This window comes from Chiloscyllium plagiosum, unplaced genomic scaffold, assembly GCF_037043375.1.
Source record: "Chiloscyllium plagiosum isolate Xiang-an unplaced genomic scaffold, Cpla_swu_hap1 HiC_scaffold_33, whole genome shotgun sequence".
NCBI classification, from domain to species: domain Eukaryota; kingdom Metazoa; phylum Chordata; class Chondrichthyes; order Orectolobiformes; family Hemiscylliidae; genus Chiloscyllium; species Chiloscyllium plagiosum.
In genome coordinates, this window is record NW_028270171.1 from 50,888,953 (window position 1) to 50,961,041 (window position 72,089).

Consider the following 72,089-nt stretch of genomic DNA (forward strand, 5'->3'; position numbering starts at 1 on the left):
GAAATGGCGACATTGTTGTTCAAAAGGTAAAACCAGAGAGCAGATAAGCAGCGGATTAAACCAAGTCCAAATGTCTTTATGCCACACCAGGAGCATCAATAATAGCAAGGATGGTGTAGAACACCTTCTCCACCTGCTGAGTTGGTCGATGCATTTTTCCATGTGAGGTGATCTGTCCCTTCGGCAGCTGACAAGCTCCTTGTTTGAAACTCTGGGATGATGCATTCCCCGAGATGCTGCCTTCTACTGTTTCAAAGCTCGTTTGGGAGATTGACACGACAGCATTGCTCAGCTTTGTGCCAAAACTCTGATAATGAACAAACTAATTACAATAACAAGTTTAATCCCAATTATGAAGAAGCGTTGCTGTTTAGTATATTATTTTGAAATAACAAAAAACAGAACCTGGAATCTCCCAGCAATAATGCTGCCCTCACAAATACCATGAGCCCCATCACAAGATCACAAATGATTTCAACCAATGCTGCATCGAGCCAGTTTATTCCATGTATGAAAATATATCTCAGAACTGGTCTTCAGTTCTCTAGAGTATGAGCTGCCCTCTTTAAACAAGAGCATTTCACGCACTGATGGATATGTGATTCGTTTTCCACACTGAATGTGTACATTACTGCCGAGGTCAGCATTTATTCCCCATTCCTAATTGCCCAGGTTCAGGAGGCACATTAAGGGCTTTCCTAGAGGAAGGGGACTGAGTGAACAAGATAGGCTTCCAAAAATGGAGGTATCATTGATGTCACTCTTACTGTCATTCTCCATCCTTCCCAAAGGGCAAGTAGGCACGAGTAATATTCGCTGCCCAGCCAGTGATGCCCACACCCCATCAAAGGATAAGAATAAAGTGATAACACTGGGAGTTCCAGCTACCTTATAGCCCCTGGTCTGTATTCATCAGGATTGGGATATGTGCCTTTTCCAAACTACAATCTTAACCACCGGTATCCCAGGATATATCAAGGTGAGTGCAGTTAGGACCACAGCTTGATGGGAGATGAGCCAAATTCATGGAAGACAGGCAATGGGCATTGATGGTATGGCCTGTTCCTTCACGTTTGCTTAAGACTGGTCCCTGTCAATGTCCCCTCTATCTCCACAGTATGTGGGAGGAATATATGATAAGCCATCTAAATATATTTTTATATAATTCCGTTAATTTGAACGTCATCCTAACTTTGTCACTTGGGATCATTGGAATCCCTAACACTGAGAGTGTCCTTGCAGTTGCCATTAAACCAGACCTTGGTGAGCTGCTGTAATTGGGGTGGACCGTGGCTCAGTGGTCAGCATTGCTGACTCACAGCACCAGGGACACGGGTTCATTTCTAGCCTTGGGCTACTGTCTGTGTGGAGATTGCACATTCTCCCCGTGTCTGCACACAGGCCAAATGACCTGCCAGAGGAAGTGCGTGTTAGGTGAATCGGCCACTCTAAATTGTCCATAGTGTCAGGTGCATTGTCAGGGGTAAATATAGGGTAGGGGAATGGGTCTGAGTGGATAGCTCTTCGGAGAGTCGGAGTGAACTTGTTAGGCTGAAGAGCCTGTTTCCGTATTGTAGCGAATGTAATTTAGCTGACAGTGAGAGATATTGTTGTGGGTCTTCTCCTGGAACAAATGTTTACACTGCTTTCCCTTGGCTGGCCTGTCTGAGCTCTTCCCTCATCCTGTTCCTGCAGATACTGCACAGGATGTCCCAGCAGAAATGGTGGTGGGCAACAAAACTGCATTCTGTGCAATACCTACAGCACAGAGACCCAGAGATGGAGACCAGAAGGAAGTCTGTGATTTTTGCTCTTCACCATCTCTGGGACCTTCATTCTCCTGTTGTTCATCTATGTTTTAAGTTTCTTACATTATGTTATGCAAGGAGCCCATCCTGAAGATTATTCGCCTTTCCTGCATAACTTCACAAAACTTGGTTATATGCTGCAGACCAGAAGTTGGTGCACAAACAAATTTATTTACGTAGCAATATATCTCGGTTCAGAGTGAAAATCAGTAGAATCATAGAGATGTACAGCATGGAAAAGGATACTTTGGTCCAACCCGCCCATGTCGATCAGATATCCCAACCCAATCTAGTCCCACCTGACAGCACCCGGCCCACATCCCTCCAAACCCTTCATTTTCATATATCCATCCAAATGCCTCTTAAATGTTGCAATTGTGCCAGCCTCCACCACTTCCTCTGGCAGGTCATTCCACACATGTACTACCCTCTGCATGAAAAAGCTGCCCCTTGGGGTCTCTTTTATATCTTTCTCTTCTCAACCGAAACCTATGGCCTCTCGTTCGAGACTCCCCAAACCCAGGGAAAAGACTTTGCCTATTTACACTATCCATGCCCCTCATAATTTGTTAAACTTCGATAAGGTCACCCCTCAGCCTCTGACTCTCGAGGGAAAACAACCCCAGTCTTTCAGCCTCTCCCTATATTTCAAATCCTCCAACCCTGGCAACATCCTTGTAAATCTTTTCTGAACCCTTGCAAGTTTCACAACATCTTTCCGATAGGAAGGAGACCAGAATTGCACACAATATTCCAACAGTGGCCTAACTAATGACCTGTACAGCCGCTGTTTTGAAGTGAAAAATTGTGGCAGGTGATTACATGATATTATCAGAACCCATCCATCAAACAAATGGCTGGCCTCTATTTTTCAGCATCAAGCTTCCAGTTTCTTTGGGATGCTTATCTATTGCAGTCTCATCAGAAATTTCCTGCCATTGGTTATGACGCAGAGGTCGAACCTCTTTGTTAATTAAACCAAACACCAAGATAGTCTTGGTTCATCCTGTAATCTGTTAAAATATGAGGTACAGAGAACTCCAAAATAACATTATTTAAGGAAAATAATAATTATTTTCTTAACTCTAATAGTGAACACTAAACACATAAGCGGTTCACAAATCCAAGTCCCACGTTTTTAACTACTTAGTATCTGACTCCAACTGCACAAAAATACATTGCTCCATTTATTAAACTGGACACTTATTAAACATTGCATTAAGATAATCTCAAGACCAAACAGGTTCTTCTGTTTTCAATCCTCTGGCTGCTGGTCTCGCTGGGTCGTCTTGTTTCTTTCTTTCACTGTGAGAAATATTTTATTCAAACAAGTACAGTTGGTAGAAATTGATTACTAATTTCATTGAGAGGAAGATGCGAGATGGGCATTTACCTTTCGGACTCAACAGCAGTTGCTCGCTATTCGATGACAGTTACTCTCCCGCATACTTTCAAAATACCGTTTTTACATAACACCCATGACTCATTAAATTTATATAATCAGTTTCAAGGTATCAAAACAATCAAACCAAATGCGGGATATCGATAAGCTGCAGAACTGGGCAGAAAGGTGGCAAATGGAGTTCAATGTAGCTAAGTGTGAGGTGATTCACTTTGGTAAGAGTAACAAAAAGATGGGGTACTGGGCTAATGGTCAGATACTTGGTAGTGTGGATGAGCAGAGGGATCTTGGTGTCCATGTACACAGATCTTTGAAAGTTGCCACCCAGGTAAATAGTGCGGTGAAGAAGGCATACGGCGTACTGGCTTTTATTGGTAGAGGAATTGAGTTCCGGAGTCCTGAGGTCATGTTGCAGTTGTATAAGACTCTGGTGCGGCCGCATCTGGAGTATTGTGTGCAGTTTTGGTCGCCATACTCTTGGAAGTATGTGGAGGCACTGGAACGGGTGCAGAGGAGGTTTACCAGGATGTTGCCTGGTATGGTAGGAAGATCGTATGAGGAAAGGCTGAGGCACTTGTGGTTGGTGAGTTGATAGAGGTGTACAAGATGATTAGGGGTTTAGATAGGGTTGACCGTGAGAACGTTTTTCCACGGATGGAGTCAGCTATTACGAAGGGGCATAGCTTTAAATTAAGGGGTGGTAGGTATAGGACAGATTTTAGGGGTAGGTTCTTTACTCAGCGAGTCGTGAGTTCATGGAATGCCCTGCCAGTAGCAGTGGTGGACTCTACCTCTTTATGGGCATTTAAGCGGTCATTGGACAGGCATATGGAGGATAGTGGGCTCGTGTAGGTTAGGTGGGTTTGGATCGGCGCAACATCGAGGGCCAAAGGGCCTGTACTGCGCTGTATTCTTTTATGTTCTATGTTTTATGTATCTATTTTGGAACAGCTCCTCTCTCAGCTGGCAACCGTTGCTGTACTGTAAATTCAAAAAGCATTTTCTATCCTGCAGTGAGCACACACACTGTTGATATTGGAACATTATAGATTCGTTGGTTACAGTTCCTGATACAGACTGTACCTTCATCTGTACTGTCACCAAAATAACAGATGCATCAACACTGCAACTACCCCTTCCCCGACTAATCCCTACTCAAGACTGCAATCTCCCCCTCCTTGAATAATCCCGTCACAACACTGCAATATCCCCCTCCTTTACTGATCCCTACCCAACACTGCAAACACCCCTTTCCTGACTGATCCCTACCCAACATTGAAATCTCGACTCCCTGACTGATTTCTACCCAACATTGCAAACACCTGCTCCCTGACTGATCCCTACCCAACACTGCAATCTCCCACTCCCTGACTGATCCCCACCCAACACTGCAATCACCCCCTCTCTGACTGATCCCTACCCAACACTGCAATCTCCCACTCCCTGACTGATCCCCACCCAACACTGCAATCACCCCCTCTCTGACTGATCCCAACCCAACACTGCAATCACCCCCGATTGATCCCTAACCAACACTGCAATTCCCCCCCGACTAATTCCTACCCATTACTGCACTCACCCCCTCCCTGACTGATCCCTACCCGACACTGTAATCTCCCCCTCCCTGATTTATCCCTAGCCAACTCAACAATCACCCACTCCCTACCTGATCCCTACCCAAACCTGCAATCACCCCTCCCTGACTGATCTCTACCCAAAACAGCAATCACTCCCTCCCTGGCAGATCCATACCCAACACTGCAATCTCCGCCTCCCTAACTGATCCCTACCAGACACTGTACTCACCCCCTCCCTGACTGATCCCTACCCAACACTGCACACCCCCTCCCAGACTGATCCCTTCCCAAGACTGCAATCTCCCCCTTCCTGACTAATCCCTACCCTACACTGCGCTCTCCCACTCCCTGACTGATCCTTCCCCAACACTGCAATCTCCACAACTCTGACTGATCCGTCCCCAACACTGCAATCCCCCCTCCCTGACCGATCCCTGCTCAACATTGCAATCTCAGCCTCCCTGCCTGATCCCGACCCAAAACTGCAATCAACCCTCCCTAACTGATCCATACCCAACACTGCAATCTCCACAACTCTGATTGATCCCTACCCTAAACTGTAATCTCCCCCTCCCTACTGATCCCTACTCAACACTGCAATCTCCCCCTCCCTGACTAATCCCGGCTCAACATTGCAATATCAGCCTCCCTGACTGATCCCTACACAACACTGCAATCTCCCCCTCCCTGACTAATCCCTCCCCAACATTGCAATGAGACCCTCCCAGACTAATCACTCCCCAATACTGCAATCTGCCCCGCCCTGACTGATCCCTACCCGACACTGTAATAACCCCCTCCCTGACTGACACCTGCACAACATTGCTGCCTCACAGCGCCAGGAATCCGGGTTCTACCCCAGCCTCGCATGACCCTGTGTGTGGAGTTTGCACATTGTCCCTGTGTCTTCGTGGGTTTCCTTTGGGTGCTCCGGTTTCCTCCTACAATTCAAAAATGTGCAGTTCAGATGAATAGGCCGTGCTAAATTGTCCATAGTGCTTGGTGCATTCGTCAAGGGTAAATATTGGGTAGGGATAATGGCTCTGGGCGGGTTATTCTTCGGCAGGTCGGTGTGGACTTGTTGGGCTAAATGTCCTGATTCCATACTGTGGGAAATCTAACCCTAACAGGATCTAACACGCACAGACCATCCTGTAAGGTTGTAATTGAACACAGATCCACAATGCTGTAAGGCAGCAGTGCTAACCACTGAGCCACTGTGCTGCTGAGCTGGTCAGTTCTAGGCGATTGCTGTTTGTTATCTATATCAATGATTTGGACGCGGATGCTTAAGGCATGATTAGAAAGTTTTCAGATTACACTAAAATAAGTGAGGAAGGTTCTCACCAATTGCAACAGGGCCTTGACCAGCTGGGGAATTGGGCTGAGAAATAGCAAATGAAGTTTAATATAGACAAGTTCGAGATCTTGCATTTTGGAAAGTCAAATCAAGACAGGGGTTTCATGGTGAATGGTAGGGCCTGAAGGAGTGTCGTGGAACAGAGGGACCTTGGATTCCAGGTGCGCAGTTCTCTGAACTCAGGTAGACAGGGCAGTGAAGAAGGCTTTTGGCACACTGGGCCATTCATCAGTCAGCGCATTGAATATCGAAGTTGGGAAGTTCTGTTGTAGTTGTGCCCACAGGGCGTTGTGGTTGATTGGTGCGGGTATCCCAGAGATGTTCCCTAAAGCGCTCTGCTAGGAGGCGTCCAGTCTCCCCAATGTAGAGGAGACCGCATCGGGAGCAACGGATACAATAAATGATAATTGTGGATGTGCAGGTAAAACGTTGATGGATGTGGAAGGCTCCTTTTGGGCCTTGGATGGAGGTGAGGCAGGAGGTGTGGGCGCAGGAGGCTTGGGCCCTCTGCTAATTAATCGCTGAATACGAAATAAACTTTAGGGATTTCCACATTGTGTTACAGGAGCTCAGGGATCACAGGCGATGGGTGGGGCTTCCCCGAGAACGGGTGTATGGTCGTAAGATACTGAGCACACAACCTGGACAAGGGGTCAGAATTCAGACAGTGATATCCCAGGAAGCCCACCAGGGAGAATTCCTCAGTAACAAAATTAAAACGGGCTGAGACCAGGAGGGAAGTCTCCTCCCACAGCTTGTCCCACACACACCAGGCTCACATAATAGACTAGTCATTAAACTCACAGGGAATTCCTTGTTCACTAACATTTACCACAAACTGACACTAATCATAACGAATGCATCAGGGATACAGTAACCGGACTGGCGTCCTTCCCTATTAAAATTATTATGGTCCCAACTGACCCACAGGATAATGGGACGAAGGACAGAGAAATATGAGGGAAAACCCAGAACAGCAATTAACAGACGAAAGAAAAAAGAACTCCTTCATGATCTAGCCACGATATACAGGACAGGAGTTTTGCCGGTCAGTACGTTGACTTGGCTAATTTGGAGAATAAACTCAGGATACTGACACAACAACTCTCGAATGAGCCTGAGAAAGACTGAATACAGAAAACGCAGAGGAGACCATGGGACAACCAGTGGAGAATACGGCTAACCATTACTTAGTGAACAAACTGGAGGGTCACGCCAACATGATTAACCAGACCATCCACGGCCCAATCAGAGATGACGGTGAGCAGTAAAGCCACACCCTGTGCAGTATCTACGATAACGGGAAGATGGAACAGCTGATAGAGGAGCTCAGGCAGACCAGCCAAGGGAAAGTCCCATCCCGGGTTAGTGACAAACAGCGTAAACATTTGTTCCAGGAGAACACCCACACCAACATCTCTCACTGTCAGTGACAGCAGCTCACCAAGGGCTGGGTTAATGACAGCTGTAAGGACACTCTCGGTGGGACACTGGGCTTGGTACGAGGGATTCCAAATAACCCAAGTGACAAAGTTAGGATGAAGTCTAAATTATCGGAGTTGTATAAAAAATGGTAGCCCATTTGAATGGGCTACCATGATTTCCTCCCACCTACCGTGGAGACAGATGGAATATTGACAGGGACCATACATACATAAATGCGAAGGAACAGATCATACCATGACATTCCCATAACCTGTTATCCAAGAATTCGGTTCCTCTCATATCGGCCGTGGTACTAAGTGCACTCACCTTGATATATCTCGGGATACCGGTGGTTAGGATTACAGGCTGCGACAGGTGGGTACGATCATGGTGAATAATGGCTGGACACACCCCCAGGGGCTGGAAGGTAGATGGAACTCCCCGGGTGGTCACCTTAGTTTCATTCATTTGCAGTGTTTGAGTGTTGAAACTTTATTGCTGGAACAGCACAGCAGGTCAGGCAGCATCCAGGGAACCGGAGATTCGACGTTTCGGGCACAGGCCCTTCTTCAGGAATGAGCAGAGAGTGTTCAGCAGGACTGAGTGTTTGAGTGTTCCTGGCTGGGCAAGTATTGATTTCCTGCCCATAGTTGCCATTACGACAGATTGGCCATGTTAAATTGTCCATTGTGTCAAGGGATATTCGGGCTAGCTGGAATAGCCATAGGAAATGCAGGGTTTCAGGGATATCATTTGGGGAGTGGGTCTGAGTTGGATTCTCTTCAGAGGGTCATTGTGGAAACATAGAACATAGAACATAGAAGAATACAGCGCAGTACAGGCCCTTGGGCCCTCGATGTTGCGCCGATCCAAGCCCACCTAAACTACACTAACCCACTATCCTCCATATACCTATCCAATGCCCTCTTAAATGCCCATAAAGAGGGAGAGTCCACCACTGTTACTGGCAGGGCATTCCATGAACTAACGACTCGCTGAGTGAAGAACCTACCCCTAACATCAGTCCTATATCTACCCCCCCTTAATTTAAAGCTATGCCCCCTTGTAATACCAGACTCCATACGCGGGAAAAGGTTCATACTGTCGACCCTATCTAACCCCCTAATCATCTTGTACACCTCAATCAAGTCACCCCTAAACCTTCTTTTCTCTAGTGAAAACAGCCCCAAGTGCCTCAGTCTTTCCTCATACGGTTTTCCTTCCATACCAGGCAACATCCTGGTAAACCTCCTCTGCACCCGTTCCAATGCCTCCACATCCTTCCTATAGTATGGCGACCAAAACTGCACACAATATTCCAGATGCGGCCGTACCAGCGTCTTATACAACTGCATCATGACCTCAGGACTCCGGAACTCAATTCCTCTACCAATAAAAGCCAGTACGCCATATGCCTTCCTCACCGCACTATTTACCTGGGTGGCAACTTTCAGAGATCTGTGTACATGGACACCAAGATCCCTCTGCTCATCCACACTACCAAGTATCCGACCATTAGCCCAGTACCCCATCTTTTTGTTATTCTTCCCAAAGTGAATCACCTCGCACTTAGCTACATTGAATTCCATCTGCCACCTTTCTGCCCAGCTCTGCAGCTTCTCTATATCCTGCTGTAACCTGCCACATGCTTCCTCACTGTCAACAACTCCTCCGACTTTCGTATCATCCGCAAACTTGCTCACCCAACCTTCTAACCCCTCTTCCAGGTCATTTATAAAAATGACAAACAGCAATGGTCCCAAAACAGATCCTTGCGGAACACCGCTAGTGACGGCACTCCATGAAGAAACTTTGCCATCAACTACTACCCTCTGTCTTCTTCCATCCAGCCAATTCCTAATCCAAACCTCTAACTCACCCTCAATGCCATATCTCCGTATTTTCTGCAGTAGCCTACCATGGGGAACCTTATCAAACGCCTTACTAAAATCCATATATACCACATCTACCGCTTTCCCCTCATCAACCTCCTTCGTCACCTTTTCAAAGAATTCAATAAGGTTTGTGAGGCACGACTTGCCCTTCACAAAACCATGCTGACTATCCTTGATCACATTATTCCTATCGAGATGTGCATAAATCCTATCCCTTACAATTCTCTCTATGACTTTGCCCACAACAGAAGTGAGACTCACCGGCCTATAGTTACTAGGGCTATCCCTACTCCCCTTTTTGAACAAGGGAACCACATTTGCTATCCTCCAGTCTTCTGGGACTACTCCTGTAGACAAAGAGGACATAAAAATCAAGGCCAATGGCTCTGCAATCTCCTCCCTTGCTTCCCAGAGAATCCTAGGATAAATGCCATCAGGCCCAGGGGACTTATCTATTTTCACCTTTTCCAGGATTTCCAACACCTCTTCTCTACATACCTCAAAGCCATCCATTCTACTTATTTGTGCCTCAGTATTCTCATCGACAACAATGCCCTGTTCCTGAGTGAATACTGAAGAAAAGTATTCATTCAGTGTCTCCCCAATCTCTTCCGCCTCCACACGCAACTTCCCCCTACTATCCTTGACTGGACCTATTCCTACCCTAGTCATTCTTTTATTCCTAACATACCTATAGAAAGCCTTAGGGTTTTCCCTAATCCTATCTACTAAGGACCTTTCATGTCCCCTCCTTGCTGCTTTTAGCTCTCTCTTCAGGTCCTTCCTGGCTACCCTATAACTCTCAATCGCCCCAATTGAACCTTCACGTCTCATCTTGAGATAGGCCGCCCTCTTCCATTTAACAAGGGATTCCAATTCCTTATTAAACCACGGCTCCCTCGCACGACCCTTTCCTTCCTGCCTGACAGGTACATAATTATCAAGGACACTCAATAGTTGCCCCTTGAACAAGTTCCACATATCAGTTACACTCTTGCCTTGGAGTCTACTTTTCCAAGCCACACATCCTAATTCATGCCTCACCGCATCATAATTTCCCTTACCCCAGCTATAATTCTTGCCCTGTAGTACACACTTATCCCTCTCCATCAGGCCGAACGGCCTGATTCTGTTCTGTCAAGATTTTATGATATCACTTATCAGCTATAAGACCATGGGTTTGACCAATGTACACAATGGCTTTTGCACAGACAGCTGGCTACTCTGACAACAAACATAACAAACTTTTAAAATTAGGTTTGTAATTTATTGCATTAGCTTCTTTTCGTTGCATTCAAGTGGATGAGTTGGGGAGATGTCACAACCTCCTGGCTAAATCACAGATAGAGAGCCAAGGTTTACTGGCCAAGTAAGTCTCCCAAATCACAAAACCCACACACCAGGCACAGTACAAACACAGCGGCTAAATGGTAATGTCATCAGCATAATGTACAAGGCAACAGTTATTCTGGACAGACGTATCCAGCAAACAAAGGAGAACCTAGACAGGAAGGCACCGGGTTCTGCTAAGCAAAGAAACTAATAGTAACAAGCCATCCAAATGATTGGCAATGCTTCAAACGATTAACTGATTCTCCTAATTGGCCAGAACGATAGAAAGTTCTAGAAACCCATCCAGAAATGAACGAAAACAGGGTTCATCTGCAGACTGATTTTTTGAATCTCTGGAGGCCTTCTGAGGAGACCAGCATGGCAAGTGACAGAGACGATCTGACCATCCAGAGAGAGAGAGGAAGAGAGAAAACAGTTTCGTTGATCCAGAGGCAGAACTAGAGAGAGAGAGAGAGAGAGACTGAAGCAAAACCCAGGAGCATGGCAGAGAGGGAACGTGAAAAACCAGCGCGAGAGAGAGAGTTGGAACCAACTGGAATAACAAGTGTCACCCCTTCAGTCTGTCCATGTTTTCACTCCTGTTTGTCTCAGTCTGACCTCCCCCTTGTCTCCCTCCCTCTGTCCTCTTTCTCTCTCTTTCGTTCTGTCTCTCTCTCTCTCTCTCTCACTCTGCCTTTCTCTCACTCTTTCCCTCTCCCTGTCTCTCTCTGCCTATCTTTCTCCCATCCCCCTTCTCTGTCCCTACTCTCGCGATCTCGCTGTCTCTTTTTTCTCACCCTCCCTTTCTGTTTGTCGCTATTTCAGACCTGAATGATCTCACCCAAATTTGTACCCTCTCATTTTCACTCTCTTCCCAAATATATCCCCTTTCCCAAATATCTTCCCTCCCAAATAATTGCCTCACCAAATATTTTGCTGCCCCCAACATTTCTGTGAGCCCCATTCCGTGGGGGAGAGGGAAATGAGGAGAAAAGTGTGGAGCTGGAAAAGCCCAGCAGGTCAGTCATGAACTATTGACTCTTCTGGCTGACCTGCTGTGCTTTCCCAGCTCCACACTTTGTAACTCTGTCTCTCCAGCATCTGCAGTCCTCACTTTCGCACCCACGTAAACGAGTCTGGGTTGACTGACTGGCCTGTGGCTGTTGTAATACACAGCAAGATCCCAGTCCCAGAATTACAGAAGGATTGTATCACAGATGGAGTTCTTTATTTCCAACATCCCCCCTCCCCATTAAATGATCATTGTCCTGTTCAGGATCCTCAGGATTGGCCCCGGAATGGCCTTATTGACTATCCTTTCTATGCAGACCTCTTCTCCGTCCTGTCTCAGACTTTGCGTCTCATGCTATCCCTCCCTCAATCTGTCTCTCTCTCTGACGACAGCGCCTCCTTTCTCCACCAACCCGAAAACCCCATCAAACACTCCCCCTGACTCTGGCTGTCCCACCCCCTCCTTGTCTCCCACTCTCCCCCTTCCCATGTAGACCCACAGCTCCTGGGCTGGAGGACGTGGTGCAGAGACTAACACACCTTTTGACTAACTGCTGTCATGCACAACAAGATCCCACTCTGCAACCATTCCCCAGCCACACACACTGTCCTTCTCCCTCCATATGTGTCCTTATTCCTCTCCCTGTCTCTCTCACTCTGTCCTTCTCTCACTCTCTCCGTCTCCCTGTCTCTCACTGCCCATCTCTCTCTCCTCACTTTCTCCATTCCCACTCTCCCCATGTCTCTCTCTCTCTCTTTTTGTCACCCCCCTTCTCTTGATTTCAGACTCAATGAGAAAAGTACTTTTATGTCCCTTACATTCATCCCCTTCCCACAGTGGAGGTAAAACGCGGGAGAGAACAGGAAAAGGTTGATCCCCCCGCATTAAGTGTACAGCATCCAGCGACAAACTCTTCCCAATGTCCCTTCCCCAGTCACTGGGACAGAGCAGAGGTGTCCAGGGAGAAAGAGGAAGAGACGTTACAAGAGAGAAAGAGAGATGGACGGACAGACAGTGATTGGGAGGGAGAGAACAAGAGAAAGACCGGCAGACAGAGGGAGGGAAATAAAGTGAGAAGAACTGAAAGAGAGCAGGAGAGAGGCAGAGAGAAATAGAAAGAGAGAGAGAGTAAAACCCCAGGAAGAGAAATACAATGTCAGACAGATAGAGAGAGGAAGAGAGAAAAAGTGAAGGCAAAGACAGGGAGAGAAGGTCAGACAGACAGCAAGAGAGAAATCCCACAGAGAGGGAGAGGAGTTGCAACAGCAGAGAGATAGAGCTGAGAGAGTTGGGTGTTGGTGGTGGTGGGGTGCTGCTGCGATGCAGCTATAATGATGTACAGACAAGAATAGCAAGATCCCGCAGAGCTGAGAGATAGATGCAGAGAGATGAGCAAGGTGTTGGTTTTGGGAAAGATTCAATGATTAAGCATTCCTGAAAAACATGGTGGGGTGACAAAGGGGCAGAGTGTTGCAGGAAGGGAATCCACAGGGAAATGTCAACAAGGCAGAGATGTGAAGGATGTTGAGAGATAAAAATTGAAGGAAAGATGTGGGAGAGACTGCTGGGAACACAGAAATAGACATGAGAGCTGCAGTGAGAGATGGAAGCAGTGAGATCGGTGGGATCAGAGTATGCAGATGCCCCCTCTCTCGCATGTTGCACCGTAGTCTCTGCTCAGTGTAGAGCTCGCCCCCTTGTGGTAATGTTAGCGCAGGCAGCCTGAATCCCACAGTTCGTGTGTGCGTCTGTGGGTGCATCGGTGTGTGTCTGTGTGTGTGTGTGTGTGTGTGTTTGTGCGCATGTCTGTGTGTGTGTGCTTGTATGTGTGTGTGTGCGTGTGTGTCTGTGTATGTTTGTGCGTGTGTCTGTGTGTGTGTGTGTTTGTGCGTGTGTGTGTTCACTGTCTCTGGATCCATCTCCTGTCTGATGATTCCTCATGGCAGAATAATTTGATTCTCTCTGTCTTTGTACTGTCCTGGTTTCATCTCCCAAATCAAATGCTAAATCATTCACCATCCTATTGAATAGCAGAGAAGGCTCAAAGGGCTGGATGGTCTCCTCCTGTTCCTATTTCGGATGGTCTTAATGCTACCTCCCAGCTCTTGGCCCCCACACTGGAGGTTATGACTACACAAGGGCCTGATCTGTAGAGTGCTGCACTCTTCCGTGAGTCTCGGAGGGAACCAGCCTGATTTGGATTGGAGTTGGGGAAGGTTTACTGGATGACTGAACAGCACTCTCTTTTCCTCAGTTACGTCACCCTTCCAGCTTTTGAGTCTTTGGAGACACAAGGACCAATTCACCTGAAACAGCAGCTAGATTTTATATTCATGGGCACCCAATAAGATTGGCTAGTTCACACACGCTCTCACACACACACATACACACACAGACATCCGCTCCCTCACACAGACACACTCCCACAGGCACACTCTCACACATACATGCACACAGGCACAAACCTGTCTCACACACACATACACACACAGAAACACGCTCCCTCAAACACACACAGACACACTCTCAGACACACATACACACAGGCACACCTCTCTCTCTCACACACTTACACACAGACACACACTCTCTCTCTCACACGCACACACACAGACACACACTCTCTCTCACACACACACAGACACAATATCTCTCTCTCACACACACACACACGTACAGACGCACACTCTCTCTCACACACGAATACGGACACACTCTCTCTCACACACAGATACTCTCTCTCACACTCTCTCTCTCACACACACAGACACACTGTCTCTCATATATACACACAGACACACTCCCGCACACGCAGACACACTCTCAGACACACACAGACGCACTCTCTCTCACACACACACACATAGACACACACGCACTCACACTCACACACACAGACACACTCTCTCACACACAGGCACACTCTCTCTCACACACACACAGACACACTCTCACACACACATACACACTCTTTCACACACACTTTCACTCTCTCTCACACACTCTCTCTCTCACACACATACAGACACTCTCTCTTACATACACACAGGCACACTCTCTCTCACACATGGACACACATACTCTCACACACTCGCACACAGACGCACTCACTCTCTCTCACACACAGACATTCCCTCTCTCACACACACAGACACACTCTCTCTCACATACAAACATGGACACACACTCTCTCACTCACACACAGACACACTCACTCTCTCTCTCTCATACAGACACACTCTCTATCACACACTCTCACACACTCACTCACACACTCTCACCCGCACAGTCTCTTACACACAGAAACACACACTCTCTCACACACACTCTCACACACTCACTCACACACTCTCACCCGCACAGTCTATTACACACAGACATGCACACTCTCTCACACACACTCTCTCACACACACTCTCTCTCACACAGTCTCTTACACACAGACACACTCACTCTTTCACACACATACACACACTCTCTCACACACACATACACACTCCTTCTCACACACAGACACACTGTCTCACACACACACATAGACACACAAACACAATCTCTCACAAAGATCTTTCTCGCACACACACACATAGACAAGGTATATAAGGTCGTCGCCAAAAACGGATACCCGCGCAACTTCATCAACAGATGCCTAAGAGAAAGACTGCGGAACGAGGACATACCACAATCAAAAGGAGGAGCCACTCTACCATACATCAGGAGCATCTCAGAACTGACAGCCAGACTACTGCGACCCCTAGCTCTCATAACGGCACACAAACCAACAGCCACGCTCAGACAACTAATCACCAGAACGAAGGACCCGATTCCCAACATGAGCAAAACTAATGTAGTGTACAAAATACCATGCAAGGACTGCACAAAACACTATGTAGGACAAACAGGAAGACAGCAAACAATCTGCATACATGAACATCAAATAGCCACGAAACGACACGACCAGCTATCCTTAGTAGCCACACACGCAGACAACAAGCAACATGAATTCGACTGGGACAACACTACAATCATAGGGCAAGCCAGAGAACAGCCAGGGAATTCCTAAAGGCATGGCATTCATCCACAAACTCCATCAACAAACACATCGACCTGGAACCAACATACCAACCACTACAGTGGACAGCTGAAACTGACAACTGGAAGCGGCAGGGACAGACCACTGTAAACACCGGAGGAAACATCAAAGAAGCGCTTCGCAGGAGGCTCCCAAGCACTGATGATGTCGCCTAGCCAGGGGACGAAACGTTTGAAACAAAAACTTCCAGCTCGGGGAACAGAACCACAACATCTCAGAAAGTGCTCCCTCAACACCTCAGAAAGTGCTCCCTCAATACTACAGAAAGTGCTCCCTCAATACCTCAAAAAGTGATCATTCAATCGCTCAGAAAGTGCTCCCACAGTACCTCAGAAAGTGCTCCCACGATACCTCAGAAAGTGGTCCCTCAGTCCCTCAGAAAGTGCTCCTTCAATACCTCAGACAGTGCTCCCTCAGTACATCAGAAAGTACTCCCTCAATACATCAGAAAGTGCTCCCTCAGTACCTCAGAAAGTGCTCCCTCAATATCTCAGAAAGTGCTCGCTTTAGCACCTCAGAAAGTGCTACCTCAATACCTCAGAAAGTGCTCCATCAATACCTCAGAAAGTGCTCCCTCAGTACCTCAGAAAGTACTGCGTCAATACCTCAGAATTTGCGCCCCAATACCTCAGAAACTGCTCCCTCGGTACCTCACAAATTGTCCCTTCAATACCTCACAAGGTGCTCCCCCAATATCTCCGAAAGTGGTCCCTTTATACCTCAGAAAGTGCTCCCTCAGTACCTTAGAAAGTGCTCCCTCAATATCTCAGTGAGTGCTCCTCGATAGCTCAGACATTGCTAACTCAGTACCTCAGAATGTGCTCCCTCAATATCGCAGAAATTGCTCCCTCAATATCTCAGAAAGTGCTCCCTGAATACCTCAGAAAGTACTCCCACAATATCTCAGAAAGTGCACTATCACTATCTCAGGAAGTGCTCCATCAGTACCTCAGAAAGCGCTCCCTCAATATCACAGAAAGTGCTCCCTCAATATCTCAGAATGTGCTCCCTCCATATCTCAGAAAGTGCTCCTCAACATCTCAGAAGGTGCTCCCTCAATACCTCAGATGGTGCTCGCTCAACATCTCAGAAAGTGCTCCCTCAATAACTCAGAAAGTGTTTCCGCAAAACATCAGAAAGTGCTCTCTCAATACTTCAGAAAGAGCTCCCTCAATACCTCAGAAAGTGCTCCATCCGTACCTCAGAAAGTGCTCCCTCAATACTTCAGAAATTACTCCCTCAATACCTCAGAAAAAGCTCCCTCAATACCTCAGAAAGTACTCCTGCAGTACCTCAGAAACTGCTCCCTCAATACCTCAGAAAGTGCTCCATCAGTACCTCAGAAAGTGCTCCCTCAATACCTCAGACATTCCTCCATCAGTACCTCAAAAAGTGCTCCCTCAATATCTCAGAAAGTGCTCGCTCAGGACCTCAGAAAGTGCTCCCTCAATACCTCAGAAAGTGCTCCATCAATACCTCAGAAAGTGCTCCCACAAGACCTCAGAATGTGCGCCCTCAGTACCACAGAAATTTCGCCCTCAATATCTCACAAAGTACTCCCTCAACATCTCAGAAAATGCTCACTCAATACCTCAGATAGTGCTCCCTCAATATCTCAGAAAGTGCTCCCTCAATCCCTCAGACTGTGCTCCCACAATACCTCAGAAACTGCTCCCTCAATACCTCAGAAAGTACTCCATCAGTACCTCAGAAAGTGCTCCCTCAATACCTCAGACATTACTCCATCAGTACCTCAAAAAGTGCTCCCTCAATATCTCAGAAAGTGCTCGCTCAGTACCTCAGAAAGTGCTCCCTCAATACCTCAGAAAGTGCTCCCTCAGTACCTCAGAAAGTACTGCGTCAATACCACAGAATTTGCGCCCCAATACCTCAGAAACTGCTCCCTCGGTACCTCACAAAGTGTCCCCTCAATACCTCACAAGGTGATCCCCCAATATCTCAGAAAGTGGTCCCTCTATACCTCAGAAAGTGCTCCCTCAGTACCTCAGAAAGTGCACCTCAGTACCTCAGAAACTGCTCCCTCAATATCTCAGTGAGTGCTCCTCAATAGCTCAGACATTGCTCCCTCAGTACCTCAGAATGTGCTCCCTCAATAACGCAGAAATTGCTCCCTCAATATGTCAGAAAGTGCTCCCTCAATACCTCAGAAAGTGCTCCCACAATATCTCAGAAAGTGCTCTATCAATATCTCAGGAAGTGCTCCATCAGTACCTCAGAAAGCGCTCCCTCAATATGTCAGAAAGTGCTCCCTCAATACCTCAGAAAGTGCTCCCACAATATCTCAGAAAGTGCTCTATCAATATCTCAGGAAGTGCTCCATCAGTACCTCAGAAAGCGCTCCCTCAATATCTCAGAAAGTGCTCCCTCAATAGCTCAGAAAGTGCTCCCTCCATATCTCAGAAAGTGCTCCTCAACATCTCAGAAAGTGCTCCCTCAATACCTCAGATGGTGCTCCCTCAGTACCTCCGAAAGACTCTCCCTAAATAACTCAGAAAGCGTTCCCGCAAAACATCAGAAAGTGCTCTCTCAATACTTCAGAAAGAGCTCCCTCAATACCTCAGAAAGTGCTCCATCCGTACCTCAGAAAGTGCTCCCTCAATACCTCAGAAATTACTCCCTCAATACCTCAGAAAATGCTCCCACAATACACCAGAACGTGCTGCCTCAATACTTCAGAAAGTGCTCACTCAATACCTCTGAAAGTGCTCCCTCAGTATCACAGAAAGTTCTTCCTCAATACATCAGAAAGAGCTCCCTAAATACCTCAGAAAGTGCTCCCTGAGTACCTCAGAAACTGCTCCCAAAATACCTCAGAAAGTGCTCCCACAAGACCTCAGAATGTGCGCCCTCAGTGCCACAGAAAGTTCGCCCTCAATATCTCACAAAGTACTCCCTCAACATCTCAGAAAATGCTCACTCAATACCTCAGATAGTGCTCCCTCAATATCTCAGAAAGTGCTCCCTCAATCCCTCAGACTGTGCTCCCGCAATACCTCAGAAAGTGCTACCTCAATACCTCAGAAAGAGCTCTCTCAATACCTCTGAAAGTGCTCCCTCAGTACCTCAGAAAGTGCCCCCTCAATACCTCAGAACGTCCTCCCTCAAGACCTCAGAAAGTGCTCCTTCAATACCTCAGAAGGTGCTCCGTCAATAGCTCAGAAAATGTTTCCTCAATACCTCAGAAAGTGCTTCCTCAATACCTGAGAAATGCTCCCCAATACCTCAGAAAGTGCTCCCACAATACATTAGAAAGTGCCCTCTCAGTACCTCAGAAAGTGCTCCCTCAAAACCTCAGAAAGTGCTCCCTCAGTACCTCAGAAATTGCTGCCTCAATTCCTCAGAGAGTGCTCTAACAAAAGCTCAGAATGTGCTCCCTCAATATCTCAGAATCTGCTCCAGCAATACCTCAGAAAGTGCTCCCTCAGTACCTCAGAACGCGCTCCCTCAATACCTCAGAAAGTACTCCCTCAGTACCTCAGAAAGTGCTCCCTCAACACCTCAGAAAATGCTCCACAATATCCCAGAAAGTGCTCCCTCAATATCTCAGAAAGTACTCCACAACATCTCAGAAAATGTTCCCTCAATATCTCAGATAATGCTCACTCAACATCTCAGGAAGTGCTCCCTCAATACCTAAGAAAGAGCCCCCTCAATACCTCAGAAAGTACTCCTGCCGTACGTCAGAAAGTGCTCCCTCAATACCTCAGAAAGTGCTCCCTGAGTTCCTCAGAAAGTGCTCCCACAATACCTCAGAAAGTGCTCCCTCAGTATCTCAGAAAGTTCTCCCTCAATATCTCAGAATGCGCTCCCTCAACATCTCAGAAATTGCTCACGCAATATCTCAGATAGTGCTCCCTCAATATCTCAGAAAGTGCTCCCTCAATCCCGCAGACCGTGCTCCCGCAATACCTCGGAAGGTGCACCCTCTATATACCTCAGAAGGATCTCCCACAATACCTCAGAAAGTGCTCACTCAATACCTCAGAAAGTGCTCCAACAATATCTCAGAAAGTGCTCACTCAATACCTCAGAAAGTGCTCCAACAAAACCCCAGAAGCTGCTCCCTCATTATCTCAGATATTGCTCACATAAAACCTCGGAATGTGCTCCCTCAGTACCTCAGAAAGTTCTGCCTGAATAGCTCGGAAAATTCTCCCACACTACCTCAGAAAGTGAGCCGTCAATTCCTCAGTAAGAACTCCCTCAATACCTCAGAAAGTGCTCCCTCAGTACCGCAGAACGATGATCCCGAAATACCTCAGAAAGTGCTCACTCAGTACATCAGAATGTGCTCCATCAATGTCTCAGAAACTGTTCCCTCAGTACCTCAGAAAGTGCTCCCTCAATACCTCAGAGAGTGCTACCACAATATCTCAGAAAGTGCTCCCTCAATATCTCAGAAAGTGCTCCTCAACATCTCAGAAAGTGCTCCCTCAATACTTCAGATAGTGCTCCCTCAACATCTCAGAAAGTGCTCCCTCAATACCTCAGACAGTGCTCCCACAAAACCTCAGAAAATGCTCCCTCAATACCTCAGAAAATGCTCCCTCAATACCTCAGAAAGTACTCCTGCAGTCCCTCAGAAACTGCTCCCTCAATCCCTAGAAAGTGCTCCATCAGTACCTCAGAAAGTGCTCCCTCAATACCTCAGAAATTACTCCCTCAATACCTCAGAAAATTCTCCCAAAATACATCAGAATGCGCTCCCTCAATACTTAAGAAAATGCTCCCTCATTAGCTCAGAAGGTGCAACCTCAATAACTCTGAAAGTGCTCCCTCAGTACCTCAGAAAGTGCTTCCTCAATACATCTGAAAGAGCTCACTCAATACCTCAGAAAGTGCTCCCTGAGTACCTCAGAAAGTGCTTCCACAGTACCTCAGAAAGTGCTTCCTCAAGACCAGAGAATGTGCTCCCTCAGTACCTCAGAAGGTTCACCCTCAATATCTCAGAAAGTGCGCTGTCAACATCTCAGGAAGTGCTGACTCAATATCTCAGAAAGTGCTCCCTCAATCCCGGAGACTGTGCTCCCGCAATAACTCAGAATGTGCTCTCGCATTACCTCAGAAAGAGCTCCCTCAATACCTCAGAAAGTGCTGCCTCAGTATCTCAGAAAGTGCTCCCTCAATAACTCAGAAAGTGCTCCATCAATATCTCAGAAAGTGCTTCCTCAATATCTCTGAAAGTGCTCCCTCAATAACTCAGGAAGTGCTCCATCAATATCTCAGAAAGTGTTCCCTCAGTACCTCAGAAAGTGCTCCTTCTATACCTCACAAAGTGCTCCCTTAAGACCTCAGAAAGTGCTCCCTCAATACCTCAGAAATTGCTCCAACAATATCTCAGAACGTCCTCCCTCAGTACCTCAGAAAGTGCTCCATCAATACCTCACAAAATGTTCCCTCAAGACCACAGAAAGTGCTCCAAAGAAACCTCAGAAAGTGCTCCCTAAGTACCTCATAAAGTCCTAAATCAATACCTCAGAAAGTGCTCCAACAAAACCACAGAAGGTGCTCCATCACTATCTCAGGAATTGCTCCCTCAATACCTCAGAATGTGCTCCCTCAATATCTCAGAAGGTTCCCCATCAATAGCTGAGAAAGTACCCCCTCACTACCTCAGAAAGTGCGCCGTCATTACCTCAGAAAGTGCTCCCTCAATACCTCAGAAAGTGCTCCCTCAGTACCTCAGAAACATCGTCCCTAAATACCTCAGAAAGTGCTCACCCAGAACTTCATAACGTGCTCCCTCAATGTCTCAGAAAGTGCTTCCTCAGTACCGCAGAAATTGCACCCTCAGTACCTCAGATAGTGCTCCCACAATACCTCAGAACGTGCTCTCTCAGTACCTAAGAAAGTGCTCCCACAATACCTCAGAAGACGCTCCCTCAGTTCCTCAGAAAGTGCTCCCTCAATACCTCAGACAGTGCTCCCACAATATCTCAGAAAGTGCTCCCTCAATATCTCAGAAACTGCTCCTCAACATCTCAGAAAGTGCTCCCTCAATACTTCAGATAGTGCTCCCTCAACAGCTCAGAACGGACTCCCTCAATACCTCAGACAGTGCACCAACAAAACCTCAGAAAATGTTCCCTCAATACCTCAGAAAATGCTCCCTCAATATCTCAGAAAGTACTCCTGCAGTACCTCAGAAACTGCTCCCTCAATACCTCAGAAAGTGCTCCATCAGTACCTCAGGAAGTGCTCCCTCAATACCTCAGAAATTACTCCCTCAATACCTCAGAAAATTCTCCCAGAATAGCTCAGAATGCGCTCCCTCAATACTTCAGAAAATGCTCCCTCATTAGCTCAGAAAGTGCTTACTCAATACCTCTGAAAGTGCTCCCTCAGTTTCTCAGAAAGTGCTTCCTCAATACATCAGAAACAGCTCACTCAATACCTCAGAAAGTGCTCCCACAATACCTCAGAAAGTGCTCCCATAGTACCTCAGAAAGTGCTCCCTCAAGACCACAGAATGTGCTCCCTCTGTACCTCAGAAGGTTCTCCGTCAATATCTCAGAAAGTGCGCCCTCAACATCTCAGAAAGTGCTCACTCAATATCTCAGAAAGTGCTCCCTCAATCCCTAAGACTGTGCTCTCACAATACCTCAGATCGTGCTCCCTCAGTAACTCAGAAAGTGCTCCCTCAATAACTCAGAACGTGCTCCATCAATATCTCAGAAGGTCCTCCCTCAGTACCACAGAAAGTGCTCCCTCAATGCCTCACAATGTGCTCCCTCAAGACCTCAGAAAGTGCTCCCTCAGTAACACAGAAAGTGCACCCTCAATAACTCAGAATGTGCTCCATTAATATCTCAGAAAGTCCTGCCTCAGTACCTCAGAAAGTGCTCCCTCAGTACCTAAGAAAGTGCTCCCTCAATACCTCAGAAAGTGCTCCCTCTGTACCTCAGAAAGTGCTCCCTCAATACCTCAGAAAGTTCTCCCTCAGTACGTCCGCAAGTGCTCCCTCAATACCTCAGAAAGTGATCCATCAATACCTTGGAAAGTGCTCCCACAGTACCTCACAAAGTCCTCCCTCAAGACTCCCTCAATATCTCTGAAAGTGCTCCCTCAATAGCTCAGAAAGTGCTCCCTCGAAACCACAGAAAGTGCTCCGTCAGTACCTCAGACAGTACTCCCTCAATACCTCAGAAAGTGCTTCCTCAATACCTGAGAACGTTCTCCCTCAATTCCTCAGTAAGTGCTCCCTCAATACTTCAGAAGGTGCTCCCTCAACATCTCAGAAAGTGCTCCCACAATACCTCAGATAGTGCTCCCTCAGTACCACAGAAATTGATCCCTCAATACCTCATATAGTGCTCCCGCAATACCTCAGAAAGTGCTCCAACAATACCTCAGAAAGAGCTCGATCAATCCCACAGAAAGTGCTCTCTCAGTACCTCAGTAAGTGCTCCCTCAATACATCAGAAAGTGCTCCCTCAATATCTCAGAAAGTGCTCCCTCAGTACCTCAGACATTGCTCCCTGAATACCTCAGAAAGCGCTCCCTCAATATGTCAGAAAGTGCTCTCTCAATAGCACAGAATGTGCTCCCTCAATACCTCGGAAAGTGCTCCCTCAATTCGTCAGAAATTGTTCCCTCAATACCTCAGAACGTGCTCCCAAACTACCACAGTAAGGGCTCCCTCAGTACCTAAGAAAGCGCTCCATCAATATCTCAGAAAGTGCTCTCTCAATAGCACAGAATGTGCTCCCTCAATACCTCGGAAGATGCTCCCTCAATTCGTCAGAAAGTGTTCCCTCAATACCTGAGGAAGTGCCCCATCAATACCTCTGAAAGTGCTCCCTCAATACCTCAGAAGGTGCTCCCTGAGTACCACAGAAAGTGCTCCCTTAATACATCAGAAAGTCCTCCCTCAATACCTCAGAAAGTGCTCCATCAATATCTCAGAAAGTGCTCCCTCAATACCTGAGAAAGTGCTCCGTCACTACCACAGAAAGGGCTCGCTCAATACCTCAGAATATGCTCCCTCAATACCTCAGAAAGTGCTCCCTCAATACCTCAGAAAGTGCTCCCTCAGTACCTCAGAGAGTGCTCCCTCAATACCTCAGATCGTGCTCCCACAATATCTCAAAAAGTGCTCCCTCAATATCTCAGAAAGTGCTCCTCAACATCTCAGAAAGTGCTCCCTCAATACTTCAGATAGTGCTCCCTCAAAATCTCAGAAAGTGCTCCCTCAATACTTCAGACAGTGCTCCCACAAAACCTCAGAAAATGCTCCCTCAATACCTCAGAAAAAGCTCCCTCAATACCTCAGAATTTACTCCTGCAGTACCTCAGAAACTGCTCCCTCAATACCTCAGAAAGTACTCCATCAGTACCTCAGAAAGTGCTCCCTCAATACCTCAGAAATTTCTCCCTCAATACCTCAGAAAATTCTCCCACAATACCTTAGAATGCGCTCCCTCAATACTTCAGTAAATGCTCCCTCACTAGCTCAGAAAGTGCTCCCTCAATACCTCTGAAAGTGCTCCCTCAGTACCTCAGAATGTGCTTCCTCAATACATCAGAAAGAGCTCACTCAATACCTCAGAAAGTGCTCTCTGAGTACCTCAGAACGTGCTCCCTCAAGACCACAGAATGTGCTCCCTCAGTACATCAGAAGGTTCTCCCTCAATATCTCAGAAAGTGCGCCCTCAACATCTCAGGAAGTGCTCACTCAATATCTCAGAAAGTGCTCCCTCAATCCCTCAGACTGTGCTCCCGCAATACCTCAGAAAGTGCTCCCTCATTACCTCAGAAAGAGCTCCCTCATTACCTCAGAAAGTGCTCCCTCAATAACTCAGAAAGTGCTCCATCAATATCTCACATTTTGCACCCTCAATACCTCATAAAGTGCTCCCTCAAGACCTCAGAACGTTCTCCCTCAATATCTCAGAAAGTGCTCCCTCACTAAATCAGAAAGAGCTCCCTCAATTCCTCAGAAAGTGCTCCCTCAATACCTCAGAAGGTGCTCCGTCAACATCTCAGAAAGTGCTCCCACAATACCTCAGATAGTGCTCCCTCAATACCTCGGAAAGTGCTCCCTCAATTCGTCAGAAAGTGCTCCCTCAGTACCTCAGACATTGCTCCCTGAATACCTCAGAAAGCGCTCCCTCAATATGTCAGAAAGTGCTCTCTCAATAGCACAGAATGTGCTCCCTCAATACCTCGGAAAGTGCTCCCTCAATTCGTCAGAAATTGTTCCCTCAATACCTCAGAACGTGCTCCCAAACTACCACAGTAAGGGCTCCCTCAGTACCTAAGAAAGCGCTCCCTCAATATCTCAGAAAGTGCTCTCTCAATAGCACAGAATGTGCTCCCTCAATACCTCGGAAGGTGCTCCCTCAATTCGTCAGAAAGTGTTCCCTCAATACCTGAGGAAGTGCCCCATCAATACCTCTGAAAGTGCTCCCTCAATACCTTAGAAGGTGCTCCCTGAGTACCACAGAAAGTGCTCCCTTATACATCAGAAAGTCCTCCCTCAATACCTCAGAAAGTGCTCCATCAATATCTCAGAAAGTGCTCCCTCAATACCTGAGAAAGTGCTCCATCACTACCACAGAAAGGGCTCGCTCAATACCTCAGAATATGCTCCCTCAATACCTCAGAAAGTGCTCCCTCAATACCTCAGAAAGTGCTCCCTCAGTACCTCAGAGAGTGCTCCCTCAATACCTCAGATCGTGCTCCCACAATATCTCAAAAAGTGCTCCCTCAATATCTCAGAAAGTGCTCCTCAACATCTCAGAAAGTGCTCCCTCAATACTTCAGATAGTGCTCCCTCAAAATCTCAGAAAGTGCTCCCTCAATACTTCAGACAGTGCTCCCACAAAACCTCAGAAAATGCTCCCTCAATACCTCAGAAAAAGCTCCCTCAATACCTCAGAAAGTACTCCTGCAGTACCTCAGAAAGTGCTCCCTCAATACCTCAGAAATTTCTCCCTCAATACCTCAGAAAATTCTCCCACAATACCTTAGAATGCGCTCCCTCAATACTTCAGTAAATGCTCCCTCACTAGCTCAGAAAGTGCTCCCTCAATACCTCTGAAAGTGCTCCCTCAGTACCTCAGAATGTGCTTCCTCAATACATCAGAAAGAGCTCACTCAATACCTCAGAAAGTGCTCCCTGAGTACCTCAGAACGTGCTCCCTCAAGACCACAGAATGTGCTCCCTCAGTACATCAGAAGGTTCTCCCTCAATATCTCAGAAAGTGCGCCCTCAACATCTCAGGAAGTGCTCACTCAATATCTCAGAAAGTGCTCCCTCAATCCCTCAGACTGTGCTCCCGCAATACCTCAGAAAGTGCTCCCTCATTACCTCAGAAAGAGCTCCCTCATTACCTCAGAAAGTGCTCCCTCAATAACTCAGAAAGTGCTCCATCAATATCTCACATTTTGCACCCTCAATACCTCATAAAGTGCTCCCTCAAGACCTCAGAACGTTCTCCCTCAATATCTCAGAAAGTGCTCCCTCACTAAATCAGAAAGAGCTCCCTCAATTCCTCAGAAAGTGCTCCCTCAATACCTCAGAAGGTGCTCCGTCAACATCTCAGAAAGTGCTCCCACAATACCTCAGATAGTGCTCCCTCAATACCTCGGAAAGTGCTCCCTCAATTCGTCAGAAAGTGTTCCCTCAATACCTGAGAAAGTGCTCCATCAATACCTCAGAAAGTGCTCCCTCAATACCTCAGAAGCTGCTCTCTGAGTACCACAGAAAGTGCTCCCTTAATACGTCAGAAAGTCCTCCCTCAATACCTCAGAAAGTGCTCCATCAATATCTCAGAAAGTGCTCCCTCAATACCTTAGAAAGTGCTCCATCACTACCACAGAAAGGGCTCGCTCAATACCTCAGAATGTGCTCCCTCAATACCTCAGAAAGTGATCCCACACTACCACAGAAAGGGCTCCGTCAATACCTCAGAATGTGTTCCCTCAATACCTCAGAAAGTGCTCCCTCAATACCTCAGAAAGTGCTCCCTCAGTACCTCAGAGATTGCTCCCTCAATACCTCAGATAGTGCTTCCACAGTATCTCAGAAAGTGCTCCCTCAATATCTCAGAAAGTGCTCCTCAACATCTCAGAAAGTACTCCCTCAATACTTCAGATAGTGCTCCCTCAACATCTCAGAACGTGCTCCCTCAATACCTCAGATAGTGCTCCCACAAAACGTCAGAAAGTGCTCCCGCAATACCTCAGAAAAAGCTCCCTCAATACCTCAGAAATTACTCCTGCAGTACCTCAGGAAGTGCTCCCTCAATACCTCAGACATTTCTCCCTCAATACCTCAGAAAATTCTCCCACAATACCTTAGAATGCGCTCCCTCAATACTTCAGAAAATGCTCCCTCACTAGCTCAGAAAGTGCTCCCTCAATACCTCTGAAAGTGCTCCCACAGTACCTCAGAATGTGCTTCCTCAATACATCAGAAAGAGCTCACTCAATACCTCAGAAAGTACTCCCTGAGTACTTCAGAAAGTGCTCCACAATACCTCAGAAAGTGCTCCCACAGTACCTCAGAACGTGCTCCCTCAAGACCACAGAATGTGCTCCCTCAGTGCATCAGAAGGTTCTCCCTCAATATCTCAGAAAGTGCGCCCTCAACACCTCAGAATGTGCTCTCTCAATACCTCGGAAAGTGCTCCCTCAGTACCTCAGAAAGTGCTCCCTCAATTCGTCAGAAAGTGTTCCCTCAATACCTGAGAAAGTGCTCCATCAATACCTCAGAAAGTGCTCCCTCAATACATCAGAATGTGATCCCTGAGTACCACAGAAAGTGCTCCCTTAATACGTCAGAAAGTCGTCCCTCAATACCTCAGAAAGTGCTCCATCCATATCTCAGAAAGTGCTTCTTAAATATCTCAGAAATTGCTCCCTCAGTACCTCAGAAAGTGCTCCCTCAATACCTCACAAAGTACTCCCTCAAGACCTCAGAAAGTGCTCCAACAAAACCTCAGAAAGTGCTCCCTCAGTACCTCAGAAAGTGCTCCATCAATATCTCAGAAGTGCTCCAACAAAACCTCAGAAGATGCTCCATCAATATCTCAGGAATTGCTCCCTCAATATTTCAGAAAGTGCTCCCTCAATACATCAGAAGACTCTCCATCAATAGCTCAGAAAGTGCTCCCTCACTACCACAGAAAGTGCGCCGTCAATACCTCAGAAAGTGCTCCCTCAATACCTCAGAAAGTGCTCCCTCAGTACCTCAGAAAGATAGTCCCTAAATATCTCAGATAGTGCTCACCTTGTGCCTCATAACGTGCTCCCTCAATGTCTCAGTAAGTACTTCCTCAGTACCACAGAAATTGCTCCCTCAGTACCTCAGATAGTGCTCCCACAATACCTCAGAAAGTGCTCCCTCATTATCTCAGAAAGTGCCCCACAACATGTCAGAAAGTGCTCCCTCAATACTTCAGATCGTGCTCCCTCAACATCTCAGAAAGTGCTCCCTCAATATCTCACACAGTGCTCCCACAAAACCTCAGAAAATGCTCCTCAATACCTCAGAAAAAGCTCCCTCAATACCTCAGAAAGTACTCCTGCAGCACCTCAGAAACTGCTCCCTCAATACCTCAGAAAGTGCTCCATCAGTACCTCAGAAAGTCCTCACACAATACCTAAGATAGTGCTCCCACAGTACCTCAGAATGTGCTTCCTCAATACATCATAAAGAGCTCACTCAATACCTCAGAAGGTGCTCCCTGAGTACCTCAGAAAGTGCTCCCACAATACCTCAGAAAGTGCTCCCACAATACCTCAGAACGTGCTCCCTCAAGACCACAGAATGTGCTCCCTCAGTATCTCAGAAGGTTCTCCCTCAATATCTCAGAAAGTGCGCCCTCAACATCTCAGAAAGTGCTCACTCAATAACTCAGAAAGTGCTCCATCAATATCGCAGCAAGTCCTCCCTCAGTACCTCAGAAAGTGTTCTCTCAATACCTCACAAAGTGCTCCCTCAAGACCTCAGAAGGTGCTCCAACAAAACCTCAGAAAGTGCTCCCTCAGTACCTCAGAAAGTGCTCCATCAATACCTCAGAAAGTGCTCCCTCAATACCTCAGAAGATTCTCCATCAATAGCTCAGAAAGTGCTCCCTCACTACCTCAGAAAGTGCGCCGTCAAGACCTCAGAAAGATCTCCCTCAATACCTCAGAAAGTGCTCCCTCAGTACCTCAGAAAGATAGTCCCTAAATACCTCAGAAAGTGCTCACCCAGTGCCTCATAACGTGCTCCCTCAATATCTCAGTAAGTACTTCTTCAATACATCAGAAATTGCTCCCTCAGTACCTCAGATAGTGCTCCCACAATACCTCAGAAAGTGCTTACTCAGTACCTCAGAAAGTGCTCCCACAATACCACAGAAAGTGCTCCCTCAGTACCTCAGAAAGTGCTCCCCCAATACCTCAGAAAGTGCTGCCTCAGTACCTCAGAAAGTGTTCCCACAATACCTGAGAAGGTGCTCGCTCAGTACATCAGAAAGTGCTCCCTCAATACCTCAGAAAATGCTCTCTCCACACCTCAAAATGTGCTCCCTCAATAGCTGAGAAAGTGCTCCCTCAATACCTCAGAAAGTGCTCCCACAATACCACAAAAAGGGCTCCCACAGTACGGCCGCAAGTGCTCCCTCAATACCTCAGAAAGTGATCTCTCAATACCTCAGAAAGGGCTCCCACAGTACCTCACAAAGTCCTCCCTCAAGACCTCAGAAAGTGCTCCCTCAATACCTCAGAAAGTGCTCCCTCAATAGTTCAGAAAGTGCTCGCTCGAAACCACAGAAAGTGCTTCCTCAATACCTGAGAACGTGCTCCCCAACACCTCAGAAAGTGCTCCGTCAATACCACAGAAAGTGCCACCTCAGAAAGTGCTCCCTCAATACCTGAGAAAGTGCTCCCCAATACCTCAGAAAGTGCTCCCTCAATACTTCAGAAAGTGCCACCTCAGTACCTCAGAAAGTGCTCCTTCAACACCTCAGAAAGTGCTCCGACAAAACCACAGAATGTGCTCCCTCAATATCCTAGAAATTGCTCCCTCTTTACCTCAGAAAGTGCTCCCTCAATACCTCAGAACGTGCTCCCTCAATACCTGAGAAAGTGCTCGCTCAGTACCTCAGGAAGTGCTCCCACAATACCTCAGATCGTGCTCCCTCAGTACCTCAGAAAGTGCACCCTCAATACCTCATATAGTGCTACCGCAATATCTCAGAAGGTGCAACAACAATACCTCAGAAAGAGCTCGCGAAATCCCTCAGAAAATGCTCCCTCAGTACCTCAGTAAGTGCTCCCTCAATACATCAGAAAATGCTTCCTCAATATCTCAGAAAGTGCTCCCTCAGTACCTCAGAAATTGCTCCCTGAACACCTCAGAAAGTGCTCCCTCAATACCTCAGAAATTGCTACCTGAATACCTCAGAAAGTGCTCCCTCAGTACCTCAGAAAGTGCTCTCTCAATAGCACAGAATGGGCTCCATCAATACCTCAGAAACAACACCCTCAATTCTTCAGAAGGTGCTCCCTGGGTACCACAGAAAGTGCTTCCTTAATACATCAGAAATTGTTCCCTCAGTACCTCAGAAAGTCCTCCCTCAATACCACAGAAAGTGCTCCATCAATATCTCAGAAAGTGCTCCTTGAGTATCTCAGAAAATGCTCCCTGAATACCTTAGAAAGTGCTTCCACAATACCTCAGAACGTTCTCCCTCAATAGCTCAGAAAGTGCTCCCTCACTACCACAGAAAGTGCTCCCTCAATGCCTGAGAATGTACCCCCTCAATACCTCAGAAAGTGCTCCCTCAATGCCTCATAAATTGCTCCCTCTGTACCTCAGAAAGTGCTCCCTCAATATCTCAGAAAATGCTCCCTCAGTACCTCAGAAAATGCTCACACAGTACCGCAGAAAGTGCTCCCTCAACAACTCAGAAAGTGATCCCTCAGTACCTCAGAAAGTGCTCCCTCAATACCTCAGAAAGTGTTCACTCTGTAGCTCAGAAAGTGCTTCGTCAATACCTCAGAAAATGCTCCCTCAGTAGCTCAGAAGGTGCTCCCTCAATACCTCAGAAATTGCTCCCTCAGTACCTCAGAAAGTGCAACATCAATATCTCAGAAATTGCTCCCTCAGAACCTCAGAAAGTGCTCCCTCAGTACCACCGAAAGTGCTCCCTCAATACCACAGCAATTGATCCCTCAGTACCTCAGAAAGTGCTCCGTCAAAACCTCAGAAAGTGCTCCCACAGTACCTCAGAAAGTGCTCCCTCATTACCTCAGAATGTGCTCCCTCAATACCTCAGAATGTGCTCCCTCAATATCTCAGAAAGTGCTCCGTCAATACCTGCGAAGGTGCTCCCTCAATATCTCCGAAAGTTCTCCCTGAATAGCTCAGAAAATGCTCCCTCAGTACCTCAGCAAGTGCCTACTCAATACCTCAGGAAGTGCTCCCTCAATATCGCAGAAAGTGCTCCGTCAATATCTTAGAAACTGCCCCAACAATACCTCAGATAGTGCTCCCTCAATATCTCACCAAGTGCTCCCTCAATACCTCAGATAGTGCTTCCTCAATACATCAGAAAGTGCTCCCTCTATACCTCAGAAAGTGCACCCTCAGTACCTCAGTAAGTGCTCCGTCAATACCTCAGAAATTGCACTCTTTATACTTCAGAAAGTGCTCCCTCAGTACCTCAGAATGTGCTCCCCCAATACCTCAGAAAGTGCTGCCTCAGTACCGCAGAAAGCATTCCCACAGTACCTGAGAAGGTGCTCTCTCAGTACATCAGAAAGTGCTCCCTCAATACCTCAGAAAGTGCTCTCTCAACACCTCAAAAAGTGCTCCCTCAATAGCTCAGATAGTGCTCCCTGAATAGCTCAGAAAGTGCTCCCTCAGTACCTCAGAAATTGCTCCCTGAATACCTCAGAAAGTGTTCCCTCAATACCTCAGAAATTGCTCCCTGAATACCTCAGAAAGTGCTCTCTCAGTACCTCAGAAATTGCTCCCTGAATACCTCAGAAAGTGCTCCCGCAATACCTCAGAAAGTGCTCTCTCAATAGCATAGAATGTGCTCCATCAATACCTCAGAAACAACACCCTCAATTCTTCAGAAGGTGCTCCCTGGGTACCACAGAAAGTGCTTCCTTAATACATCAGAAAGTGTTCCCTCAGTACCTCAGAAAGTCCTCCCTCAATACCACAGAAAGTGCTCCATCAATATCTCAGAAAGTGCTCCTTGAGTATCTCAGAAAATGCTCCCTGAATACCTTAGAAAGTGCTTCCACAATACCTCAGAACGTTCTCGCTCAATAGGTCAGAACGTGCTCCCTCACTACCACAGAAATTGCTCCCTCAATGCCTGAGAATGTACCCCCTCAATACCTCAGAAAGTGCTCCCTCAATGCCTCAGAAATTGCTCCCTCTGTACCTCAGAAAGTGCTCCCTCAATATCTCAGAAAATGCTCCCTCAGTACTTCAGAAAATGCTCACACAGTACCGCAGAAAGTGCTCCCTCAACAACTCAGAAAGTGATCCCTCTGTACCTCAGAAAGTGCTCCCTCAATACCTCAGAAAGTGTTCACTCTGTAGCTCAGAAAGTGCTTCGTCAATACCTCAGAAAATGCTCCCTCAGTAGCTCAGAAGGTGCTCCCTCAATACCTCAGAAATTGCTCCCTCAGTACCTCAGAAAGTGCAACATCAATATCTCAGAAATTGCTCCCTCAGTACCTCAGAAAGTGCTCCCTCAGTACCTCAGCCATTGATCACTCAGTACCTCAGAAAGTGCTCCGTCAAAACCTCATAAAGTGCTCCCTCATTACCTCAGAATGTGCTCCTCAATACCTCAGAATGTGCTCCCTCAATATCTCAGAAAGTGCTCCCTCAATACCTGCGAAGGTGCTCCCTCAATATCTCCGAAAGTGCTTGCTGAATAGCTCAGAAAGTGCTCCCTCAGTACCTCAGAAAGTGCCTACTCAATACCTCAGGAAGTGCTCCCTCAATATCGCAGAAAGTGCTCCGTCAATATCTCAGAAACTGCCCCAACAATACCTCAGATAGTGCTCCCTCAATATCTCACCAAGTGCTCCCTCAATACCTCAGATAGTGCTTCCTCAATACATCAGAAAATGCTCCCTCTATACCTCAGAAAGTGCACCCTCAGTACCTCAGTAAGTGCTCCGTCAATACCTCAGAAATTGCACTCTCTATACTTCAGAAAGTGCTCCCTCAGTACCTCAGAAAGTGCTCCCCCAATACCTCAGAGTGTGCTGCCTCAGTACCGCAGAAAGCATTCCCACAATACCTGAGAAGGTGCTCTCTCAGTACATCAGAAAGTGCTCCCTCATTACCTCAGAAAGTGCTCTCTCAACACCTCAAAAAGTGCTCCCTCAATAGCTCAGATAGTGCTCCCTGAATAGCTCAGAAAGTGCTCCCTCAGTACCTCAGAAAGTGCCTACTCAATACCTCAGGAAGTGCTCCCTCAATATCGCAGAAAGTGCTCCGTCAATATCTCAGAAACTGCTCCAACAATCCCTCAGATAGTGTTCCCTCAATATCTCACCAAGTGCTCCCTCAATACCTCAGATAGTGCTTCCTCAATACATCAGAAAGTGCTCCCTCTATACATCAGAAAGTGCACCCTCAGTACCTCAGTAAGTGCTCCGTCAATACCTCAGAAATTGCACTCTCTATACTTCAGAAAGTGCTCCCTCAGTACCTCAGAAAGTGCTCCCCCAATACCTCAGAAAGTGCTGCCTCAGTACCTCAGAAAGTGCACCATCAATACCTCATATAATGCTACCGCAATATCTCAGAAGGTGCTGCAACAATACCTCAGAAAGAGCTCGCGAAATCCCTCAGAAAGTGCTCCCTCAGTACCTCAGTAAGTGCTCCCTCAATACATCAGAAAATGCTTCCTCAATATCTCAGAAAGTGCTCCCTCAGTACCTCAGAAATTGCTCCCTGAATACCTCAGAAAGTATTCCCACAATACCTCAGAAATTGCTCCCTGAATACCTCAGAAAGTGCTCCCTCAGTACCACAGAAATTGCTCCCTGATTACCTCAGAAAGTGCTCCCGCAATACCTCAGAAAGTGCTCTCTCAATAGCACAGAATGTGCTCCATCAATACCTCAGAAACAACACCCTCAATTCTTCAGAAGGTGCTCCCTGGGTACCACAGAAAGTGCTTCCTTAATACATCAGAAAGTGTTCCCTCAGTACCTCAGAAAGTCCTCCCTCAATACCACAGAAAGTGCTCCATCAATATCTCAGAAAGTGCTCCTTGAGTATCTCAGAAAATGCTCCCTGAATACCTTAGAAAGTGCTTCCACAATACGTCAGAACGTTCTCCCTCAATAGCTCAGAAAGTGCTCCCTCACTACCACAGAAAGTGCTCCCTCAATGCCTGAGAATGTACCCCCTCAATACCTCAGAAAGTGCTCCCTCAATGCCTCAGAAATTGCTCCCTCTGCACCTCAGAAAGTGCTCCCTCAATATCTCAGAAAATGCTCCCTCAGTACTTCAGAAAATGCTCACACAGTACTGCAGAAAGTGCTCCCTCAGCAACTCAGAAAGTGATCCCTCTGTACCTCAGAAAGTGCTCCCTCAATACCTCAGAAAGTGTTCACTCTGTAGCTCAGAAAGTGCTTCGTCAATACCTCAGAAAATGCTCCCTCAGTAGCTCAGAAGGTGCTCCCTCAATACCTCAGAAATTGCTCCCTCAGTACCTCAGAAAGTGCAACATCAATATCTCAGAAATTGCTCCCTCAGTACCTCAGAAAGTGCTCCCTCAGTACCACCGAAAGTGCTCCCTCAATACCTCAGCCATTGATCCCTCAGTACCTCATAAAGTGCTCCGTCAAAACCTCAGAAAGTGCTCCCTCATTACCTCAGAATGTGCTACTGAATACCTCAGAATGTGCTCCCTCAATATCTCAGAAAGTGCTCCCTCAATACCTGCGAAGGTGCACCCTCAATATCTCCGAAAGTGCTTGCTGTATAGCTCAGAAAGTGCTCCCTTAGTACATCAGAAAGTGTTCCCTCAGTACCTCAGAAAGTCCTTCCTCAATACCTCAGAAAGTGCCCATCAATATCTCAGAAAGTGCTCCTTAAGCATCTCAGAAAGTGCTCCCTGAATACCATAGAAAGTGCTCCCACAATACCTCAGAACGTTCTCTCTCAATAGCTCAGAAAGTGCTCCCTCACTACCACAGAAAGGGCACCCTCAATACCTCAGAATGTGCTCTCTCAATACCTCAGAAAGTGCTCCCTCAATGCCTCAGAAATTGCTCCCCCTGTACCTCAGTAAGTGCTCCCTCAATATCTCAGAAAATGCTCCCTCAGTACCTCAGACATTGCTCACACAGTAGCGCAGAAAGTGCTGCCTCAACAACTCAGAAAGTGATCCCTCAATACCTCAGAACGTGTTCCCTCTGTACGTCAGAAAGTGCTTCGTCAATACCTCAGAAAATGCTCCCTCAGTAGCTCTGAAGGTGCTCCCTCAATACCTCAGACATTGCTCCCTCAGTACCTCAGAAAGTGCACCCTCAGTACCTCAGAAAGTGCTCCCTCAGTACCTCAGAAAGTGCTCCCTCAGTACCACCGAAAGTGCTCCCTCAATACCTCAGCCATTGATACCTCAGTACCTCAGAAAGTGCTCCGTCAAAACCTCAGAAAGTGCTCCCTCATTACCTCAGAATGTGCTGCTCAATACCTCAGAATGTGCTCCCTCAATATCTCAGAAAGTGCTCCCTCAATACCTGCGAAGGTGCTCCCTCAATATCTCCGAAAGTGCTTGCTGAATAGCTCAGAAAGTGCTCCCTCAGTACCTCAGAAAGTGCCTACTCAATACCTCAGGAAGTGCTCCCTCAATATCGCAGAAAGTGCTCCGTCAATATCTCAGAAACTGCCCCAACAATACCTCAGATAGTGCTCCCTCAATATCTCACCAAGTGCTCCCTCAGTACCTCAGATAGTGCTTCCTCAATATATCAGAAAGTGCTCCTTCTATACCTCAGAAAGTGCACCCTCAGTACCTCAGTAAGTGCTCCTTCAATACCTCAGAAATTGCACTCTCTATACTTCAGAAAGCGCTCCCTCAGTACCTCAGAAAGTGCGCCCCCAATACCTCAGAGAGTGCTGCCTCAGTACCGCAGAAAGCATTCCCGCAATACCTGAGAAGGTGCTCTCTCAGTACATCAGAAAGTGCTCCCTCAATACCTCAAAAAGTGCTCTCTCAACACCTCAAAAAGTGCTCCCTCAATACCTCAGATAGTGCTCCCTGAATAGCTCAGAAAGTGCTCCCTCGGTACCTCAGAAAGTGCCTACTCAATACCTCAGGAAGTGCTCCCTCAATATCGCAGAAAGTGCTCCGTCAATATCTCAGAAACTGCTCCAACAATACCTCAGATAGTGCTCCCTCAATATCTCACCAAGTGCTCCCTCAATACCTCAGATAGTGCTTCCTCAATACATCAGAAAATGCTCCCTCCATACCACAGAAAGTGCACCCTCAGTACCTCAGAAAGTGCTCCGTCAATACCTCAGAAATTGCACTCTCTATACTTCAGAAAGTGCTCCCTCAGTACCTCAGAAAGTGCTCCCCCAATATCTCAGAAAGTGCTGTCTCAGTACCGCAGAAAGTGTTCCCACAATACCTGAGAACGTGCTCTCTCAGTACATCAGAAAGTGCTCCCTCAATACCTCAGAAAGTGCTCCCTCAATATCTCACCAAGTGCTCCCTCAATACCTCAGATAGTGCATAATCAATACATCAGAAAGTGCTCCCTCTATACCTCAGAAAGTGCACCCTCAGTACCTCAGAAAGTGCTCCGTCAATACCTCAGAAATTGCTCCCTCAGTACCTCAGAAAGTGCAACATCAATATCTCAGAAATTGCTCCCTCATTACCTCAGAAAGTGCTCCCTCAGTACCTCAGAAAGTGCAACATCAATATCTCAGAAATTGCTCCCTCATTACCTCAGAAAGTGCTCCCTCAGTACCACCGAAAGTGCTCCCTCAATACCACAGCAATTGATCCCTCAGTACCTCAGAAAGTGCTCCGTCAAAACCTCAGAAAGTGCTCCCACAGTACCTCAGAAAGTGCTCCCTCATTCCCTCAGAATGTGCTCCCTCAATACCTCAGAATGTGCTCCCTCAATATCTCAGAAAGTGCTCCGTCAATACCTGCGAAGGTGCTCCCTCAATATCTCCGAAAGTTCTCCCTGAATAGCTCAGAAAGTGCTCCCTCAGTACCTCAGCAAGTGCCTACTCAATACCTCAGGAAGTGCTCCCTCAATATCGCCGAAAGTGCTCCGTCAATATCTCAGAAACTGCCCCAACAATACCTCAGATAGTGCTCCCTCAATATCTCACCAAGTGCTCCCTCAATACCTTAGATAGTGCTTCCTCAATACATCAGAAAGTGCTCCCTCTATACCTCAGAAAGAGCACCCTCAGTACCTCAGTAAGTGCTCCGTCAATACCTCAGAAATTGCACTCTCTATACTTCAGAAAGTGCTCCCTCAGTACCTCAGAAAGTGCTCCCCCAATACCTCAGAATGTGCTGCCTCAGTACCTCAGAAAGTGCACCATCAATACCTCATATAGTGCTACCGCAATATCTCAGAAGGTGCTGCAACAATACCTCAGAAAGAGCTCGCGAAATCCCTCAGAAAGTGCTCCCTCAGTACCTCAGTAAGTGCTCCCTCAACACATCAGAAAATGCTTCCTCAATATCTCAGAAAGTGCTCCCTCAGTACCTCAGAAATTGCTCCCTGAATACCTCAGAAAGTGTTCCCTCAATACCTCAGAAATTGCTCCCTGAATACCTCAGAAAGTGCTCCTGCAATACCTCAGAAAGTGCTCTCACAATAGCACAGAATGTGCTCCATCAATACCTCAGAAACAACACCCTCAATTCTTCAGAAGGTGCTCCCTGGGTACCACAGAAAGTGCTTCCTTAATACATCAGAAAGTGTTCCCTCAGTACCTCAGAAAGTCCTCCCTCAATACCACAGAACGTGCTCCATCACTATCTCTGAAAGTGCTCCTTGAGTATCTCAGAAAATGCTCCCTGAATATCTTAGAAAGTGCTTCCACAATACCTCAGAACGTTCTCGCTCAATGGCTCAGAAAGTGCTAATCACTACCACAGAAAGTGCTCCCTCAATGCCTGAGAATGTACCCCCTCAATACCTCAGAAAGTGCTCCCTCAATGCCTCAGAAATTGCTCCCTCTGTACCTCAGACAGTGCTCCCTCAATATCTCAGGAAATGCTCCCTCAGTACTTCAGAAAATGCTCACACAGTACCGCAGGAAGTGCTCCCTCAACAACTCAGAAAGTGATCCCTCTGTACCTCAGAAAGTGCTCCCTCAATACCTCAGAAAGTGTTCACTCTGTAGCTCAGTAAGTGCTTCGTCAATACCTCAGAAAATGCTCCCTCAGTAGCTCAGAAGGTGCTCCCTCAATACCTCAGAAATTGCTCCCTCAGTACCTCAGAAAGTGCAACATCAATATCTCAGAAATTGCTCCCTCAGTACCTCAGAAAGTGCTCCCTCAGTACCACCGAAAGTGCTCCCTCAATACCTCAGCCATTGATCCCTCAGTACCTCAGAAAGTGCTCCGTCAAAACCTCATAAAGTGCTCCCTCATTACCTCAGAATGTGCTCCTGAATACCTCAGAAAGTGCTCCCTCAATACCTCAGAAAGTGCTCTCTCAACACCTCAAAAAGTGCTCCCTCAATAGCTCAGATAGTGCTCCCTGAATAGCTCAGAAAGTTCTCCCTCAGTACCTCAGAAAGTGCCTACTCAATACCTCAGGAAGTGCTCCCTCAATATCGCAGAAAGTGCTCCGTCAATATCTCAGAAACTGCTCCAACAATACCTCAGATAGTGCTCCCTCAATATCTCACCAAGTGCTCCCTCAATACCTCAGATAGTGCTTCCTCAATACATCAGAAAGTGCTCCCTCTATGCCTCAGAAAGTGCACCCTCAGTACCTCAGAAAGTGCTCCGTCAATACCTCAGAAATTGCACTCTCTATACTTCAGAAAGTGCTCCCTCAGTACCTCAGAAAGTGCTCCCCCAATACCTCAGAAAGTGCTGCCTCAGTACCGCAGAAAGTGTTCCCACAATACCTGAGAAGGTGCTCTCTCAGTACATCAGAAAGTGCTCCCTCAATACCTCAGAAAGTGCTCTCTCAACACCTCAAAATGTGCTCCCTCAATAGCTCAGAAAGTGCTCCCTCAATACCTCAGAAAGTGCTCCCTCAGTACCTCAGAAAGTGACTACTCAATACCTCAGGAAGTGCGCCCTCAATATCGCAGAAAGTGCTCCGTCAATATCTCAGAAACTGCTCCAACAATACCTCAGATAGTGGTCCCTCAATATCTCACCAAGTGCTCCCTCAATACCTCAGATAGTGCATAATCAATACATCAGAAAGTGCTCCCTCTCTACCTCAGAAAGTGCACCCTCAGTACCTCAGAAAGTGCTCCGTCAATACCTCAGAAAATGCACTCTCTATACTTCAGAAAGTGCTCCCTCAGTACCTCAGAAAGTGCTCCCCCAATACCTCAGAAGGTGCTGCCTCAGTACCGCAGAAAGTGTTCCCACAATACCTGAGAAGGTGCTCTCTCAGTACATCAGAAAGTGCTCCCTCAATACCTCAGAAAGTGCTCTCTCAACACCTCAAAAAGTGCTCCCTCAATAGCTCAGAAAGTGCTCCCTCAATACCTCAGAAAGTGCTCCCACAATACCACAAAAAGTGTTCCTTCAGTACGGCCGCAAGTGCTCCCTCAATACCTCAGAAAGTGATCCATCAATACCTCAGAAAGTGCTCCCACAGGACCTCACAAAGTCCTCCCTCAAGACATAAGGAATTGCTCCCTCAATACCTCAGAAAGTGCTCCCTCAATAGCTCAGAAAGTGCTCCCTTGAAACTACAGAAAGTGCTCCCTCAGTACCTCAGATAGTGCTCCCTCATGACCTCAGAAAGTGCTTCCTCAATACCTCAGAAAGTGCCACCTCAGTACCTCAGAAAGTGCTCCCTCAAGACCTCAGAAAGTGCTCCCTCCGTACCTCAGAAAGTGCTCCTTCAACACCTCAGAAAGTGCTCCGACAAAACCTCAGAAAGTGCTCCCTCAATAACCCAATAATTACTCCCTCACACGTCAGAAAGTACTCCCTCAATACCTCGGAAAGTACACCCTCAGTACCTCAGCAAGTGCTCCCTCAATACATCAGAAAGTGCTCCCTCAATATCTCAGAAAGTGCTCCCTCAGTACCTCAGAAATTGCTCCCTGAATACCTCAGAAAGTGCTCCCTCAATACCTCAGAAAGTGCTCTCTCAATAGCACAGAATGTGTTCCATCAATACCTCAGAAACAACACCCTCAATTCTTCAGAAGGTGCTCCCTGGGTACCACAGAAAGTGCTCCCTCAGTACCTCAGAAAGCCCTCCCTCAATACCACAGAAAGTGCTCCATCAATATCTCAGAAAGTGCTCCTTAAGTATCTCAGAAAATGCTGCCTGAATACCTTAGAAAGTGCTCCCACAATACCTCAGAACGTTCTCCCTCAATAGCTCAGAAAGTGCTCCCTCACTACCACAGAAAGGGCTCCCTCAATACCTCAGAATGTGCCGCCTCAATACCTCAGAAAGTGCACCCTCAATGCCTCAGAAATTGCCCCCTCTGTACCTCAGAAAGTGCTCCCTCAATATCTCAGAAAATGCTCCCTCAGTACCTCAGAAAATGCTCACACAGTACCGCAGAAATGCTCCCTCAACAACTCAGAAAGTGATCCCTCAGTACCTCAGAAAGTGCTCCCTCAATACCTCAGAAAGTGTTCCCTCTGTAGCTCAGAAAGTGCTCCCTCAATACCTCAGAAAGTGCTCCCCCAATACCTCAGAAAGTGCTCCCTCAGTACCTCAGAAAGTGCTCCCCCAATACCTCAGAAAGTGCTGCCTCAGTACCGCAGAAAGTGTTCCCACAATACCTGAGAAGGAGCTCTCTCAGTACATCAAAACGTGCTCCCTCAATACCTCAGAAAGTGCTCTCTCAACACCTCAAAAAGTGCTCCCTCAATAGCTCAGAAAGTGCTCCCTCAATACCTCAGAAAGTGCTCCCTCAGTACCTCAGAAAGTGCCTACTCAATACCTCAGGAAGTGCTCCCTCAATATCGCAGAAAGTGCTCCGTCAATATCTCAGAAACTGCTCCAACAATACCTCAGATAGTGCTCCCTCAATATCTCACCAAGTGCTCCCTCAATACCTCAGATAGTGCTTCCTCAATACATCAGAAAGTGCTCCCTCTATACCTCAGAAAGTGCACCCTCAGTACCTCAGAAAGTGCTCCGTCAATACCTCAGAAATTGCACTCTCTATACTTCAGAAAGTGCTCCCTCAGTACCTCAGAAAGTGCTCCCCCAATATCTCAGAAAGTGCTGCCTCAGTACCGCAGAAAGTGTTCCCACAATACCTGAGAAGGTGCTCTCTCAGTACATCAGAAAGTGCTCCCTCAATACCTCAGAAAGTGCTCTCTCAACACCTCAAAAAGTGCTCCCTCAATAGCTCAGAAAGTGCTCCCTCAATACCTCAGAAAGTGCTCCCACAATACCACAAAAAGTATTCCTTCAGTACGGCCGCAAGTGCTCCCTCAATACCTCAGAAAGTGATCCATCAATACCTCAGAAAGTGCTCCCACAGTACCTCACAAAGTCCTCCCTCAAGACATAAGGAATTGCTCCCTCAATAGCTCAGAAAGTGCTCCCTTGAAACTACAGAAAGTGCTCCCTCAGTACCTCAGATAGTGCTCCCTCATGACCTCAGAAAGTGCTTCCTCAATACCTCAGAAAGTGCCACCTCAGTACCTCAGAAAGTGCTCCCTCAAGACCTCAGAAAGTGCTCCCTCCGTACCTCAGAAAGTGCTCCTTCAACACCTCAGAAAGTGCTCCGACAAAACCTCAGAAAGTGCTCCCTCAATAACCCAAAAATTACTCCCTCACACGTCAGAAAGTACTCCCTCAATACCTCGGAAAGTACACCCTCAGTACCTCAGCAAGTGCTCCCTCAATACATCAGAAAGTGCTCCCTCAATATCTCAGAAAGTGCTCCCTCAGTACCTCAGAAATTGCTCCCTGAATACCTCAGAAAGTGCTCCCTCAATACCTCAGAAAGTGCTCTCTCAATAGCACAGAATGTGTCCCATCAATACCTCAGAAACAACACCCTCAATTCTTCAGAAGGTGCTCCCTGGGTACCACAGAAAGTGCTCCCTTAATACATCAGAAAGTGTTCCCTCAGTACCTCAGAAAGTCCTCCCTCAATACCACAGAAAGTGCTCCATCAATATCTCAGAAAGTGCTCCTTAAGTATCTCAGAAAATGCTGCCTGAATACCTTAGAAAGTGCTCCCACAATACCTCAGAACGTTCTCCCTCAATAGCTCAGAAAGTGCTCCCTCACTACCACAGAAAGGGCTCCCTCAATACCTCAGAATGTGCCGCCTCAATACCTCAGAAAGTGCACCCTCAATGCCTCAGAAATTGCCCCCTCTGTACCTCAGAAAGTGCTCCCTCAATATCTCAGAAAATGCTCCCTCAGTACCTCAGAAAATGCTCACACAGTACCGCAGAAAGTGCTCCCTCAACAACTCAGAAAGTGATCCCTCTGTACCTCAGAAAGTGCTCCCTCAATACCTCAGAAAGTGTTCCCTCTGTAGCTCAGAAAGTGCTCCCTCAATACCTCAGAAAGTGCTCCCCCAATACCTCAGAAAGTGCTCCCTCAGTACCTCAGAAAGTGCTCCCCCAATACCTCAGAAAGTGCTGCCTCAGTACCGCAGAAAGTGTTCCCACAATACCTGAGAAGGAGCTCTCTCAGTACATCAAAACGTGCTCCCTCAATACCTCAGAAAGTGCTCTCTCAACACCTCAAAAAGTGCTCCCTCAATAGCTCAGAAAGTGCTCCCTCAATACCTCAGAAAGTGCTCCCTCAGTACCTCAGAAAGTGCCTACTCAATACCTCAGGAAGTGCTCCCTCAATATCGCAGAAAGTGCTCCGTCAATATCTCAGAAACTGCTCCAACAATACCTCAGATAGTGCTCCCTCAATATCTCACCAAGTGCTCCCTCAATACCTCAGATAGTGCTTCCTCAATACATCAGAAAGTGCTCCCTCTATACCTCAGAAAGTGCACCCTCAGTACCTCAGAAAGTGCTCCGTCAATACCTCAGAAATTGCACTCTCTATACTTCAGAAAGTGCTCCCTCAGTACCTCAGAAAGTGCTCCCCCAATACCTCAGAAAGTGCTGCCTCAGTACCGCAGAAAGTGTTCCCACAATACCTGAGAAGGTGCTCTCTCAGTACATCAGAAAGTGCTCCCTCAATACCTCAGAAAGTGCTCTCTCAACACCTCAAAAAGTGCTCCCTCAATAGCTCAGAAAGTGCTCCCTCAATACCTCAGAAAGTGCTCCCACAATACCACAAAAAGTGTTCCTTCAGTACGGCCGCAAGTGCTCCCTCAATACCTCAGAAAGTGATCCATCAATACCTCAGAAAGTGCTCCCACAGTACCTCACAAAGTCCTCCCTCAAGACATAAGGAATTGCTCCCTCAATACCTCAGAAAGTGCTCCCTCAATAGCTCAGAAAGTGCTCCCTTGAAACTACAGAAAGTGCTCCCTCAGTACCTCAGATAGTGCTCCCTCATGACCTCAGAAAGTGCTTCCTCAATACCTCAGAAAGTGCCACCTCAGTACCTCAGAAAGTGCTCCCTCAAGACCTCAGAAAGTGCTCCCTCCGTACCTCAGAAAGTGCTCCTTCAACACCTCAGAAAGTGCTCCGACAAAACCTCAGAAAGTGCTCCCTCAATAACCCAAAAATTACTCCCTCACACGTCAGAAAGTACTCCCTCAATACCTCGGAAAGTACACCCTCAGTACCTCAGCAAGTGCTCCCTCAATACATCAGAAAGTGCTCCCTCAATATCTCAGAAAGTGCTCCCTCAGTACCTCAGAAATTGCTCCCTGAATACCTCAGAAAGTGCTCCCTCAATACCTCAGAAAGTGCTCTCTCAATAGCACAGAATGTGTTCCATCAATACCTCAGAAACAACACCCTCAATTCTTCAGAAGGTGCTCCCTGGGTACCACAGAAAGTGCTCCCTTAATACATCAGAAAGTGTTCCCTCAGTACCTCAGAAAGTCCTCCCTCAATACCACAGAAAGTGCTCCATCAATATCTCAGAAAGTGCTCCTTAAGTATCTCAGAAAATGCTGCCTGAATACCTTAGAAAGTGCTCCCACAATACCTCAGAACGTTCTCCCTCAATAGCTCAGAAAGTGCTCCCTCACTACCACAGAAAGGGCTCCCTCAATACCTCAGAATGTGCCGCCTCAATACCTCAGAAAGTGCACCCTCAATGCCTCAGAAATTGCCCCCTCTGTACCTCAGAAAGTGCTCCCTCAATATCTCAGAAAATGCTCCCTCAGTACCTCAGAAAATGCTCACACAGTACCGCAGAAAGTTCTCCCTCAACAACTCAGAAAGTGATCCCTCAGTACCTCAGAAAGTGCTCCCTCAATACCTCAGAAAGTGTTCCCTCTGTAGCTCAGAAAGTGCTCCCTCAATACCTCAGAAAGTGCTCCCCCAATACCTCAGAAAGTGCTCCCTCAGTACCTCAGAAAGTGCTCCCCCAATACCTCAGAAAGTGCTGCCTCAGTACCGCAGAAAGTGTTCCCACAATACCTGAGAAGGAGCTCTCTCAGTACATCAAAACGTGCTCCCTCAATACCTCAGAAAGTGCTCTCTCAACACCTCAAAAAGTGCTCCCTCAATAGCTCAGAAAGTGCTCCCTCAATACCTCAGAAAGTGCTCCCTCAGTACCTCAGAAAGTGCCTACTCAATACCTCAGGAAGTGCTCCCTCAATATCGCAGAAAGTGCTCCGTCAATATCTCAGAAACTGCTCCAACAATACCTCAGATAGTGCTCCCTCAATATCTCACCAAGTGCTCCCTCAATACCTCAGATAGTGCTTCCTCAATACATCAGAAAGTGCTCCCTCTATACCTCAGAAAGTGCACCCTCAGTACCTCAGAAAGTGCTCCGTCAATACCTCAGAAATTGCACTCTCTATACTTCAGAAAGTGCTCCCTCAGTACCTCAGAAAGTGCTCCCCCAATACCTCAGAAAGTGCTGCCTCAGTACCGCAGAAAGTGTTCCCACAATACCTGAGAAGGTGCTCTCTCAGTACATCAGAAAGTGCTCCCTCAATATCTCAGAAAGTGCTCCCACAATACCACAAAAAGTGCTCCTTCAGTACGGCCGCAGGTGCTCCCTCAATACCTCAGAAAGTGATCCATCAATACCTCAGAAAGTGCTCCCACAGTACCTCACAAAGTCCTCCCTCAAGACCTAAGGAATTGCTCCCTCAATGCCTCAGAAAGTGATCCAAAATAGCTCAGAAAGTGCTCCCTCGAAACTACAGAAAGTGCTCCCTCAGTACCTCAGATAGTGCTCCCTCAATACCTCAGAAAGTGCTTCCTCAATACCTCAGAAAGTGCTCCCTCAAGACCTCAGAAAGTGCTCACTCCGTACCTCAGAAAGTGCTCCTTCAACTCCTCAGAAAGTGCTCCGACAAAACCTCAGAAAGTGCTCTCTCAATATCCCAGAAATTGCTCCCTCAATACCTCCGAAAGTGCTCCCTCAATACCTCAGAATGTTCTCCCTCAATATCACAGAAAGTGCTCCCTCACTAAATCAGAAAGTGCTCCCTCAATACCGGAGGAAGTGCTCCCTCAGTACCTAAGAAAGTGCTCCCACAATACCTCAGATAGTGCTCCCTCAGTACCTCAAAAAGTGCACCCTCAATACCTCATATAGTGCTACCGCATTATCTCAGAAAGTGATTAGATTAGATTAGATTAGATTACTTACAGTGTGGAAACAGGCCCTTCGGCCCAACAAGTCCACACCGACCCGCCGAAGCGCAACCCACCCATACGTTTCCCCCTAACCTAACACTACGGGCAATTTAGCATAGCCAATTCACCTGACCTGCACATCTTTGGACTGTGGGAGGAAACCGGAGCACCCGGAGGAAACCCACGCAGACACGGGGAGAACGTGCAAACTCCACACAGTTAGTCGCCTGAGGCGGGAATTGAACCCGGGTCTCTGGCGCTGTGAGGCAGCAATGCTAACCACTGTGCCACCGTGCCGCCCCAGTGCTCCAACAATACCTCAGAAAGTGCTCGCGAAATCCCTCAGAAAGTGCTCCCTCAGTACCTCAGTAAGTGCTCCCTCAATACATCAGAAAAGGCTCCTTAAGTATCTCAGAAAGTGCTCCCTGAATACCATAGAAAGTGCTCCCACAATACCTCAGAACGTTCTCTCTCAATAGCTCAGAAAGTGCTCCCTCACTATCACAGAAAGGGCACCCTCAATACCTCAGAATGTGCTCCCTCAATACCTCAGAAAGTGCTCCCTCAATGCCTCAGAAATTGCTCCCTCTGTACCTCAGTAAGTGCTCCCTCAATATATCAGAAAATGCTCCCTCAGTACCTCAGAAATTGCTCACACAGTAGCGCAGAAAGTGCTCCCTCAACAACTCAGAAAGTGATACCTCAGTACCTCAGAAAGTGATCCCTCAATACCTCAGAAAGTGTTCCCTCTGTACCTCAGAAAGTGCTTCGTCAATACCTCAGAAAATGCTCCCTCAGTCGCTCTGAAGGTGCTCCCACAATACCTCAGAAATAGCTCCCTCAGTACCTCAGAAAGTGCTCCATCAATATCTCAGAAATTGCTCCCTCAGTACCTCAGAAAGTGCTCCCTCAGTACCTCAGAAGGTGCTCCTTCCGTACCTCAGTAATTGGTCCCTCAGTACCTCAGAAAGTGCTCCGTCAAAACCTCAGAAAGTGCTCCCTCAATATCCCAGACATTGCTCCCTCAATACCTCAGCAAGTGCCTACTCAATACCTCAGAACGTTCTCCCTCAATTCCTCAGAAAGTGCTCCCTCAATACCGGAGAAAGTGCTCCCTCAGTACCTAAGAAAGTGCTCCCTCAGTACCTTAGAAAGTGCACCCTCAATACCTCATATATTGCGACCGCATTATCTCAGAAAGTGCTCCAACAATACCTCAGAAAGAGCTCGCGAAATCCCTCAGAAAGTGCTCCCTCAGTACCTCAGTAAGTGCTCCCTCAATACATCAGAAAATGCTCCCTCAATATCTCAGTAAGTGCTCCCTCAGTACCTCAGAAATTGCTCCATGAATACCTCAGAAAGTGCTCCCTCAATACCTCAGAAAGTGCTCTCTCAATAGCACAGAATGTGCACCATCAATACCTCAGAACGTGCTCCCTCAATACCTCAGAAGGTTTCCCTGGGTACCACAGAAAGTGCTCCCTTAATACATCAGAAAGTGTTCCCTCAGTACCTCAGAAAGTCCTTCCTCAATACCTCAGAAAGTGCCCATCAATATCTCAGAAAGTGCTCCTTAAGTATCTCAGAAAGTGCTCCCTGAATACCATAGAAAGTGCTCCCACAATACCTCAGAACGTTCTCTCTCAATAGCTCAGAATGTGCTCCCTCAATACCTCAGAAAGTGCTCCCTCAATGCCTCAGAAATTACTCCCTCTGTACCTCAGTAAGTGCTCCCTCAATATCTCAGAAAATGCTCCCTCAGTACCTCAGAAATTGCTCACACAGTAGTGCAGAAAGTGCTCCCTCAACAACTCAGAAAGTGATCCCTCAATACCTCAGAACGTGTTCCCTCTGTACCTCAGAAAGTGCTCCCTCAATACCTCAGAAATTGCTCCCTCAGTACCCCAGAAAGTGCTCCATCAATATCTCAGAAATTGCTCCCTCAGTACCTCAGAAAGTGCTCCCTCAGTACCTCAGAAAGTGCTCCCTCAATACCTCAGAATGTGCTCCCTCAATACCTCAGAATGTGCTCCCTCAATATCTCAGAAAGTGCTCCCTCAATACCTGCGAAGGTGCTCCTTCAAAATCTCCGAAAGTGATCCCTGAATAGCTCAGAGAGTGCTCCCTCAGTACCTGAGCAAGTGCCTACTCAATACCTCAGGAAGTGCTCCCTCAATATCGCAGAAAGTGCTCCCACAATATATCAGAAAGTGCTCCCTGAATACCTCAGAAAATGCTCCCTCATTATCTCACAAAGTGCTCCCTCAATATCTCAGAAAGTGCTCCTCAGCACCTCAGAAAGTGCTCCCTCAATACCTCAGATAGTGCTCCATCAGTACCTCAGATTGAGCTCCCTCAATATCTCAGAAAGTGCTCCCTCAATATCTCAGAAAGTGCTCCCTCAACATCTCAGAAAGTGCTCCCTCTGTACCTCAGATAGTGCTCCCTCAACATCTCAGAAAGTGCTCCCTCAATACCTCAGAAAGAGCTCCCTTAATACCTCAGAAAGTACTCCTCAGTACCTCAGAAAGTGCTCCCTCAATACCTAAGAAAGTGCTCCCACAATATATCAGAAAGTGCTCCCTGAATACCTCAGAAAATGCTCCCTCAATATCTCACAAAGTGCTCCCTCAATATCTCAGGAAGTGCTCCCTCAGTACCTCAGATAGTGCTCCATTAGTACCTCAGATTGAGCTCCCTCAATATCTCAGAAAGTGCTCCCTCAATATCTCAGAAAGTGCTCCCTCAACATCACAGAAAGTGCTCCCTCTATACCTCAGATAGTGCTCCCTCAACATCTCAGAAAGTGCTCCCTCAATACCTCAGAAAGAGCTCCCTTAATACCTCAGAAAGTACTCCTCAGTACCTCAGAAAGTGCTCCCTCAATACCTAAGAAAGTGCACCCACAGTACCTCAGAATGTGCTGCCTCAGTACCTCAGAAAATACTCCCTCAATACCTCAGAAAATCCCCCCTCATTCGCTCAGAAAGTGCTCCCTCAATACCTCTGAAAGTGCTCCCTCAATACCTCTGAATGTGCTCCCTCAGTACCTCAGAAAATGCTTCACAATACATCAGAAAGTGCTCCCTAAATGCCTGAGGAAGTGCTCCAACAATACCTCAGCAAGTGCTCACTCAATCCCTCATAAGGTGCTCCCTCAGTACCTCAGAAAGTGCTCCCTCAGTACCTCAGAAAGTGCTCCCTCAGTACCTCAGAAAGTCTCCCTCAATATCTCAGAATGTGCTCCCTCAATGTCTCAGACAGTGCTCCCGCAATACCTCGGAAAGTGTTCCTTCAATACCTCAGAAACTGCTCCCTAAATACCTCAGAAAGTGTTCCCTCAGAACCTCCAGAAAGAGCTCCCTCAATACCTCAGAAAGTGCTCCATCAGTACCTCAGAAGGTCCTCCCTCAGTACCTCAGAAAGTGCTCCCTCAATACCTCACAAGGTGCTCCCTCAAGACCTCAGAAAGTGCTCCCTCAGTACCTCAGAAAATGCTCCCTCACTCGCTCAGAAAGTGCTTCCTCATTACCTCAGAAAGTGCTCCCTCAATACCTCAGAAAGTGCCCCCTCAATACCTCAGAAAGTGCTCCCTCAATCCCTCAGAAAGTGCTCCTCAGTACCTCAGAAAGTGCTCCCTCAATACCTCAGAAAATGCTCCCTCACTCGCTCAGAAAGTGCTTCCTCATTACCTCAGAAAATACTCCCTCAATACCTCAGAAAATCCCCCCTCATTCGCTCAGAAAGTGCTCCCTCAATACCTCTGAAAGTGCTCCCTCAATACCTCTGAATGTGCTCCCTCAGTACCTCAGAAAATGCTTCACAATACATCAGAAAGTGCTCCCTAAATGCCTGAGGAAGTGCTCCAACAATACCTCAGCAAGTGCTCACTCAATCCCTCATAAGGTGCTCCCTCAGTACCTCAGAAAGTGCTCCCTCAGTACCTAAGAAAGTGCTCCCTCAGTACCTCAGAAAGTCTCCCTCAACATCTCAGAAAGTGCTCCCTCTATACCTCAGATAGTGCTCCCTCAACATCTCAGAAAGTGCTCCCTCAATACCTCAGAAAGAGCTCCCTTAATACCTCAGAAAGTACTCCTCAGTACCTCAGAAAGTGCTCCCTCAGTACCTCAGAAAGTCTCCCTCAATGTCTCAGAATGTGATCCCTCAATGTCTCAGACAGTGCTCCCCCAATACCTCGGAAAGTGCTCCTTCAATACCTCAGAAACTGCTCCCTAAATACCTCAGAAAGTGTTCCCTCAGAACCTCCAGAAAGTGCTCCCTCAATACCTCAGAAAGTGCTCCATCAGTACCTCAGAAGGTCCTCCCTCAGTACCTCAGAAAGTGCTCCCTCAATACCTCACAAGGTGCTCCCTCAAGACCTCAGAAAGTGCTCCCTCAATACCTCAGAAAATGCTCCCTCACTCGCTCAGAAAGTGCTTCCTCATTACCTCAGAAAGTGCTCCCTCAATACCTCAGAAAGTGCCCCCTCAATACCTCAGAAAGTGCTCCCTCAATCCCTCAGAAATTGCTCCCTCAATACCTCAGAAAATGCTCCCTCAATACCTCAGAAGGTTCTCCCTCAGTAGCTCAGAAAGTGCTCCCTCAGTACCTCAGTATGTGCTCCCTCAAGACCTCAGAAAATGCTCCCTCAATACCTCAGAAAGTGCTCCCTCAATCCCTCTGAAAGTGCTCCCTCAATTCCTCAGAAAGTGCTCCATCAGTACCTCAGAAGGTCCTCCCTCAGTACCTCAGAAAGTGCACCCTCAGTACCTCACAAGGTGCTCCCTCAAGACCTCAGAAAGTGCTCCCTCAATACCTCAGAAAATGCTCCCTCACTCGCTCAGAAAGTGCTTCCTCATTACCTCAGAAAGTGCTCCCTCAATACCTCAGAAAGTGCCCCCTCGATACCTCAGAAAGTGCTCCCTCAATCCCTCAGCAAGTGCTCCCTCAATACCTCAGAAAGTGCTCCAACATAACCTCAGAAGTTGCTCCCTCAATATCTCAGAAATTGCTCCCTCAATACCTCAGAAAATGCTCCCTCAATACCTCAGAAAGTTCTCCCTCAATAGCTCAGAAAGTGCTCCCTCAGTACCTCAGTATGTGCTCCCTCAATACCTCAGAAAGTGCTCCCTCAATACCTCAGAAAGTGCTCCCTCAATATCTCAGAAAGTGCTCCCTTAATACCGAAGAAAGCTCCACTTTGTTGTGTTACACCCCGAAGTCTCTCACACAGTAGCTCCACAAAACATTCACATCCTCAACACTTCAGGATGCAGCCCAGTTCTCCATCTCAGACTGCATTCAAACCCCTTCAGACAGTAATGACCCACATCCACCCCTGTCCAAGATTGGAGCCCAGGTCGCCAGAACATTTCTTGTCTCTCTGGATTAATTTTAGAATTCGTACAATGCAGAAACAAACCATCCTGTCCATCGGCTCCACACCGACTGAACAGCATCCCACCCAGACTCACATCCTCTACTCTATCCCTGTAATTCTGCATTTTCCATGGCATCTTTGGACTGTGGGAGGAATCTGGAGTACCCGGAGGGAACCCACACAGATACAAAATGAATGTGTAAACTCCACACAGTCACCGGGATTAGAATCAAACCACTGAGGCACCGTGCTGTTCTCTCTCCCTGGATGTCATGTCATCTAACTTTTTACTAAGCCGTCTCCCATATGAAACCTTCTCATCTATCTTCTTGGTCATCCCTTCAAAAGCTCTTTCAAGTTGGACACACCATTTCCACAAACAAAGCCAAGCTTACTATCCCTGATCAATTCTTGCTTTTCCAAATGCATTTAAATTGTCTCTCAAAATGCCCTCCAACAGCTTACCCACCACTTACATCAAGCTCACAGCTCCATAGTTCAATGGCTGTTCCTTGCAGCCTTTCTTCAATAACGGCACATCATTAATCACTCTCCAGTCTTCAGCACCTCACCCGTTGTCACTGATCAGTCCATCTGACAAGGCCATCTCCATCCTTCTGTAACCTAAGGCTATCCTCCTCAGTATTTATCACCCCACCAATGTTCATATCATTCATGAACCCACTGATTAAGCCTCCACCATTCAAATCTAAATCTTTTCTACCAGTCACATCAGCGAGACCACCAACAGTAACTTCTGTGAGACAGGAATGGACAGAAATTTCTAATTGGGCCATCACTGTCTGCTTCCTGCCATTCAGCATTCTATGCCAAATTCCTTTGATCTTGAGTTTTTACGTTCACCATCAGTTTCCAATATGGGATCTAATAAAAGCCTTACTGACCTCCAAGCAGACGACAGGAAAGCATTGCCCACTTTTACACACCCGGTCACCTGCTTGAAAAATGTAATCTCATTGGTCAGACCTGACCTCTCCTTTACAGAACCATTCTGACTGTTCTTCATGAACTCCAGTCTCTTTAAATGCTGATTAATTCTTTCTCACAAAATTGCTTCCAACAGATGCCCCACCAGTGATATTAGCCTGACAGGCCTGTGGTTGCCTCTTTTATCCCATGCTCCTTCTTGAATAACGGGACCACATGGTCAGTCCGCAAACACCTCTCTTGTGGCCAGAGAGGATTTGAAAAATATTGCAAGTGAACCTGCTGTTTCCTCCATTGACTCACTCAGTAAACTGAGACACTGTCTTTGGAGATTTATCGGGTTTTAAGAAGGCCAGACCACTCAGAAACTCCTCTCTCTCTCTCTCTCTATGCTAATTCATTTAATTGTATCACAGAACATCTCCAAGATTTCATATCAAACCTGTCCCGATGAGCACCGACAAAATTCACTATCGCCTCTGGGTCCATGCGCAAATTCTGACTGTGTTCTCTCATTATCAATTCAAACTTAATGTCACTGTAAGGTACTTTCAGATTTATATTTCCCCTCTTCGCACTCCTCTCTCCCAGGCAATTAGTCTGCAATGCGATTTGGAAGAGTGTGGGATGTCAGTCTGGATGTGGATTAGCATAGGGAAGCTCAGAAATAATGAACACACGACTCTACTGAGTGTGGGGCAGTGGGATTCATTCGGGATGAGCACACGGAAGCTGACTCATGCACTGACAGTGCAGCGTTCCCTCAGTAATGACCCTCTGACAGTGTAGCATGGCCCCATATTGACAGTCAGACATTGCAGCAATGAGGTAAAAACAATGACTGCAGATGCTGGAAACCAGATTCTGGATCAGTGGTGCTGGAAGAGCACAGCAATTCAGGCAGCATCCGAGGACAGGCAAAATCGACGTTTCGGGCAAAAGCCCTTCATCAGGAATAAAGGCAGAGAGCCTGAAGCATGGAGAGATAAGCTAGAGGAGGGGGGGGGGTGGGAGAGAGTGGCATAGAGTACAATAGGTCAGTGGGGAAGGAGATGAAGGTGATAGGTCAGGGAGGAGAGGGTGGAGTGGATAGGTGGAAAAGGAGCTGGGCAGGTCGGACAAGTCCGGACAGGTCAGGGGATCGAGTTTCTGGAGGTTAGAAGCTAGGATGAGGTGGGGGAAGGGGAAATGAGGAAACTGTTAAAATCCACATTGATGCCCTGGGGTTGAAGTGTTCCGAGGCGGAAGATGAGGCGTTCTTCCTCCAGGCGTCTGGTGGTGAGGGAGCGGCGGTGGAGGAGGCCCAGCACCTCCATATCCTCGGCAGAGTGGGAGGGGGAGTTGAAATGTTGAGCCACTGGGCGATGTGGTTGATTGGTGCGGGTGTCTCGGAGATGTTCCCTGAAGCGTTCTGCTAGGAGGCGTCCAGTCTCCCCAATGTAGAGGAGACCGCATCGGGAGCAACGGATACAATAGATGATATTAGTGGATGTGCAGGTAAAACTTTGATGGATGTGGAAAGCTCCTTTGGGGCCTTGGACGGAGGTGAGGGAGGAGGTGTGGGCGCAGGTTTTACAGTTCCTGCGGTGGCAGGGGAAAGTGCCAGGATGGGAGGGTGGGTCGTAGGGGGGCGTGGACCTGACCAGGTAGTCACGGAGGGAACGGTTGCTACGTAGAGCAGTTGATCTTCCGTAATTACACCGGCACCACTCCCCACCTCTTCCTCCGCTACATTGATGACTGCATTGGCGCCACCACGTGCTCCCGCGAGGAGGTTGAGCAATTCATCAACTTCACCAACACATTCCACCCTGACCTTAAATTTACCTGGACCATCTCTGACACCTCCCTCCCCTTCCTGGACCTCTCCATCTCCATCAGTGACGACCGACTTGACACTGACATCTTCTACAAACCCACCGACTCCCACAGCTACCTGGATTACACCTCTTCCCACCCTACCTCTTGCAAAAATGCCATCCCGTATTCCCAATTCCTCCGCCTCCGCCGTATCTGCTCCCAGGAGGAGCGGTTCCACCATAGAACACTCCAGATGGCCTCCTTCTTTAGAGACCGCAATTTCCCTTCCCACGTGGTTAAAGATGCCCTCCAACGCATCTCATCCACATCCCGCACCTCCGCCCTCAGACCCAACCCCTCCAACCGCAACAAGGACAGAACGCCCCTGGTGCTCACCTTCCACCCTACCAACCTTCGCATAAACCAAATCATCCGCCGACATTTCCGCCGCCTCCAAACAGACCCCACCACCAGGGATATATTTCCCTCCCCACCCCTCTCCGCCTTCCGCAAAGACCGTTCCCTCCGTGACTACCTGGTCAGGTCCACGCCCCCCTACGACCCACCCTCCCATCCTGGCACTTTCCCCTGCCACCGCAGGAACTGTAAAACCTGCGCCCACACCTCCTCCCTCACCTCCATCCAAGGCCCCAAAGGAGCTTTCCACATCCATCAAAGTTTTACCTGCACATCCACTAATATCATCTATTGTATCCGTTGCTCCCGATGCGGTCTCCTCTACATTGGGGAGACTGGACGCCTCCTAGCAGTGCGCTTCAGGGAACATCTCCGAGACACCCGCACCAATCAACCACATCGCCCAGTGGCTCAACATTTCAACTCCCCCTCCCACTCTGCCGAGGATATGGAGGTGCTGGGCCTCCTCCACCGCCGCTCCCTCACCACCAGACGCCTGGAGGAAGAACGCCTCATCTTCCGCCTCGGAACACTTCAACCCCAGGGCATCAATGTGGATTTTAACAGTTTCCTCATTTCCCCTTCCCCCACCTCATCCTAGCTTCTAACCTCCAGAAACTCGATCCCCTGACCTGTCCGGACTTGTCCGACCTGCCCAGCTCCTTTTCCACCTATCCACTCCACCCTCTCCTCCCTGACCTATCACCTTCATCTCCTTCCCCACTGACCTATTGTACTCTATGCCACTCTCTCCCACCCCCCACCCCCTCCTCTAGCTTATCTCTCCATGCTTCAGGGTCTCTGCCTTTATTCCTGATGAAGGGCTTTTGCCCGAAACGTCGATTTTGCCTGTCCTCGGATGCTGCCTGAATTGCTGTGCTCTTCCAGGACCACTGATCCAGACATTGCAGCAATCCCTCATTACAAATCCCCTGTCAGCACACCACTCCCTCAGACAGTGCTGCGGTCCCTCAGTACTGACCCTCTGATAGTGCAGCACTTCCTCATTAATGATGACTTGACAGCGCAGCACTCCCTTAGTTCTGAACCTCTGCCAGTGCAGCATACCCTCAGTACTGATCCTCCGACAGTGCGGCCCTCCCGCAGTGCTGGCTCTCTCACAGAGCAGATGTCACTCAGTACTGGCCTTGTGACAGTGAAACCCTCCCTCAGGCTGACCCTCTGACAGTGAAGCACTCCCTCAGTAGTGACCTTCTGACAGTGCGACACTACCACCGTACTGACCCTCTGACAGTGCAGCACCTCCTCAGTACTGACCCTCTGCCAATCCAGCACTCCCTCAGTACTGACTCTCTGATAGTGCGGCAATCCCTCAGTACTGACACTCTGCCAGTCCAGCACTCACTCCATATTGATCCACTGACAGTGCAGCACCCCCTCAGTACTGAACCTCTGACAGTGCAACGCTATCGCAGAAATGACCCACTGACAATGCAACACTCCCTCAGTACTAACCCTCTGATAGTGCAGCACTCCCGCAGTACTGACGCTCTAACATTGCAGCACTCCCTCAGTACTGATCCTTTGACAATGCAGCACTCCCTCAGTACTGACCGTCTGACAGTGCGATAGTCCCTCAGGAGTCACCCTCTGACAGTGCAGTGCTTCCTCCATCTTGAACCTCAGACAATGCTGACTTCCCTCCATACAGATCCACTGGCAGTGCTGCACTTCCTCAATTCTGACATTCTGACAGAGCAGACGTCACTCAGTACTGACCCTCAGATAGTGCGACACTCCCTCAGCACTGACTCTCTGACAGTGTGGCACTCCCTCAGTGCTGACCCTCTGAGAGTCCAGCACTCCTTCAGTACTTGAATCTCTGACATTGCGACACTCCCGCAGTACTGACCATCTGAAAGTGCGGCACTCCCTCAGTACTGGTCCTCTGACACTGCAGCACTCCGTCAATACTGACACTCTGAAAGTGCCGCACTCCTTCAGTACTCACCCTCTGAGACTGCAGCAATCCATCAGTACTGACCCTCTGACAGTGCAGAAATCCTTCAATACTGATTATCTGACTGTGCAGTACTCCCTCAGTACTGACTCTCTGACAGTGCTACTCTCCCTCAGTACTGACCCTCTGACACTGCAGCACTCCCTCAGCTCTGACCCTCTGACCCTGCAGCACTCACTCAGTACTGACTACCTGACAGTGCAACACTCCCTCACTACTCACCCTCTGACAGTGCAGCACTCCATCAGCACTGACACTCTGACCCTGCAGCACGTTCTCAGTACTGACCCTCTGTCAGTGCAACACTCCCTCAGTACTGAGACTCGACAGTGCAGCACTACGTCAGTACTGACACTCTGACAGTTCAGAGTCCCTCAGTACTGACCCTCCGATAGTGCAGCACTCCCTCAATACTGATCGTCTGACAGTGTATCAATCCCACTGTACTGACCCTCTCACAGTGCAGTGCTTCCTCCATCTTGACCCTCAGACAATGCAGACTTCCCTCAATACAGATCCACTGGCAGTGCTGCACTCCCTCAGTTCTGATATTCTGACAGAGCAGACGTCACTCAGTACTGACCCTCAGATAGTGCGACACTCCCTCAGCACTGACTCTCTGGCAGTGTGGCACTCCCTCAGTGCTGACCCTCTGAGAATCCAGCACTCCTTCAGTACTTGAATCTCTGACATTGCGACACTCCCGCAGTCCTGTCCCTCTGAAAGTGCGGCACTCCCTCAGTACTGACCCTCTGACACTGCAGCACTCCCTCAATACTGACACTCTGAAAGTGCCGCACTCCTTCAGTACTGACCCTCTGAGACTGCAGCACTCCATCAGTACTGACCCTCTGACAGTGCAGAAATCCTTCAGTACTGATTATCTGACAGTGCAGTACTCCCTCAGTACTGACTCTCTGACAGTGCTACTCTCCCTCAGTACTGACCCTCTGACACTGCAGCACTCCCTCAGCACTGACCCTACAGCACTCACTCAGTACTGACCACCTGACCGTGCAACACTCCCTCAGTACTCACCCTCTGTCAGTGCAACACTCCCTCAGTACTGACACTCGACAGTGCAGCACTCCGTCAGTACTGACACTCTGACAGTGCAGAGTCCCTCAGTACTGACCCTCCGATACTGCAGCACTCCCATAGTGCTGATCGTCTGACAGTGTATCAATCCCTCTGTACTGACCCTCTGACAGTGCAGCATTCCCTCAGTACTGAACCTCCGACAGTGCAGCACACCCTCAGTCGTGCCCCTCTGACAGTGCAGCACTCCCTCAGTCCTGACCCTTTGATAGTGCAGCACTCCCTCAGTACTGACTCTCTGATAGTGTAGCACTCCCTCAGTACTGACACTCTGCCAGTCCAGCACTCCTTCAGTACTGACTCTCTGATAGTGCGGCACTCCCTCAGTACTGACTCTCTGACAGTGCTACTCTCCCTCAGTACTGGTCCTCTGACACTGCAGCATTCCCTCAATACTGACACTCTGAAAGTGCCGCACTCCTTCAGTACTGACCCTCTGAGACTGCAGCACTCCATCAATACTGACCCTCAGATAGTGCAGTACTCCCTCAGTACTGGCTCTCTGACAGTGCTACTCTCCCTCAGTACTGACCCTCTGCCAGTCCAGCACTCCCTCAGTACTGACTCTCTGATAGTGCAGTACTCCCTCAGTACTGACACTCTGCCAGTTCAGCACTCACTCCATATTGATCCACTGACAGTGCTGCACTCCTTCAGTTCTGACCTTCTGACAGTGCAGCACCTCCGCAGTACTGACCCTCTGACAGTGAAGCTCTCCCTCAGACTGACCCTCTGACAGAGAAGCACTCAGTAATGACCCTCTGCCAGTGCAACACTCCCTCAGTACTCACCCTCTGACAGTGCGGCACTCCCTCAGTACTGACACTCTGCCAGTGCAACACTCCCTCAGTACTGACTCTCTGACAGTGCGGCACTGCCTCTGTACTGACTCTTTGACAGTGCGGCACTCCCTCTGTACTGACCCTCTGCCAGTCCAGCACTCCCTCATTACTGACTCTCTGACAGCGCGACACTCCCACAGTACTGACCTTCAGACAGTGCGGCACTCCCTCATTACTAACACTCTGCCAGCCCAGCACTCACTCCATATTGATCCACTGACAGTACTGCACTCCCTCAGTTCTGACATTCTGACAGTGCAGCACCCCCTCAGTATTGAACCTCTGACAGTGCGACACTACCGCAGAAATGACACTCTGACAGTGCAGCACTCTCTCAGTACTAACCCTCTGACAATGCAGCACTCCCTCAGTACTGACGCTCTGACGGTGCAGCACTCCTCAGTACTGTCCGTCTGACAGTGCAGCACTCCCTCAGTACTGACCCTCTAACATTGCAGCACTCCCTCAGAAATGACCCTTTGACAGTACAGCTCTCCCTCAGTACTGACCCGCTGACAGTGCGATAGCCCCTCAGCACTGACCCTCTGACAGTCCAGTGCTTCCTCCATCTTCACCCTCAGAGAATGTGGCCCTCCTTCCATACTGATCCACATTCAGTGCTGCACTTCCCCAGTTCTGACATTCTGAGAGAGCAGACGTCACTCAGCACTGACCCACAGATAGTGCGACACTCCCTCAGCACTGATCTCTGTCAGTGTGGCACACCCTCAGTACTGACCCTCTGAAAGTGCGGCGCTCCCTCAGTACTGACCCTCTGACACTGCAGTACTCCCTCAGTACTGACCCTCTGACAGTGCAGCATCCCCTGTATTAATCCTCTAACAGTGCAGCACTCCCTCAGTACTGACCCTCTGACAGTGCAGCACTCCTTCAGTACTGACCCTCTTTTTTTCTACTTCTTAGATTCTTGTGGAAATTTGGAGACATGGGGTTTGCAGATTCTGAGGAAGCATGAGAGAGACACACAAACCAAGCCCCGTCTGAAACTCTCTGCAATAGACTATGCAGAGGCTCAGAGTCACAGAAATGCACAGCATGGAACCAGATCTTCCTGTTCAACTCGTCCATGCCAACCAGATATTCGCATCTAATTTCATTCCATTTGCTAGCACTTGGCTGATATCCCTCTGAACCCTTCCTATTCACATACTCACCCTAATGCCTTTTAAACGTCGCAATTGTACAAGACCCCATCACTTCCTCTCGCAGCTAACTGCATACCCTTGAATAAGTGCTCAAACATTCATACTGTCAATGCAAACTCTAATAAAGACCAACCTACGAAATGCTATCATTGTCATTTTCAACCCACCCTTTGATTCTTCATTATGCTGATTTCAACACAGGGAAAGAAACAGTCTTAGTGACTGTCCACCGTGACCCTGTAATAAAACTTATTTTCAAATGTGGCTTGCATGTGATTACCACACCCTCTAATAGTTGACTGGAAGGTGGGGGTGAGCTGTACTCTCCTGCTGCAGTCCTTGGGTGTCCCACAGTGATGTTAGGGAGGGAACACCAGGATTCTGACCTGAACCATGTAAAGAGCTCTCTTACTGGAGTGTCCCTTTATTGTTGGGAAGTTAATATAGACTAGGAGGACCCTAGAGCTGCTGTCTTGTCAGAGGGAGAGGACTGTTGGGTCACACACCTCAGGTGAGGGGTGAGGTTGAGAAGCTGGGGCCTGCATGGTCATTTCAGACATGATAGAGATTGAGCCAACAGTGTTGGCATCACGAACCAGTTCGCTGAGGTAACTGACCCCCTTTATGGCGGAGGGATTCAATACTTTTAATAGAGCAAGCTTGAGAATTCAACGCAAAAATCAACTTGTACAGACGCGCTGGAGACCTGAAACATCAATACAGAGATTGCTGAAGAAGCTGAGCATGTCCGGCAGCATCTCTGAAGGGAGAGGGAGAAAGAGACAGAGAGGAAGTTCACCTTTCAAGTCCAGTGATTTCTGTGGGAAAGTTTCTTCGGAACAGACGTTTTGAGGAAGGGTCACTTGAAATGCGAATTGTTCCTCCCTGTCTTCCCGGATGCTGCCTGATCTGCTGAATTTCTCCAGCCATCTGTTTGCATGAGACTTTGATCTGACCTGATCCAAGCGTCACTGAGTAATTCAGTCTGTGTTCAATGCACTGGGGCTGCTTCTGCTGAAAGTTAACAAATAGGTTTAAGGCTTTGTAAGGTATTGTATTCGGAGGGCGGGCTACATGGGAGAACAGATACAGAACACAGGCACTTCACAAAGATCCTTATCAATTTAACTTCGTGATGTTAATTCAGAAGGAACATCTCAAACCTAACTTTTCAGTTAATCAGACAAGAGGAGTATATATGTCATGACAAAGACTTGTTGTAAAGACTGTGCATAACCGAACGTTAGTGACTATGTTTGTACGTAAAGTTTTTGTTATGAATAAAGTCTCTTTTTGAAATTGATATAAATATTTTTCGAGGGGGATGAAGTATCTTGAGCTTGTGGATGCATTGCTCTTTTCCCTAATCTTTCTTAGATAAACGCTAGAGAAGTTAGATACTCCTCGGGTCATCAAACGGTCATCAACGTGGAGGAGATGGTGCGATTGTCACGGGGGCTTAGTATTGCCTCACCCCACCCGGGGTTCGATTCCAGCCTCGGGCGACTGTCTGTGTGGAGTTGGCACATTCTCCCCCTGTCAGCCTCCGGGTGCTCCAGTTCCGTCCCACTGGCCAAAGATGTGCAGGCTAGGTGGATTAGCCAGAGGGAATGAAAGTATCCAGGAATAGAGAAGGTGGGTGGGATGCTCTGCCGAGTGTCAGTGTCAACCTGATAGGCCGAATGACCTGCTTCCACATCTTAGAGATTATATGATCAATCCAGAAACCCAAATGTTCTGGGCCCTTGGATCCAATCTTGGGAGTGGCTGTGGGCCATCACAGTGAGAACAGATTTGGGAATGAACACGGTCCAAGGGGGCAACAGGTTTGCTTTCTGAGGTGTTGAGGGCATGAATGTTCTGTCGAGATGCTTTGGGGATAAACATACTGAGGGGATGGTTTCTAAGGTATTGAGGGAGCACTATCTGTCAGTACAGGGTGCAGATGGTCCAAAGGTACAGATACACTTCATAGAACATAGATCATAGAAGTCTACAGCACAGGACAGGCCCTTCAGCCCACGATGTTGTGCCGACCATTGACCCTCATGTAAGGTAAACCTAATGTACGAACCCTCAAAAGTCTGTGACCATATGCATGTCGATCAATCTCTTAAATATCCCCAATGACCTGGCTTCCACAACCGCTGTTGGCAACGAATTCCATGCTCTCACAACTCTCTGCGTAAAGAACCCGCCTCTAACATCCCCTTTATACTTTCCGCCAAACAGCTTAAAACTATGACCCTCGTGTTAACAATTTCTGCCCTGGGAGAAAGTATCTGGCTATCAACCCTATCTATGCCCCTCATTATCTTGTACACCTCAATTAGGTCCCCTCTCTTCCTTCTTTTTCCCAACGAAAAAAGTCCGAGCTCAGTCAAACTCTCTTCGTTAGATAAGCCCTCCATTCCAGGCAGCATCCTGATAAAGCTTCTCTGAACCCTCTCCAAAGCTTCCACATCTTTCCTATAATAGGGCGATCAGAACTGGACACAGTATTCCAAGTGCGGTCTAACCAAAGTTTTATACAGCTGCAACAAGATCTCACGGCTCTTAAACTCAATCCCCCGGTTAATAAAAGTCAAAACAACATATGCTTTCTTAACAACCCTGCCCACTTGGGTGGCAATTTTAAGGGATCTATGTACCTGCACACCATGATCCCTCTGTTCCTCCACACTGCCACGAATCCTGTCTTTAATCCTGTACTCAGCTTTCAAGTTCGACCTTCCAAAATGCATCTCTTTACATTTATCCAGCTTGAACTCCATCTGCCACCATTCAGCCCATCTCTGCATCCTGTCAATGTCACGCTACAGCCTGCAACAGTCCTCTATACTGTCAACGACACCTCCAATATGTGTGTCGTCTGCAAACTTGCTAACCAATCCTTCAATTTTCACATCAAAGTCATTAAAATAAATTACAAAGAGTGGATGCCAAAGAACAGAGCCCTGTGGAACACCACTCACCACTGACTTCCAGGCAGAATACTTTCCTTCCACTACCATTCGCTGTCTTCTGTCGACAAGCCAATTCTGTATGCAGACAGCTAAATTTCCCTGTATCCCCTTCCTCCTGGCTTTCTGAACGAGCCTACCATGGGGAACCTTCTCAAATGCCTTGGTGAAGTCATATACATCACATCCACCGCTCGACCCTCATCAACTTGTCTAGTAACATCCTCAAAGAACTCAACAAGATTTGTGAGGCATGATCTGCCCCTCAAAATGCCGTGCTGTCTGCATTTAATAAAGCTCTGCTCTTCCAGATGGTCATAAATCCTATCCCTCAGAATCCTTTCTATCACCTTGCAGATGACAGACGTGATACTGACTAGTCTGTAATTGCCGGGGATTTCCCTATTTCCTTTCTTGAAGAGTGGAATTACATTTGCCGCCCTCCAGTCCTCAGGTACGAATCCGGTGGAGAGCGAGGTCTTTGTAAGTGGCGAAGCAATCACATTTCTAGCTTCCCTCAGCAGCCGAGGACAAATCTGGTCCGGCGCTGGCGACTTGTCAATCTTAATGTTTGTCAAAATGTTCAGCACATCAGCTTCCTCAATCTCTATCCGATCCAGCATGCTTACCTGCTCCTCAATGGTTTCATTCACTACAAAGTCCTTTTCTTTAGTAAAGACAGAAGGAAAAAACTCATTTAGGGTTTCCCCTACCTCCTCAGACTCGATACACAAGTTCCCTATGCTATCCCTGATCGGCCCGACTCTTTCTTTGATCATTCTCTTATTCCTCACATATGTGTAAAATGCCTTTGGATTCTCCCTAATCCTTCCTGCCAAGCCTTTTTCGTGCCCTCTCCTGGATCTCCTCAGATCATTTTTGAGCTCCTTCCTCGCCTCCCTGTAGTCCTCTAGAGCTGAGCAAGATCCTACCTTCCTCCATCTTACATAAGCTGCCTTCTTTCTTTTGACAAGAAGCTCCACCGCTCTCGTCATCCAATGTTCCTTTATCTTACCCCTTCTTGCCTGTCTCAGAGGAACACATTAATGCATCACTCGCAATAACTGTTCGTTAAACAGTCTCCATATGTCTATAGTGTTCTTTCCATGGAACAATTGCAAGTTCATGCTTCCCAACTCACGTCTGATAGTATCATAGTTTACTTTTCCCCTATTAAATATCCTCCCACTGTGTCTGATTCTCTCCTTCGCCATGGCTATGTAGAATGTGAGGCAGTTGTAGTCACTATCACCAAAATGCTCTCCCACCGCAATTTCTGACACCTGCCCCGGCTCATTGCCAAGCACCAAATCCAAAATAGCCTCTCCCCTCGTCGGCCTGTCAACGTTACTGCGTTAGGAAACCCTCCTGAACACACCTCACAAAAACAGCTCCTTCCAAACCATCTGCTCGAAGGAGGTTCCAATCAATATTGGGAAAGTTAAAGTCACCCATTACAACAACCCTACGACATTCACACTTTTCCAGGATTAGGTGCATTAATCAGGGGTAAATGTAGGGGAATTGGTCGAGTTGGGTTCATCTTCGGAAGGTCGGTGTGGACTTGTTAGGCCGAAGGGCCTGTTTCCACACTGTAGGGAATCTAAGGATCTATCCTTGGTCCCTCCTGTATCTCCCCTACATACTGCCACGAGGTGACATTGCTCGAAAGCAATGTGTTAGGTTTCACATATGCAGTGACAATGCCCAGCTCTACCTCCCGATCATCCCACTCCACTGTTACTCTGTTATCAAACTGCTAACCATGCTCCCACTACTCGATTAGCTGCAATTTCCTCCAATGAAACACTGCAATGGGTAAACCCTTTACCTTCAGTTGCTGTTAAAAATTCCTTTCCTTTACTTCTGAGTCCCTCCCTCTCACTGGGAACTATCTGAGGCAGAACTACACACTTCACAATATTGCTGTTACACGTGACCCTAAGGTGACCTTCTGATCAGACATCAACACAATGACAAACACCAGGAATTCCAATCTCTAAAATGTTGGCTTGTCTCCCCCTCACCCCAGCTCCATTGCTACTGAAACCCTTTACCCGTGTTGGTGTTGCCTGAAACTTGACAAATCTGAAATAGAACCGTTGATTCCGTGACTGACACAGAATCTGCGAGCTTTCTGTGTTTCCTGCATAATTGCCTCCTGGTCCTTTGTGGTGCAGCTTTCTACAGTTTCCACTATTTAAATAATATTCTGTTCTTTTATTATCTCTTCCAAAATGACCAATTTCCCATTTTCCCAAATTATACCCCATCTGGCAACTTCTGGTCCACTTCTCCTGTGCATCTCTCTCTTCACAATCCTCTTAGAACTTTACAGTGATGCCTTTTCTGACAAATTCCACCCCCCACCCCCCCACCCCCTCCATTCTTCTACATGTTTACTGGGAGTCCTTGGCAGTGGGAAGCATGTTCTGTTGCTATCCTTTTAGGAATACTCTATGGAATGACTGGGAGGAGCTTGCTGCCCATTGGTCAGAATGGAGACAACTTACTCATCAAGCTGCATGAGCCTTTCACCCCCCCATGTCTTATTGATGAGGCACAGCGGCAGCACGGAAGGAAAGAAAAGGAAGCAAATCCTACTCTCCACATCTCGCTGACTCTTGGAACATTCTGTCCCAATGTTTCAAAGATCTGCCCTGTTCAGTCACATGAAGGCCCAAGGTGGAAACTCATAGAAACCCACATAAGTTTCCCCCTGAATTGACTGCTGACCTCCACAAGGGGTAACGTATACAGTCATCCTGGGCCAGGAGGAGGGAATGGTGAGAGTTTCTGACCCGAACTGACACTGACGATTTTATAAACTTGTATTACAGGATATTACAGGTGGGCATTCAGATGGTAATCTCAGTAGCTGTAACGCCAAACTCTGACAGAATTATTCAATTCATCAGGACCTGGATATTCGCACTGTGTGTGAGTATTGTGTTCCAGCTTATTCCCATTTTCTGCATAAAAGTTCTCCTTTGAATCACCCCATTCTCGCAATAGATCTCCCCAAACGTTCAATGTGTCCTGTAATCCTTGTATAATTAGCTGATGTGTGTAAGGTTTATTATTATAACGTGTAACTTTTGTAAACCCCTTTGTCACAGCTCACCCTCAATTTCCTTTGCTCAAAGAAGAACTATCTTAGTTTCCCCAAACCCCTGATTCCCCAATGTCTGTTTGCTCTCTATAAGGTACACATGAGGATTGTGTTGGAAAATTATCCACTTACCTGCATCAGTTGCAGCCCCAACAATATTAAAGAAAGTGAACATTCTCCAGGGCAAAGCACTGTGCCTGAGTGGAGTCCGATCCACCACCTTCAGCATTCCCCCTCCCCACCCTCGAGGCACAATGACAGCACTGTGTAAAAGGTAAAGACAGCATTGTCCTACCAGACCATAGGGATGCTCTCTCATTTGGGAGAGATGGCTGGTGGTGGTTTAACCTGAAGGTTACTACAGCCCAAGCAAGGGGAGTGGGAGAGAAGGAGAGTCCATCTGTTGTAGATCGATATTCTCTATGTAGCTGCAACACCAATATCATAAAAATGAATAGCGTAAAAAAAAATCCAAAACACACTACTAAAATCTCTCATTCCTTGAACCATCCTGGTAAATCTCCTGTGCCCTCTCTCAGGGACCCTGCCATCCTTCCCAATGTGTGGGCGATCTCTGGTTTGCAGAGACTCAGCTGCTTTGTGTTCCTGTGGGTGATGTCATCACCGAGCAACAGTTGCACTAAACCTCACTGTCTGTAAGGGTAGGAGACGCAGAAATCCCAACAGCATTTTTGACATATTTAAGTCTATGCTTGCGATAGCAAGACAGATAACGCAATGGACCGTGTATTGGAAAATGGATTAGGATAGTTCTGTGATAGTTTTCTTTACTGGCACAGACTCAATGGCCCACAGAGCCTTTTTCTGTGCTGTCAACCTCGAGGTACTTAATATAGGGATATGACAGGCCACATTTGAAACCAGGTCAGAAAAGGTGATATTAAAATAGATGACACATGATTGGTCAATGTGTTTGAGAGGAACATGAGACGGAGAGATTTAGGAGGAAATTCTGGAGCTCGGCGCAGGAATCTGAAAGGGCCGTCATCAAATGAGAAATAAAAATGGGGAATCCACAAGGCTGGAAATAAAGAAAGACACATACTGCAGAGCATTGAGAGACTGGAGGGGATTAGAGTTAGGGAGGGTTCTGAGGCTGTGGAGGAATTATTAGAGATAGGGAAGAGTTGTGAAGCTGGATGAGGTGACAGTTAGGGAGAGATGTGAAGATGGAGGAATTTAGAGATAGCAAGAATTAGAGTCGTAATGTTAGATAGTACAGAAACAGACCCTGCGGTCCGGTCAATCCGGGTCAACCATAGTTCCAAACCGATTTAATCTCACCTGCCTCCCCTTGGTCCACATGCATCCAAATATTTCCTATTAGGTGCCTGTTCAAATGACTTTCTCGTAGAATCACTGCTGGGCGGAAACAGGCCATTTGTCCAACAATCCACCTGGACCCATTCCCCTACATTTACCACTCACTATTGCACCCAACGTACACATCCCTTAACAGTATGGGCAATTTAGCATGGCCAGTTTACTAGTGGGAGGAAACCCACACAGACACGGGGAGAATGTGCAAAGTCCACACGGACAGTCGCTGGAGGCTGGAATTGAACCCAAATCCCTGGTGCCATGAGGCAGCAGTGCTAACCACTGAGCCACCGTGCTGCCTAGCCTTTGCATTTATAGCTACCTGGAAGTTCATTCAACATATACACTAACTGGGTGTAAAAAAATATTTTAAAATCTCTAATGTCTTTTTAAATCCATTTCTCCCCTCACATGTAAAATTATGCAGCCCATTCTTGAATCACCCCTCCTTCTGGAAGGGGCACCTGCTATTCACATTACCGAGACGACTCATGATTTTATAAACCTCTAATAAGGTCACCCCTCAACCTCCTACACTCCAGTGAAAATAAGTCCCAGCCTCTCCTTATAACTGAAACCATCCATTACCATCACCATTCTGGGAAATCTCTTCTGGGCCCGCTCCAATTTAATGATATCCTTCCTATAACAGCACAACCAGAACTGAGCGCAGTATTGCAAAAGAGGCCTCCCCAACATCCTAGACAGCCTCAACATAACGTCCCAACTCCTGCACTCAAAGGTCTGAGCAATGAAGGCAAATGTGTTAAAGACCTTCTTAACCACCCTGTCTACATGTGAAACAAACTTCAAAGACTTGAACCCTTAGGTCTCTTTGTTCTATATCACTTCTCAAGGCCTGACCTTTAATGAATGTAAGTCCTGCCCTTGTTTATTTTATGAAAATGTAATACCTTGCATTTATTCAGATTAAACACCATCTGCCACTCTTCAGCCATCCACCCAATTGATCAAGATCTCTTTGGAATCGTACATAACCTTTGTTGCTGTCTACTTTAACATCATTTTTAGTGTCACCCGCAAACTTACAAACCAAACTTTCCATATTCTCATCGAAATCATTCATATGAATGGCAAACAAAAGTGGACCCAACACTGATCCCTGTGGAACACCGCTGGTCACAGGCCTTCACTCTGAAAAACAACCCTCCAATATTACTCTCTCGCCGACTGTTTCAATGCTGATTATCACTAATTATTCCATATCTCTCCAAGTACATGTAAATCCTATCCTTCAGAATCACCTGCAGCAACTTACCCAACACTGAAGTCAGACTCACAGGCCTGCCGTTCCCAGGCTTCTACTTATATCCCTTCACAGACAAAGGTGCAACATTAGCCACTCTCCAGTCATCACACCTTCACCGTCCTCCAAACACTGCCCCCGGCCTGACCCTCACCTGCATCCACACACCGCCCCCATCCTGACCTTCACCACCATCCATACACCGCCTCCAGCCTGACCCTCACCGGCATCCATACACTGCCACCAGCCTGACATTCACTGCCTTCCATTGTCGCCCACAGCTTTAACCTCACCGCCGCCCATACACCGCCTCCAGCATCACCCTCACCGCCGTCCAAATGCCGCCCTCAGTCTGACCCATACCCACCCAGTCTGACCCTCACCACCCGCCACACATTGCAAGCCGCCTGACCCTCACCGCCATCCACACACGGACCACAGCCTGAATCTCACTGCCATCCACATACCAACCACAGCCTGACCCTAACCGCCAGCCACACACCGACCACAGCCTGAACCTCACTGTCATCCACATACCAACCACAGCCTGACCCTCACCGCCATCTACATACCGTCCACAGCCTCATCCTCACTGCCCTCCACACACCACCCCCAACCTGACCCTCACCGGCATCCACACACCACCACCAGCCTGACACTCACTGTGTTCTATTATCGCCAACATCCTGAACCACACCGCCGCCCACTCACCGCCTCTAGCATCACCCTCACTGCCGTCCACACACTGTCCCAGTCTGACCCTCACCGCCGTTCAATATCGACCCAGCCTAACCCTCACCACAGTCCACACATCAGCCCCAACCTGACCCTCACTGCCGTCCAAACACCACCCCCAGCCTGACCCAGACTGCTGCCCACACACCGCTCCCAGCCTGACATTCACTGCCATCCAATCACCGCCCCCAGCCTGGACCTCACTTCTGCCCACACACCGCCCCCAACCTGACCCTCATTTCCTTCCACACACCACCCCCAGCCTGACCCTCACCGCCGTCCACACACCACCCCCAGCCTGAACCCAGCACCGTTCAACACAGCCCCCAACCTGACCCTGATCGACCTTTGACACCATTCAATTTGACCTTCACCGCCATCCATACACTGCCCCCAGCCTGATCCTCACCGTCCCCAGCATGACCATTGCTGCCATCCACACACACACACACCACCCAGAATGACCCTGACTGCCATTCAACATCGACCCTCACCACTGTACAAATACCACCACCAGCCTGACCTTCACCCCGGTCCACACAACGCCGACAGTCTGACTCATACGGCTATGCACACACCGCCCCTATCTGACCCTCACCGCCTTCCACACACCGCCCGCCGCCTGACCCTCACTGCCATCCACACACCACCCCTTCCTGTCACTCACCGCCATCCACACACCGCCCACAGCGTGACCCTCACCGCCATCTACACACCATCCACAGACTGACCCTCACTGCCCTCCACACACCACTCCCAGACTGACCCTCACCTGCAAATAAATCCCCGCCTCCAACAAGACCCTCGCTGCCATTCCCACACCGCTCCCAGCCTGACTCTCATTGCCGTTCAATTTCACCCCAAGTTTGAACCTCACTGCCATCCACACACCGCCACCAGCCTGACCCTCACTGCCGTCCACACACCGCCCCCACCTGACCCTCACCCCTGTCCACACACTGCCCCCAGCCTGACCCTCACTGCCGTCCACACACCGCCCCCAGCCGGACCATCACCGCAGTCCACAAACCGCCCCCAGCCTAACTCTCACCGCTGCCCACAAACCACTTCCAGCCTGACTCTCACTGCTGCCTACACACCGCCCCAAACCTGACCCTCACTGCCGTTCAACTTCGCCACTAGCCTGACCCTCACTGCCGTCCACACCGCCCCCCGCCGAACACACACCATCATCCACACACCGCCCTCAGCCTGACCCCCACCGCCGTCCACTCAATGACCCCAGACTGACCCGCACTGCCGTCCACACACCGCCATCAGCCTGACCCCCACCGCCGTCCACTCAGTGCCCCCAGCCTGACCCTCACTGCAGTCGAACACCGCCACCAGCCTATCTCTCACCGGTGCACACACACCGCTCAGCCTAACCGTCATCGCTGTCCACAAACCGCTCCCTGTCTGACCTTCACCACAGTCCACACACCGCCACCAGCCTGACCCTCACCACAGTCCACAAACCGCCCCCAGCCTGACCCTCACCGCTATGAAACACCACTCCAGCCTTACCGTCACCGCTGTCCACAAACCGCTCCCTGCCTGACCTTCACCACAGTTCACACATGGACCCCCAGCCTTAACCTCACTGCAGTCCACACCGCCCCAAACCTGACCCTCACTGCCGTTCAACTTCGCCACTAGCCTGACCCTCACTGCCGTCCACACCATCCCCAGCCGAACACACACCATCATCCACACACCGCCCTCATCCTGACCCCCACCGTCGTCCACTCAATGCCCCCAGCCTGACCCTCACTGCAGTCGAACACCGCCACCAGCCTATCTCTCACCGGTGCACACACACCGCTCCCAGACTGACCCTGACCGCCGTCCACCCATAGCCCCCAGCCTGAACATCACCAGTGCAGACACACCGTCCCCAGACTGACGCTCACTGCTCTCAAACACCGCCCCCAGCCTAACCCGCACTGCCGTCCTCACACCGCCCCCATACTACCACACACTGCCATCAACACACCGCCCCTAGCCTGAACTTCACCGGCATTCAATGTCACCCCCAGCCTGACCCTCACTGTCATCCACACACCGCCCCCAGCCTGACCCTCAACACTGTGAAACACCACCCCAGCCTAACCGTCACCGCTGTCAACAAACCGCTCCCTGCCTGACCTTCACCACAGTCCACACACCGCCACCAGCCTGACCCTTCACCTCAGTCCACAAACCGCCCCCAGCCTGACCCTCACCGCTATGAAACACCACCCCAGCCTTACCGTCACCGCTGTCCACAAACCGCTCCCTGCCTGACCTTCACCACAGTTCACACATGGACCCCCAGCCTGAACCTCACTGCAGTCCACACACCGCCACCAGACTGACCCTCAGCGCCGTCCAACACTGCCCCCAGCCTGACCCTCACTGCCATCGACTCAGTTCCCCCAGCCTGACCCTCACCGCCGTCGAACACCGTACCCAGCAGAACTCTCACTGGTGCCCACACACCGCTTCCAGACTGATCCTCACCGCCGTCCACCCACAGCCCCCAGCCTGAACCTCACCGCTGCTGACATACTGCCCCCAGACTGACCCTCACTGCTGTCAAAAACCGCCCGCAGCTTAAACCTCATTACCATCCACTCACCGCCCCCAGCCTACCACACACTGCAATCCACACACCGCCCCTAGCCGGACCTTCACAAAATGTTCAACGTCAACCCCAGCCTGACCCTCACTGTCCTCCACACTCTGCCCCCTGCATGACAACCACCGCCGTCCACACACCGCCTCCAGCCTGATCCACACCACCGTCCACTCAATGCCCACACCTGACCCTCTCCACTGTCGAACACCACCTCCAGTCTGATCCTCACCGCTGCCCACGCACCGCCCACAGCCTGACCCTCACCACTGTCAAACACCACCCCAGCCTAACCATCTGTGCTGCTCACAAACCGCGCCCAGCCTGACCCTCACCACAGCCCACACACCGCCACCAGCCTGACTCTCGCCACAGTCCACAAACCGGCCGCAGCCTGACCCTCACTACAGTCCACATTACACCACCAGCCTGACCCTTACCACAGTCCACACACGGCCCCCCAGCCTGAACCTCACTCCGGTCCAAATCCCGCCACCAGCCTGAACCTCAGTGCCGTCCAACACTGCCCCCAGCCTGACCCTCACTGCCGTCCACACACCACACAAAGCCTGTCCGCCATCCACACACCGCCCCGAGCCTGACACTCAC